Raw genomic sequence first — 72,089 nt, 5'->3', positions numbered from 1 at the left:
TTGAATCATTAATTATCATTCCAAAAGGTAAAGTACTAGGCTTGAATATGTTTCCTGGTGAATTCTACCAAATAGTTAAAGAGAAAAATTATAAAACTTCTCTGGAATCTCTCTCAGAGGATAGAAGTATATGGAGTGCTTCCCAACTCATTATATAAGGCCAGAAGTACCTTAATGTCAAAACCAGGCAATTACAAGAAAACAAAACTACAGAATGATACCTCCCATGAACATAAATACAAAAATCCTCAACAAAATATTAGCAAATAGAATTCAGCATGTATAAAAAGAATTATACACCACTAAGAATGCATGAAAACAAGTTATAATCATTAAGAGAAAATCTAAGCCAACCTATAAACATATCCTCTGTCCCAGGTTGTGTTTATGTGGAAAGGTATTTTGAAAGAAGAAAAGTGGACCATTTATTTATCATTTAGCATATTTTCAGTTTAGGTCTCAGAAAATATAATTCAACAGGGTTCATAGCTTAGAAGTAAATTTGTAGCACTAAATTTTTTTTTAGAATAGTGGCAACATCTCAAATCAAAGATTTCAGCTTCCATCCTCGAAGACTAGGAAAAGAAGAGCAAATTAAACCCAAAGTAAAACAAGAAAGGAAATAGTGACGTTCAAAATAGGAATCAACAAAATAGAAAACAAAAAATAATAAAAATCTTCTTTAAGAAGATTAACAAAATTTATAAATCTCAAGTGTAATATAACATGACCAATTGGGATGTAGCCCCAAAATGCAAGGTTGATTGGACATTAGAAAACCAATTACTGCAATTCACTGTATTACCATATTAAAAGGGGGAAAACATATGAGTGTATCAATAGAAAAAGAAAAGGCATTTGAAAATATCCAATATGAATTACTGAAAGGGGGGTGGTGGAGAAAAGACCTCTCAGCCAATCAAGAATAAAAAGGAACTTTTTCAACATGATGAAAGACATCTACAAAAAATCCACAGTCAACATCATATTTAATGGTAAAAGACTAAATGTTTTCTCCCTAAGACCATGAGTGAGACAGAGATGTCAGCTCTTGTTACTTCATTCAATACTGTACTGAGGTTTCTAGCCAGGGAAATTAGATAAGAAAAAAATAAAATTCATACAAGTTTGGGAAAAAAGTAAATCTGTCTTTATTTGCAAATGATATGAATATCTATGTAGAAAATCTGGTGAAATCCATCAAAAAAGCTACTAGAATCAATCAATTAACCTTGTAATAATTCAAGATGCAAAATCTATGTACAAAAATCAATTGTGATTGACTTCCAGAATGGTGGAGTAAGAAGTGCAAACATACTCTCTTCCCAGGAAACAACAAATTAACTGGAGAAAATTATTTTTTTAATTACTTAATGTCTCTGGAAATAATCCTAAGGGTATACAACAAATGGAGAGACATTCATTCAAGAAAAGTTAATAAATCTTGATAAAACAGAAAGAGTCTGTCTGCATTTCAGCCATGGCCAATCCATTATCCCCAACCCGAATTACAGTAAGAGAATTATGTGGGACAGACCTGAAAACATTTCCAAGTCATATGCATATCAATCAACAAAGGATGGAAGCTTCACTGGCACGAGGGGCCTACATATAACCTCCAATAAAACATTGCCTGAACAATAAGGTACTCGGACCCAGTACCAACTCCAAGGAAGCCAGATGTAAACATAAAATCAGATGCATCCCTGGCAGTCTCGGAAACTGTGTGCATGTCAGAGGCTGCAACCTCTCAGGAAAATATATCTAACTAGGCTTTGACTGACCATGGGGCAACAACAATAAACTTCCTGAATAGCTGCCTCCAAGCCACTCACAGATCCAATGATAAAATGCAAAAATATAATTACTCAAAGTAGCTTAAGCACAACCTTTGACCAATAAGTGGCTTATGGTGACACAGGGGTGATACTTGGGTAGCAAAGCTAAAACATAAACATAAGAAAAATAATTTGGACAGGAGTATTAGGGTCCCCACACTGTGAGGAAAATAGACTTCACAGAATTACTTTAGCCAAAACATAAAACAAATAAATTAATAAATGACTACTCAAACAATAGCAGCAGCACCATCACCCGCCCCCCAGTGTGGGGTGGGAGGGATCAGTATCCAAGTTGCTACCATATGTTACCTAAAATATCTACTACTCAACAAAAAAATTTGAAGCATGGAAATGAAATACAAAAGTATAACCCATACAGAAGAGTAAAAAAGCAGTTAATATAAATTGTCCCTGGGAAGAGCTTCAAGATGGAGGAAGAGTAGGAAGTGGACATCATCTTCCTCCCCACAAATACATCAGAAATACATCTACATGTGGGACAGCTCCTACAGAACACCTATTGAACGCTGGCAGAAGAACTCAGACCTCCCAAATGGCAAGAAACTCCCCCACGTACCTGGGTAGGGCAAAAGAAAACAGAAAAATCAGAGACAAAAGAATAGGGATGGGACCTGCACCAGTGGGAGAGAGCTGTGAAGGAGGAAAGGTTTCCACACACTAGGAAGCCCCTTCACAGGCAGAGACTGTGGGTGGCAGAGGAGGATGCTTTGGAGCCATGGAGGAGAGCACAGAAACAGGGGTGCAGAGGGCAAAGTGGAGAGATTCCCGCACAGAGGGTGGGTGCCGACCAGCACTCACCAGCCCGAGAGGCTTGTCTGCTCACCTGCCAAGACAGGTGGGGGCTGGGAGTTGAGGCTTGGGATTCTGAGGTCAGATGCCAGGGAGAGGACTGGGGTTGGCTGCATGAACACAGCCTGAAGGGGGCTAGTGCACCACAGCTAGCCGGGATGGAGTCCGGGAAAAAGTCTGGAGCTGCCTAAGAGGCAAGAGACTCCTTGCCTCTTTGTTTCCCCATGCGTGAGGAGAGGGGATTAAGAGCACTGCTTAAAGGAGCTCCAGAGAGGCAAAAGCAGCTGCTATCAGCGCGGACACCAGAGACAGGCATGAGATGCTAAGGCTGCTGCTGCAGGCACCAAGAAGCCTGTGTGCAAGCACAGGTCACTATCCACACCTCTCCTCCCAGGAGCCTGTTGCAATGTCACACCTGCCTCTGTGGCCACAGGTTCGCCCCGCATCCCGTACCACTCTCTACCCCCCACCTGAGTGAGCCAGAGCCCCCAATCACCTGCTATTTTAACCCCATCCTGTCTGAGCGGGGAACAGATGCCCTCAGGTGACCTGCACGCAAATGTAGGGCCAAATCCAAAGCTGAACCCCAGGAACTGTGCAAACAAAGAAGAGAAAGGGAAATCTCTCCTAGCAGCCTCAGAAGCATCAGATTAAATCTCCACAATCAACTTAATGTACCCTGCATCTGTGGAATACCTAAATAGACAACAAATCGTCCCAAATTGAGGAGGTGGACTTCAGAACAATGATACATATATATTTTTTTCATTTTTCTCTTTTTGTGAGTGTGTATGTGTATGCTTCTGTGTGTGATTTTTGTCTGTATAGCTTTGCTTTTACCATTTGTCTGAGGGTTCTGTGTGACCTATATATATATATATATATATATATATATATATATATTTTTTTTTTTTTTTTTTTAGTATAGTTTTTAGCACTTGTTAACATATGTGGATTTGTTTTTCGGTTTGGTTGCTCTCTTCTTTCTTCCTTTCTTTATTTTATTACTTTTTACATTTATTTTTAATTTTTATTTTTTATTTCAATAACTTTATTTTTTCTTTCTTTCTTTCTTTCTTTCTTTCTTTCTTTCTTTCTTTCTTTCTTTCTTCCTTTCTTTCTTTCTTTCTTTCTTTCTTTCTCCCTTTTATTCTGAGCCCTGTGGATGACAGGGTCTTGGTGCTCTGGCAAGGCGTCAGGCCTGTGCCTCAGAGGTGGGAGAGTTGAGTTCAGGACATTGGTCCACCAGGGACCTCCCTGCTCCATATAATATTGAACAGCAAAAATCTCCCAGAGATCTCCATCTCAATGCCAAGACCCAGCTCCACTCAATGACCAGCAAGCTACAGTGCTGGACACCCTATGCCAAATGACTAGCAAGACAGGAACACAGCCCCACCCATTAGAAGAGAGGCTGCCTAAAATCATAATAAGGTTAAAAACACCCCCAAAAACACCACCGGCGGTGGACCAGTCCACCAGAAAGAAAAGATCCCGCCTCATCCACCAGAACACAGGCACGAGTCCCCTCCACCAGGAAGCCTAAACAACCCAATGAACCAACCTTAGCAACTGGGGGCAGATGTCGAAACAACGGGAACTATGAACGTGCAGCCTGCGAAATGGAGACCCCAAACACAGTAAGTTAAGCAAAATGAGAAGACAGAGAAACACACAGAAAAGAAGCAAATTAAAAACCCACCAGACCAAAGAAAGGAAGAGGAAATAGGCAGTCTACCTGAAAAAGAATTCAAAATAATGATAATAAAGATGATCCAAAATCTTGGAAATAGAATGGAGAAAATACAAGACACATTTAACAAGGACCTAGAAGAAACAAAGAGCAAACAAACAATCCTGAACAACACAGTAAATGAAATTAAAAATTCTCTAGATGGAATCAAAAGCAGAAAAACAGAGGCAGAAGAATGGATAAGTGCCCTGGAAGATAAAATAGTGGATAAAACTACTGCAGAGAAGAATAAAGAAAAAAGAATAAAAAGAATTGAGGACAGTATCAGAGACCTCTGGGACAATATTAAATGCACCAACATTCGAATTATAGGGATCCCAGAAGAAGAAAAGAAAAAGAAAGGGATTGAGAAAATATTTGAAGAGATTATAGTTGAACACTTCCCTAAAATGGGAAAAGAAATAGTTAATCAAGTCCAGGAGGCACAGAGAGTCCCATATAGGATAAATCCAAGGAGAAACAAACCAAGACACATATTAATCAAACTATCAAAAAATGATACAAAGAAAAAATATTAAAAGCAGCAAGGGAAAAACAAGAAATAACATACAAGGGAATCCCCATAAGGTTAACAGCTGAACATTCAGCAGAAACTCTGCAAGCCAGAAGGGAGTGGCAGGACATATTTAAAAAGAAGAAAGGGAAAAACCTACAACCAAGATTACTCTACCCAGCAAGGATTTCATTTATATTTGACAGAGGAATCAAAAGCTTCACAGACAAGCAAAAGTTATGAGAATTCAGCACCACCAAACCAGCTTTACAACAAATGCTAAAGGAACTTTCCTAGGCAGGACATGCAAGAGAAGGAAAAGATCTACAATAAGAAAACCAAAACAATTAAGACAATGGTAATAGGAACATACATATCAATAACTACCTTAAATGTAAGTGTATTAAATGCTCCAACCAAAAGACATAGACTGTCTGAATGGATGCAAAAACAAGATCCATATATGTGCTGTCTACCAGAGACCGATTTCAGACTTAGGGACACATACAGACTGAAAATGAGGGGATGGAAAAAGATCTTCCATGCAAATGGAAACCAAAAGAAAGCTGGAGTAGCAATTCTCATATAAGAAAAAATAGATTTTAAAACAAAGACTATTACAAGTGACAAAGAAGGATACTACATAATGATTAAGGGATCAACCCAAGAAGAAGATATAACAATTAAAAATATTTATGCACCCATCATAGGCGCACCTCAATACATAAGGCAAATGTTAACAGCCATAAAAGGGGAAATCGACAGTAACACAATCAGAGTAGGGGACTTCAACAAACCACTTTCACCAATGGACAGATCATCCAAAATGAAAATAAATAAGGAAACACAAGCATTAAATGTTACATTAAACAAGATGGATTTAATTGATATTTATAGGACATTCCATCCAAAAATAACAGAATGCTCTTTCTTCCTAAGTGCTCATGGAACATTCTCCAGGATAGATCATAACATGGGTCACAAATCAAGCCTTGGTAAACTTAAGAAAATTGAAATCATATCAAGTATCTTTTCTGACCAAAACGCTATGAGACTAGATATCAATTACAGGAAAATATTTATAAAAAATACAAACACATGGAGGCTAAACAATACACTCCTTAATAACCAAGAGATCACTGAAGAAATCCAAGAGGAAATCAAAAGATACCTAGAAACAAATGACAAAGAAAACACGATGACCCAAAACCTATGGGATGAAGAAAAAGCAGTTGTAAGTGGGAAGTTTATAGCAATACAATCCTACCTCTAGAAACAAGAAACATCTCAAATAAACAACCTAAAGTCACAACTAAAGCAATTAGAGAAAGAAGAACAAGAAAACCACAAAGTTAGCAGAAGAAAAGAAATCATAAAGATCAGATCAGAAATAAATGAAAAAGAAATGAAGGAAACAATAGCAAAGATCAATAAAACTAAAAGATGGTTCTTTGAGAAGATAAACAAAGCTAATAAATCATTAGCCAGACTCATCAAGAAAAAATGGGAGAAGACTCAAATCAAGAGAATTAGAAATGAAAAAGAAGTAACAACTGACACTGCAGAAATACAAATGATAATGAGAGATTATAAAAGCAATTCTGCCAATAAAGTGGACAACCTGGAAGAAATGGACACCTTAGAAAAGCACAATCTTCCAAGACTGAACCAGGAAGAGACAGAAAATATAAACAGACCAATCACAATCAATGAAATTGAAATTGTGATTAAAAAGCTTTCAAAAAAGAAAAGCCCAGGACCAGATGGCTTCACAGACGAATTCTATCAAACATTTAGAGAGGAGGTAACACCTATCCTTCTCAGACTCTTCCAAAATATATAAGAGGGAGGAACACTCCCAAACTCATTCTACACGGCCACCATCACCCTGATACCAAAAGTAGAAAACGATGTCACAAAGAAAGAAAATTACATGCCAATATCACTGATGAATATAGATGCAAAATTCCTCAACCAAATGCTAGCAAACAGAATCTAACAGCACAGTAAAAGGATCATACACCATGATCAAGTGGTGTTTATACCAGGAATGCAAGGATTCTTCAATATACGCAAATCAATCAATGTGATACACCATATTAACAAACTGAAGAGTAAAAAACATATGATAGTCTCAATAGATGCAGAAAAAAATTTTGACATATTTCAACACCCATTTAGGATAAAAACCTTCCAGAAAGTAAGATAGAAGGAACTTACATCAACATATTAAAGGCCATATATGACAAATCCACAGCCAACATCTTCCTCAATGGTGAAAAACTGAAACCATTTCCACTAAGATCAGGAACAAGACAAGGTTGCCCACTCTCACCACTCTTATTCGACATTGTTTTGAAAGTTTTTGCCACAGCAATCAAAGAAGGAAAAGAGATAATAGTAATCCAAATTGGAAAAGAAGAAGTAAACCTGTCACTGTTTGCAGATGACATGATACTATACAAAGAGAAGCCTAAAGATGCTACCAGAAAACTACTAGAGTTAATCAATGAATTTGGTAAAGTAGCAGAATACAACATTTATGCACAGAAATCTCTTGCATTCCTATACACTAATGATGAAAAAGTGAAAGTGAAATTAAGGAAACACTCTCATTTACCATTGCAACAAAAAGAATAAAATACATAGGAATAAACCTACCTAAGGAGACAAAAGACCTGTATGCAGAAAACTATAAGACACTGATGAAAGAAATTAAAGATGATATAAACAGATGGAGAGATATACTATGTTACTGGATTGGAAGAATTAACATTGTGATAATGACTATAGTAAACAAAGGAATCTAGACATTCAGTGCAATCCCTATTAAACTACCACTGCAATTTTTCAGAGAACTAGAACAAAAAGTTTCACAATTTGTATGGAAACACAACAGACCCTGAAAACCCAAAGCAATCTTGAGAAAGAAAAACGGAACTGGAGGAATCAGGCTCCCAGACCTCAGACTATACTACAAAGCTACAATAATCAAGACAGTATGTTACTGTCACAAAAACAGAAAAATAGGTCAGTGGAACAGGATAGAACCCCAGAGATAAACCCATGCACATATGGTCACCTTATCTTTGATATCGGAGGCAAGAATATACAATGGAGAAAAGACATCCTCTTCAATAAGTGGTGCTGGGAAAACTGGACAGCTACATGTAAAAGAATATAGAACACACCCTAACACCATACACAAAAATAAACTCAAAATGGATTAAAGACATAAATGTAATGCCAGACTTTATAAAACTCTTAGAGGAAAACATAGGGAAAACACTCTATGACATAAATCACAGCAAGATCCTTTTTGACCCACCTCCTAGAGAAATCGAAATAAAAAGAAAAATAAATAAATGGGACCTAATGAAACTTAAAAGCTTTTGCACAGTAAAGGAAACCATAAACAAGACAAAAAGACAACCCTCAGAATGGGAGAAAATATTAGCAAATGAAGCAAATGACAAAGGATTAATCTCCAAAATTTACAAGGAGCTCATGCAGCTCAATATCAAAAAAGAAACAACCCAGTCGAAAAATGGGCAGAAGAACTAAATAGACATTTCTCCCAAGAAGATATACAGATTGCCAACAAACACATGAAAGAATGCTCAACATCATTAATCATTAGAGAAATGTATATCAAAACTACAATGAGATATCACCTCACAGCAGTCAGAATGGCCATCACCAAAAAATCTACAAACAATAAATGCTGGAGAGGGTGTGGAGAATAGGAGCCCTCTTGCACTGTTTGTGGGAATTTAAATTGTTACAGCCACTATGGAGAACAGTATGGAGGTTCCTTTAAAAAACTAAAAATAGAACTACCATATGACCCAGCAAACCCACTGCTGGGCATATATCCTGGGGAAACCATAATTCAAAAGGAGTCATGTACCACAATGTTCATTGCAGCTCTATTTACAATACCCAGGACATGGAAGCAGCCTAAGTGTCCATCAAAAGGTGAATGGATAAAGAAAATGTGGCACGTATCTTTAATGGAATATTACTCAGCCATATAAGGAAATAAAATTGAGTTATTTGTAGTGAGGTAGATGGACCTAGAGTCTGTCATACAGAGTGAAGTAAGTCAGAAAGAGAAAAACAAATACCGTATGCTAACACATATAAACAGAATCTAAAAATAATAATGGTCATGAAGAACCTTGGGGCAGGACAGGAATAAAGACGCAGACCTACTAGAGAATGGATTTGAGGACACGGGAGGGAGAAAGGTAAGCTGGGACAAAGTGAGAGAGTGGCATGTACATATATACACTACCAAATGTAAAACAGATAGCTAATGGGAAGCACCTGCATAGCACAGGGAGATCAGCTCGGTGGTTTGTGACCATCTAAGGGGATGGGATAGGGAGCGTGGGAGGGAGGGAGATGCAAGAAGGAAGAGATATGGGGATATTTGTATATGTATAACTGACTCACTTTGTTATAAAGCAGAAACTAACACACCATTGTAAAGCAATTATACTCCAATAAAGATGTTAAAAAAATAAAAAGAAATTGCCCCTGAGGACGCTTAGATATCAGACTTAGTAGACAAAGACAATTATCAACTGTCATACAAATGTTCCAAAAATTACAGGAAACCATGCCTAAAGAACTAAATTATGAGAACAAGGTCTCAATAGAGAATATAAGTACTCAGAAAAGATACTAAGGAAGCACACAGAAACTCTTCAGTTGAAACACTGAAAGGAAAAATTCACTAGAGGGGCTCAACAGCAGATATAGGCAGACAGAAGTATCAGTGAGCCTGATATATCAATAGAGTTTCAAATACAGGAAAAAAAAATAAGAATGAAGAAAAATGAAAAGATATCACTGTCAAACTTTTGAAAACTGAATGCAAAGAGAGAACAATAAATGTAGCAATATAAAAAAGACTTGTAATGTTCAGAGAAACTAAGTTTTAACAGCTGGCCTCTAATCAGAAACAATAGAGACCAAATGTGCTGTGATGACATATTTAAAGTACTGGGGAAAAAATAAAACCTGTCAACTAAGAACATTATATCAAGCAAAATTATATTTCCAAAATAAAGGTAAATAAATACATCCTTGATAAACAAAAACTGAGAGAATTTGTTGCCAGCAGACCTAGTTTAAAAGGCATACTAAGGGGAGATCTTTAGGCTTAATGCAATGACACCAGTCATTTATTCATATCTGCACAAATATACAAAAAACAACAGTAAAGGTAATTATGTAGGTTATTATACAGGATGGTGTAATTGCATATTTATCCCCCTGTCTTCTAACTGATTTTAAAATTGTGCAAAACAATATGTATAAAATTGTATTAAAGAATCAAAAACATATAGAAATGTTATATATTTGACAATAAAATCACAAAGGAAGCAGGGGGGGCAAAATTGTATTGGAAGAAGAAAATGGCAGTGAAGAGAGCTGTATACTATGAAAGTTTCACTATTTTACTGGAATTAAGTTAGTATAAATTTGAAGTATATTTTGATAAGTTAAGGTACATATTGTGAGTTCTAGAGAATCACTAGTAAATAATTTAAAATACACCATTAAAACTCTTAAAGGTATTAAAGTGCCATACTAAAAAATATATACTTAATATCAAAGAAGGCAATAACAAGGAAAAAAGATATAAGCTATACAGATAAAAATGATAGACATGAATCCCACCATATCAATAATGACATTAAATGTGAATGTTTTAAATAATTGTAGGAGAGTCATGGGACTTTGGGACTGATCAAGTCAAAAATACGACCATGAGATTGCAGTTGCACATGTAAGCTTTATTGGGTGATATTTGATCTGTTTGTATGTGGGGGAAGTACCACATAGCAGAGGTCTATCAGAAGCTATGTGTAGTGGTTAGTAAGAAAAGGCAGCAAAGTGAACCCTTAGGGGAGAGGAAAATCCCTATCAATGAATGTGGAATATCATTTCATTTATTTAGTTCTTCTTTAATCTCTTTTATCATAGTTTTGTATTTTTTCTCATATAGATCTTGTACATATTTTGTTAGATTTATACCTAAGTATTTCGTTTTTGGAGAGTGATCATGTAAATGGTAATATTATCTTATTTTCAAATTCTACTTGTTCATTGCCAGTATATAGGAAATTGACGGACTTTTGTATATTAACCTGTATCCTGAAATCTTACTGTAATCATCTTTTAGTTCCAAGAGTTTTTTTGGTCAATTCTTTTGGATTTTCTACATAAATAATTATGTCATCTGTGAAGAAAGATAGTTTTACTTCTTCCTTCCCTATATGTATGCCTTTTATTTCCTATTATTGTCTTATTCCTTTATTGCATTAACTAGGACTTCCAGTGTGATGCACAACAACAGTAGTGAGAGGGGGCATCCTTGACTTGTTTCTGACCCATAACAGGAAAGCTTCGAGTTTCTTACCACTAAGTACGATGTTAGATTGTAGGATTTATATAGATGTTCTTTATCAAGTTGAGGAAGTTCTTCTCTGTTCCTAGTTTACTGTGATTTATTTAAATCAAGAATCAGTATTGGATTTTGTGAAATGCTTTTTCTGCACCTATTGATGTGATCATATGATTTTCTTCTTTAGCCTGTTGATGTGATGGATTACATAAATTGATTTTTGAATATTGAACCAGACTTACATACCTGGGATAAATCCTTCTTGGTCATGGTATATAATTCTTCTTATAATTTTTGGATTTAATTTGCTAATATTTTATTTTATTGTGGATTTTTGCATCTATGTTAATGAGAGATATTGTTCTGTAGTTTTCTTTTCTTGTAGTGTCTTTTTCTGGTTTGGGCATTAAGATAATGCTGGCCTCATAGATTGAGTTAGAAAGTATTCTCTCTGATTCTATCTTCTGAAAGAGATTGTTGAGAAATGGTATAATTTCTTCCTTAAATGTTTGGTAAACTTCACCAGGGAACACATCTTAGCCTGATGCTTTCTGTTTTAGAAGGTAATTAATTATTGATTCAATTTCTTTAGTAGATACAGGCCTATTCTAATTATCTATTTCTTCTTTCTGAAAGATTGTATCTTTCAGGGAGTTCTAAATTCGATTTAGGTTAACAAATTTATAGGCATAGAGTTCAAAGTGTTATTTTATAGTCCTTTTAATGCCCATGGGATCCATAGTGATATTCTCTCTTTCATTTCTGATATTGGTAATTTGTGTATTGTCTCTTTTTTCTTAGCCTGGCTAGAAGCTTATTGATTTATTGTTCTTTTCAAAGAGCCAGTTTAAATTTTGTTAATTTTCTCTATTGATTTTCTGTTTTCAATTTCATTGACATCTGCTCTAATTTTTATTATTTCATATGCTAACTATGGATTTAATTTGTTTTTTTTCTTTTTTCTAGTTTCCTAAGCTAGAAGTTTAGATGATTGATTTTAGATCTTTTTTTCTCATATATGAATTCAATAAATTTCCCTCAAAACACTGCTTCACCGTATCCCATAAATTTTAAGTTGTGCTCTCATTATAATTTAGTTCAAAATATTTTTAATTTTTCTTGAGATTTTTCTGACTCATGCATTACTTAGATATGTGTTGCTTAATCTCTAAATATCTGGGGATTTTCCAGTTATCCTTCTGTTATTGATTACTGGTTTAATTTCATTGTGTTCTGAGAGCAGACATTATATGATTTCTAAAAAATTCTCTTTTTAAATTTTGAGGTGTGTTTTATGGCCCAGAATGTGGTGTATCTTGGTGAATGTTCCATGTGAGCTTGAGAACTGCTGTTGTTGGATGAAGTAGTCTATACAGGCATCCTTCAGTATCCACATGAAATTAGTTCCAGGACCCCCAGTCGATACAAAAGCCATGGATGCTCATGTTCCTTATATAAAATAATGCAGTATTTGCATTTAACCTATGTACATCCTCCAATATACTTTAAATAATCTCTAGATTACTTATAATACCTAATATAATGCAAATGCTATGTAAATAGTTATAAATACAATGTAATGCTATGTAAATAGTTGCTGGCACACGGAAAATTCAAAGGTTCCTTTTTGGAACTTTCTGGAATTTTCAAAAAATATTTTCAATTCTTGATTGTTTCAATCAGATGCAGAACTCGTGGATACAAAGGGCTGACTGTACATGTCAATTATATCCATTTGATTAATGGTGCTCCTGGGATCATTTTACTGATTATCTACCTGATGGATCATTTTATGATAGAGAGATATTGAAGTCTCCAACTATGATAGTGGATTCATCTATTTCTCCTTGTTGTTCTATCAGGTTTTGCCTCACTTAATTTGATGCTCTGTCGTTAGGCACATACCCATTAAGGACTGTTACATCCTCTTGGAATATTTACCATTTTATCATTATATAATGCTCCTATTTATCCCTGAAAATTTTCTTGCTCTGAAGTCTCCTCTGTCTGAAATTAATATAGATACTCCTGCATTCTTTTGATTAGTGCTTTCTTTTGATTAGTATTAGACGGTATACTTTTCTCCATCCCTTTACTTTAATCTACAAGTGTCTTTATATTTAAAGTGAGTTTCTTGTAGACAACTTAAAGTTGGGTCTTATTTTTTTATCTACTCTGGCAATCTCTGTATTTTAATTGATATGTTTAGAAAATTGATGTTTAAAGTAATTATTGATATACTTGAATTAATACCAGATTTGTTTTTATTTTATATTTATTGCCTTTGTTCTTTTTTTTTTTTACATCTTTATTGGAGTATAATTGCTTTACAATGGTGTGTTAGTTTCTGCTTTATATCAAAGTGAATCAGTTATACATATACATATGTTCGCATATCTCTTCCCTCTTGCATCTCCCTCCCTCCCACCCTCCCTATCCCACCCCTCTAGGTGGTCACAAAGCATTGAGCTGATCTCCCTGTGCTATGCGGCTGCTTCCCACTAGCTACCAATTTTACATTTGGTAGTGTATATATGTCCATGCCACTCTCTCGTTTTGTCACAGCTTACCCTTCCCCCTCCCCATATCCTCAAGTCCATTCTCTAGTAGGTCTGTGTCTTTATTCCTGTCTTACCCCTAGGTGCTTCATGACATTTTTTTTTCTTAGATTCCATATATATGTGTTAGCATATGGTATTTGTCTTTCTCTTTCTGACTTACTTCACTCTGTATGACAGACTCTAGGTCCATCCACCTCACAACAAATAACTATTTCGTTTCATTTTATGGCTGAGTAATATTCCATTGTATATATGTGCCACATCTTCTTTATCCATTCATCCGATGATGGACACTTAGGTTGTTTCCATCTCCTGGCTATTGTAAATAGAGCAGCAATTAACATTTTGGTACATGACTCTTTTGTTTGTTTGTTTGTTTGTTTTTGCGGTACACGGGCCTCTCACTGTTGTGGCCTCTCCCGTTGCGGAGCACAGGCTCCGGACGCACAGCTCAGTGGCCATGGCTTACGGGCCTAGCCGCTCCACGGCATGTGGGATCTTCCCAGACCAGGACACGAACCCACGTCCCCTGCATCAGCAGGCGGACTCTTAACAATTGCGCCACTAGGGAAGCCCATGACTCTTTTTGAATTATGGTTTTCTCAGGGTATATGCCCAGTAGTGGGATTGCTGGGTCATATGGTAGTTCTATTCGTAGTTTTTTAAGGAACCTCCATACTGTTCTCCATAGTGGCTGTACCAATTCACATTCCCACCAGCAGTGCAAGAGGGTTCCCTTTTCTCCACACCCTCTCCAGCATTTATTGTTTCCAGATTTTTTGATGATGGCCATTCTGACTGGTGTGAGATGATATCTCATTGTAGTTTTGATTTGCATTTCTCTAATGATTAATGATGTTGAGCATTCTTTCATGTGTTTGTTGGCAGTCCGTATATCTTCTTTGGAGAAATGTCTATTTAGGTCTTCTGCCCATTTTTGGATTGGGTCGTTTATTTTCTTGTTATTGAACTGCATGAGCTGCTTGTGAATTTTGGAGATTAATCCTTTGTCAGTTGCTTCATTTGCAAATATTTTCTCCCATTCTGAGGGTTGTCTTTTGGTCTTGTTTATGGTTTCCTTTGCTGTGCAAAAGCTTTGAAGTTTCATTAGGTCCCATTTGTTTATTTTTGTTTTTATTTCCATTTCTCTAGGAGGTGGGTCAAAAAGGATCTTGCTGTGATTTATGTCACCGAGTGTTCTGCCTATGTTATCCTCTAAGAGTTTGATAGTTTCTGGCCTTACATTTAGGTCTTTAATCCATTTTGAGCTTATTTTTGTGTATGGTGTTAGGGAGTGATCTAATCTCATACTTTTACATGTACCTGTCCAGGTTTCTCAGCACCACTTATTGAAGAGGCTGTCCTTTCTCCACTGTCACAGTGTTTTCAACATCTAACATTTGTTTTGATTCTTAGAATTCCACATCCCTGTTTACATTTTCCAACTGTTCCTACATGTGTACTTTTATCCATTATAGCCCTTAGCATATTAATCATAGTTTTTCCTTTTCTTTTTTTATCAAGGTATAGCTGACTAACAACATTATATTAGTTTCAGGTGTATAACAGACTGATTCAAAATTTTTCTAGATTATACTCCATTTAAAGTTATTATAAAATATTATGTATATTCCCTGTACTGTACAATACATCCTTGTAGGTTATTTATTTTTTATGTTGTAGTTTGTACCTCTTAATTCCCTACCTTTATCTTTTTTCAACTTTTTGGTATGCTTTGTAGTTTTTTTTGTTTGTTCTTTTTGGTATGCTTTGTAGTATTTTTTGTTCATAGTTGGACATAATATACTGTGTGAAAAGAACTGCAGTATATAGGCCTTTAATAAGGTAGTTGTAAGGTGATTAGGTCTCAGTCTAATGGTGAGCCTGTGCCCCTGAACTGTGGATATCACCACTGTTCTCAGTCCTTCCCTCCCAACCTCAGGTAGGAAAGGATGGCTGTAGGTGGCCATAATTATGTATTCCCTTTCCCCACATAGGAAAGTTACAGGAGGCTGGAGTTGGGTGTTTCCCTTCTCCCATGTAGAAGGCTAGAGCTACCTGGAGTTGTTTTCCCCTTAGGCTCTGATAGAAACCTTGCAAGTTATTCTCCGGTAAAATAGCTTCTACTTGGGGCATGCCTCGTTAAGAAGAAAAGAATGCTCTGCCATATTTCAAAATGGTTCATTTTCCCCTCTTGCAGCCAGAAACATGAGGGGATTTTTCTCCAATATTCACTGTGAGGACCTGGTAGAACTCCTCTAGGTAAATCTAACAAAAGTGTATAGGCCCTTCTGTGACTGGGTCCTCCCAGAGTTTTAACTCTCAGAGTTGTCCACACTGAGCCTCTAGCATTTGTCAATTACACTTCAGGTTTTCCTACCCTGGAATTGGTCCCCACAGAAGTTTTTGCTCATGGATTTCTGCTCTGTAAATTATGATTCTCTGTATCTGCCTGTCTCTCTCTCCAATTTGGGTGCATTGGTTTGCCCTGTGACCTCACTTCTTTGATGAATCAAAGAAGAATGTTTTTTCTTCAGTTTGTTCAGCTTTTTACTTGTTTCTAGGATGGAGTGGTGACTTCTAAGCTTCTTGCATGCTGGACCAGAAACAGGGAGTCTCTAGTTTTTAAAACAAATTTTTAAAAATAGGATAAAATTAATTTTTTAGGATAGTTTTAGATAAACAGAAAAGTTGCAAAGATAGTGCAGAGAGTTCATATAAACCTCAGGCTTAATTTCTCCTATTGTTAGCCTCTTACACTTGTATGGTACATTTGTCACAACTAATAAACCATTGTTGATAAACTATTATTATATAAAATCTATACTTTGTATGGGTGCCCTTAGATCTATCTAATGTCCTTTTTCTATTCCAGAAACTCCCATCCAGGAAACCACATCACATTTAGTCATTATGTCTCTTTAAGCTCTTTGGTTGTGAGAGTTTCTCAGACTTTCTTTGTTTTTGATGACCTTGACAGTCTTAGAGAGTATTCATCAAGTATTTTGTAGAAAATACCTCAATTTTGGTTTGTCTGTTATTTTTCTCAGTGTTAGACTGGAGAAAATTTTCTCAGGGGGGGAATAATACCACAGGGGTAAAGTGCTATTTTCATCACATCACATCAGGGATACATGGTATCAACATGAATTATCACTGATGATGTTAAACATAATATCCTGCCCCTGGTAGTGTTCTCCAAGTTTCTCAAAAACATTTACTTTTTTCCATTATTTATACTCTATTCTTTGCAAGCAAGTCACCAAACAAAGTTCACGTGCAATAGGAAGAGAGGGATTAAGCTGTACTTCTTGGAAAGAGGAGTGTCTACAAAAAATTATTTGGAATTTTTATGTAAGAAACTGTTCCCACTTCTCCCACATTTATTTATTTAATATTTATTCAATCATTTATCTATATCAGTATGAACTTGTGGAGATTTGTTTTACTCTTTGCATTATAATCAAATACTATATTGTTTATTATGTTGCACAAATTGTTCCAGCTTTGCTTATTAGGAGATATTTTAGGTTGGCTCCTGTGTCCCTTTGATATTCCCTCATCCTTTTATTTTCTGAGCACTACTCTATTTTCTGAGCACTACCTTACTTTCTGACCCTACAAGATGTTCCAGGCTCATTTGTATATTCCCTACCCCAGACCTAATAATTTTTCCTAGGAGCCTTGATTTTCTTTTATTGGGGGAATGGTACCTAGAAACCTAGATATGGCACTGCTGTGCTCAATGCTACTGGGGTCATTGCTTCCCAGTTCTCTCAGTTGATGGATTTGGGAAATACATGTATGTATACTAATCCATGTATACACACCTATCTATAATTATTTCTTTATCTCTCCATCTGTATCTCCATCATGCTGATGTCTTCAATCACAATGCAATATCATATGGCTCATACCAGCCTTTCTCTCCTTTCTTATCTGGAACTTCCTTCTCCAACCACAAAAAACGTAGTTGCTGCCATGCACTTTCCACTTAGTTCAACCCCAGTATACATGTAAAGTAGTTACTACTATTATAGTAGTACAGTAGTAACCTATACCTCTGTGAGAAACAACTTTACCAACTAGAGAACAATGTTTATATATAGGTCTTTCTATATTTAGCCTTAAAGTTTCTAGTCAAATCACCATTTTCAAAACTTACTTAGGTCAGCTTTTTTTCCCCCATTCCTTTCAGTGAATTCATGCTGTTTTAATACAGTTAGATTCTGCATTTCATCCTTGGATCCCTGACCTACTGGTTGACTTTTTTTTTTAATTTGCATTCATTGAAGTTCAGTCTTTGCAATGTTCAGTACTATGTGGCTTGACAAATACAGTGTTATGTATCTACCACATCAGTACCACATAGAAAAATTACATCACCTTAAAGAATCGCCAGTGCATACCCTTGTAACCAACCACTCCCCTCCAAACCCCTGAAACCACGTTTGTCTTCTTTCTCTATATTTTTGCCTTTTCCAGAATATCATAGGAATGGAATCATTTAATATGTAGCCTTTTTGATCTTTTTTTCACTTAACAAAATGCATTTAAGTTTCATTCATGTTGTTGCATGAATTAATACTTAGTTCTTTTTTTTTACTGAATAATATGCTCTTTATAATTATATCCACAATTTGTTTTTGTATTCACCTATTGAAGTAAAAAACAGACATTTTGGTTGCTTCCGTTTTTGGTGATCATGAGCAAAGCTGCTATAAACATTCATGTACAGGTTTTTGTGTGAATATAAATTTTCAGTTCACTGGGGTAAATACTTCAGTGTATGATTGATGGGATTGTGGTAATTCTGTATTTTACTTTATGAATAACTACTAAACTGTCTTCAATGTGGCTGTCCCATTTTGCATTCCCACCCACTATGAATGAGAGTTTCTGCTACTCCACAACTTTGTGAGCATTTGGTGTTGTCAATTATATTTTTTTAATTTGTGTTTGTCTAATGACATATGATGTTGTGCATATTTCATATATTTATTTGCCATTAGTATATATTTGTCTGTTTAGGTCTTTTATTCATTTTTTCATTTATTCCCCTTATTATTGAGTTTAAAGAGTTCCTTGTATATTCTAGATACAAATTTGACTGTTTTCATCAGGTATATAATTTGAAAATATTTTCTCCTAATCTTTCACTCCTGGTCTTGTCATTCTCTTAACAACATATTTTTGCAAATCAAAGCATTTAGCTTTGATAAGGTCCAATATGTTGGGGTTTTCCCTTCATGACTCATGCTTTTGCTGTGTCTAAAACTCGTTGCCAAACACAGGTTATGCAGATTTTCTCCTAGAAGTTTTATATTCTTTTAATTTTATAATTAGGTCTGTGATCCACTTTGAGTTAATTTTTGCAAAAGATGTGAGGTATAGGTATAGAAATTTTTTTTTCATATGGTCTTCCAAATTTTTCAGCACCACTTGTTAACAAGACTATCCATTTCCCATTGAATTTCTCTGTATCTATTTCAAAAATCAGTTTATTTGTGTAAGTCTATTTCTGGAGTCTTTATTTTATTCAATTTATCTGCATGTATCCTTTCACCACTACCACACTGTCTTGATTACTGTAGCTTTATAGTAAGTCTGTAAATGGAATAATGTGAGTAATCCAACTTTTTTCTTACTTGAGCCACACAAGGAAGTCCAAGAATTAGTTTTAAATGTAAATAAAATGTCCAGTGCTTATCAAAGTAAAATTAAATGTAATTAAACTATCACTAATAAGATTGGTTGAAAAGGTTTGGGTTTTGAGATTCTTTTCCCCAAAACTCCCTCATTTGAAATAATTTCTAAAGCCATGTTCAATTTCCTTTGAGCCTCTATTATAATAGCTTTATATCTTTTGTCTTATATCCTCATCTTTTCCCAGCCAACCTTCTCAAAACATTATGCCTGACAGCCATTATTAGTATCCCTGCTTGATTATATAATTATTGGCATTATTAATTTCAGCAATATAAAATTCAGCAGAAGAAATTGAGAACTAATCAAGATGGAATGTTCAGATCTCAGCATGTGAAGATCTGGAGTAAATATTCATTTGGATATTGGGAATTTAAGGTGTGCAACTTTCATTAATATTTTATAATATCCTTTCTCATTTTCCAGGTGTTGAAATTGGCACCCATAACATGGGGTGCTCTAACAGATCATCAAAAAGCATCAGCTGGGGCTTCCCTGGTGCCTCAGTGCTTAAGAATCCACCTGCCAATGCAGGGACACGGGTTCAAGCCGTGGTCCGGGAAGATCCCACATGCCACTGAGCAACGAAGCCCGTGCACCACAACTACTGAGTCTGCACTCTAGAGCCCACGAGCCACAATTACTGAGCCCGCGTGCCACAACTACTGAAGCCCGCGTGCCTAGAGCCCGTGATCCGCAACAAAGGAAGCCACTGCAATGAGAAGCCCGCACCACAATGAAGAGTACCCCCACTCGCTACAACCAGAGAAAAGCCTGCGTACAGCAACGAAGACCCAACGTAGCCAAAAATTAATTAATTAATTAAATTAAGTTTAAGAAAGCATCAGCCAAGTTAACTTATGCCAAGACAGGTTTACTATGTTCAGCAAATAAGCAAGCAGTTTTTTTCTGTGTGACAAAGAGTTGGAGGCTGAAACTTCATTTGTGTTCTAACTCTGCATAAGAATATTATGTATTATCAGGGCTACTCCACAACATACAAATATAATGGGAACCAGGCGGAGCACTAGTTTTTCTTATCTATATTCAATGCACCTTGGGTCAGAAATCAGAGTGGAGGCCAGAGGCATTATTTTAATGATGCTAGTGCAATGCCTTGAATTTTAATAGCACCTTTCTGGTGAGAAACTTGAGGCTTCACTCATCTTCCAAGAATTCAAATAAGTGTGACACAGAGTGTATCTTAACAGACTTGAAAGTTTGGAATTTTAGTGGGTCATTTATTTAAACAAATAAGATAAATCCCAAACCATGACCCTCTTTTATATTTTCTTGTTCTTATTGGCACTATTGAGAAGCAGAGCTGGCCTTATATGGGAAAAAGAGTGATGTGACTTAACAGTTGTTATAGAAATTTAAAAAAAAATTTTTTACACTACCATCTGCTCTGGATATCTTTCATTCATCCTATACATCCATGCTATACCTTACCCTGTGTTCCAGGAGACTTACCTGCAAGAATCATATGAACATAGTCCCCTTCTCCTCTAGCTTTAGATAGGGTTTGATTAATGGGGAGCCCTGGTAGGAGACTAGCAGGTGTGAGGAGAATGAAGGTGGCAAATTTACTCTCTTGTTTTTCTCCCTATAGACTCCATGGGCTGGCTGTACCCTTGACTAAAGGTCGCAGCTCATATCAGGAAGCTCTCCCTACACAGTTCCTTTTCTCTCTGTTCCTTCTCCTTTGACCTTTCAGACCTAGGAAGGTAACTGTCACTCTCACCCCTAACTCCATGTTATTAATCCTAGAACCCTACACCATCCCTTACGGTTTTTGTATGGCAGGCTTACAAAGGCTTACAAAGCTTACAAAGCCTATTTACAAAGCTTACAGCTTTGTAAATAGGCCCTTTATTATTAATCCCTGAAATTATTTAATTGGGGATTATCAGCTATTTTTCACCAGCACTCTGGCTGATAGACTATCCTGTGATAACATCTGACATTCTGTCATTGGAAATTTATTCTTTTGGCTTTCATTGTACCACCAGAAGAACACTGTTAAGAATTTTAATTCTTTTATCAATCACTTACATATCCATAGAAAACATAAATGTTTTCCGATTTAACAACTCACCATGCCTGGCATCATTCAAGGTAGGGCTATAAAATAATCTATCAATAGACTATTGACAGAAAATGTTATTCATTTTTATATTTCATTGTTGAAGACAGTGTTATATAGTGATTAAAAGTCATGTCACCAGAATTATTTTCTTATTGGAGTAGAGTTTATTTACAATGTTGTGTTACTTTCTGCTGTACAGCAAAGTGAATCAGTAATACATGTACATATATCCACTCTTTTTTAGATTCTTTTCCCATATAGGTCATTGCAGGGTAATGAGTAGAGTTCCCTGTGCTATACAGTAGCTCCTTATGAGTTATCTGTTTTATATATAGTAGTGTGTGTATGTCAGTCTCAATCTCCCAATTTATCCCTCCCCTGCTTCCCCCAAGGTAACCATTAGATTGCTTCCTACATCTGTGACTATTTGTTTTCTTTTTTAAATACACCAAAAATATTTTTATTCAAAATTTTTTATACGCAGCAGCTCAAAATTTTTTATATTCAACAGAAACAGAGATGGCAAATTCTATAAGGCTTCATATTCAACTAAATTCCAACTCATTAAAATTGGTTTTCTTTTACTTTAAAAACATTATCATACAGTAAAATTGACCTTTTGGTGTACAATGCAATGAATTTTAACACAGGTCTAGATTCACGCGGCCACCACTACAATCAGAACACAAAACAATTCTACCAGTCCAAAAACCTCCCTCCGTGCTCTCTTTGTTGTCACAATCTCTTCCCACCCCTAACTTCTGAAAACTCCTGATCTGTTCACTATCCCTGAGATTTTTCTTTGTGAGAACGTCACATAAATGGATCTTTTGAGATTGGCTTCTTTCTCTCAGCATAATGCCTTTAAGATTCATCCAAGTTATTGGTGTATCAATAGCAGTTCTTTCATTTTTATCACTGACTTATTCCATGGTATGGATATACCACACTCTATTTACTCATTCACCACTGGAGGGCATTTGGATTGTTTCCAGTTTGTGACATTTCTGTGTGAACTGAAAATTTCACTTTTCTAGTGCAAATACCCAAGAGAGGGACTGATGGTTCATATGGTGAGTGTATATTTACTTGGTAAGAAACTGCCAAACTGTTCTCCAGAGTGGCTGCACCATTTTACACTCCCAGCAACAATGTATATTTGCTCTCCAAACCCATCAACACTTTACCAAGTGTCAGTGCTTTTTTAATTTTAGCCATTCTCATAGGTGCGTAATGGTGTTTCACTGTGGCTTTAATTTGCATTTCCTTAATGACTAGCAGTGATGAACTTTTTTTAAAATTTTATTATTATATTTTTTTGTACAGCAGGTTCTTATTAGTTATCCATTTTATACATACTAGTGTATACATGTCAATCCCAATCTCCCAATTCATCACAGCACCACCACACCACCTCCACTGCTTTTCCCCCTTGGTGTCCATACGTTTGTTCTCTACATCTGTGTCTCAAGTTCTGTCCTGCAAACCGGTTCATCTGTACCATTTTTCTAGGTTCTACATATATGTGTTAATATATGATATTTGTTTTTCTCTTTCTGACTTACTTCACTCTGTATGACAGTCTCTAGATCCACACACGTCTCAACAAATGACCCAATTTCATTCCTTTATATGGCTGAGTAATATTCCATTGTATATATGTACCAAAACTGCTTTATCCATTCATCTGTCAATGGACAATTAGGTTGCACTTTCTTTGTGCAACTCAAATTGTAAGAAGGCTCCTGTCTACTGCATCTAGATATGAGTCTGACTTTATATAAAAAACTGTTTGTTTTTTCTCATAAACCCACACACACACATATTTTCCTCTTTGATCAGGCAAATAATAGAATAACATGCCATTCAATGGCCCATTGGTAATAAAAGACACAGCAAACATGGCATTTCAGGAGGGAAAAGATACTTTTTTTAAAAGAAAGTGAGTTAAGGGTGATAGTACTTCTAGGTAACATCACAGGAGACTCATTTCCCAATTTGAATAGGGGGAAATACCAGGCTGAAAAAGAGATTGGTCTTGACCTGCAGGCATGGCACAGAGTACAGAAACAGGTACTGGGTATTAGCATCATGTTGTGCTCATAATTTTTTTTTAATTTACTTTCAGCTATGCAGCTTTCTCTAATGCTTCTCCTGTGGCCATGTTGTTTTTAACTTTGGCATGTTTTATTTTAAAAAAAAGAACACAGCAACAATTGAACTCCAGAAAACAAAACACCCTCAACTTAGCTGTCTTTAACAAAACAAGAGATTTTGTGTTGCTTTAGGGACAGCAGAAATAGAAGTTGTACTTCAGTAAAACTCTAAAGGAATAAGATTCATTAAGGGACAATTATTTCATGCTTGCAATTTCATGATTCACTTCCCCAAAAAGAGACATTTCTATGCATGGAACATAAGTAAATGAACCGTAGAGAAGCTTTCCTATATTGTTGCAAAGAGAAACTTAATTTCCTTCCTTTCATATTCTTTCACTTCTTCTCTTAGTTATTCCTCAATATCTACTAGTCCCTAGTGGTTTTAATTTCAACTTACTTCCTGCTCCAACTGCTAGATCTAGATCTATTCCTCTCACCGTTCATTTTGCTTAACATCTCTTCAACTCAATAGTAGACTCAGTTGAAAAGTAAGACATAAAAATGGCACTGATAGTATAGATATGGACCACCATGGCAAAGAGGAGAGAGAGAGCATAGGTAATAGACAATGGCACTAATATTCAAATGGATTATTCTTATAATTTTTTGTCTTTCTAAAATTCACATGAGAATACATTTTTTTGTGAAAGGGAAAGAAAGACAAGCTATAAAAAATGATATGTTGGGCTTCCCTGGTGGTGCAGTGGTTAAGAATCCACTTGCCAATGCAGGGAACACATGTTTGAGCTCTGGTCCAGGAAGATCTCACATGCCACGGAGCAACTAAGCCCAGAAGCCACAACTACTGAGCCTGTGCTCTAGAGCCCGTGAGCCACAACTACTGAGCCCATGTGCCACAACTACTGAAGCCTGTGCACCTAGAGCCTGTACTCTGCAACAAGAGAAGCCACCACAATGAGAAGCCCATGCACTGCACAAAGCGTAGCCCCTGCTCGCCACAACTAGAGAAAGGCCGCACGCAGCAATGAAGACCCAATGCAGCCAAAAGTAAGTAAATAAATAAATAAATTTATTTTAAAAAATGATATGTCTCCTATACCAAAGACATAAAGTGGACACTGTCCTATTTTCCTCCTGCTTGTTTTTGAGGCAATTATTTCTGAAAACGTCTTCTTTTTGAGTTAGGTCTTCTGTAGGGCTGAGGGATTCAATATTTACCTCTAGAAAAACTATGAATTGTACTGTGAACATCAGTATCTAAAAACCAATTAGTTCTCAAATTAATTTCCTTTTAAAAACCTGATCATTTAATTATAGATTGTAACCCAATAGCCTTGGAACCAGGAAACAGGTAATTTCTACCCTAGTTGTTTCATAGGGAGCATATGGTATTTCTGGAACCATACTCCTTAGTGATCATTCCAGAGTACTTCAATGAGTATCATAGCTTTGAGATTCAGTGCGAGAATTCTTGAGAGGAAAGATTTAACTTTTTTCATCACTTTCTATCATATTTTCTTCCCTTTAGACCCCGAACTTAACCTGTATAATGATCACTTCATAATGAGTGAACTTTCACCATAATCTATATGCCTCTTGCTTCTCCCTGTACTTCTAAAGCCTAGGGGCATAATAAGTAGTGCTGTGATTTCATACCAAAAATATAGAAAAGATAAATTCTAAATCAGGTAGCTAAAGCAAATTCAAGCAATCTATTCAAAGTCATGATATGAAACACAACTACTGAAGGAAATGGGGGGAGGAGCAAGATTTTCAACATACACAATGAAGCCATATTATGAATCTCATTTTTGTTCATGCTAAAAATTTCATTTGAAACATTGTTGTAAATGTACAGACTTACAAGAAACACTGACTTTAATAAGATCCATACTGTGCCTTAATCATCAAATCTTGTAGAGGATCGAGAACAGAGCTCCATTAAATGGATATTGCTAAATTTAAAAATTTTGAAGATTTCAGGATAAACCATATTTCATTGTTTTTTTCACATTTTAGCATCCCCAAAATCAAGATGCCCCTTAAAATTAATGGTATATCAGAGTTTAGCAAGTAGAATCTTTTTCTTTCTTGACATAAAAATATAATGCATCTTATAATTGATGGCATTCTAGATTTGATAAAATATGGTATTACCTTGCTATTGTTACCATATTTATATACACTTTATTTTCTACTTTTAATTATTCAAGCTTCCAAGAATGTTAAGTTTCTGCCATAATAACTTCCTGAATCCTGAAATCATAATGTTATTTTAATATCTTTTGTTGTGAATAGTCATAATTTAATTTAATACTACTTTGCTGCAATTCTCTTTCACATAAACTAAAATACTGTAAGGATTGGCATGCCATATCCACACTCTGAGATATTTATTGACTAGACTAGATTGACGGAAGCATCAATTATGATATTTGTTTCAATTTTTTCATAAAATAAGTAACTCCTCTATTGTTTATTATAGAAAACTTCTTTAGTATCACACTAATATTAGTATTTTAATTTGCCAATGTCAAACAAATCCAAACTAGGTTACTAAGAACATTTTAACTTTGGCCCTAAATTTTATTTTGGCAGAGATAAATAAATTAATAAATAAAAATAAAAATATTTATATATGGCATAAAATGGCAATGATAAAAAATAAGAGTTTTAGGGAGATTGGGATTGAGATATATACACTATTGATACTATGTATGAAATAGATAACTAATAAGAACCTACTGTATGGCACAGGGAACTCTACTCAATGCTCTGTGGTGACCTAAATGAGAAGGAAATCAAAAAAAGAGGGGATATATGTATATATATATAGTTAACTCACTTTGCTGTACAATATAAACTAACACAATATTGCAAAGCAACTGTACTCCAATTAAAAAAAATAAGATTTTAGTGTACTTCTGTTGGCATCAAAATGTCATTTGGAAATATGGATTAACATGTACCATAAAAATTCAGACAATAATTTAAATGATTTATCAGTTAATATCTATCTCTTGAAGCATACAAATTGAGAATGTATTATACTTAGTACCATATTATAATTTGTAATATGAAACACAGTTTCTAATAATTAACTGTGGCTTCACTCAAACTTCAGAACATTTGGGCTGCTGAATTACTGTGGGCATAGGTCTTGTAATCAATATATTCCGAGCAATTAGTGTGGAATCTATGAAAGCAAAATAAGAAAAGATTTCAACTAAATTTATGATAAATTAACATTATAGAGTCTTTTCTGTCGGCTTGGATTATCTATATTTGCATCCTATACTAAGCAAATTCATCACCAAATGATTACTCAAACAATGTGTTAAACAATAAGCTCCTAGAAGTCTCTTTTCATTAATCTCTGTATTCCCTCAGCACCTAGAAAAGTGCTTTGAATACAATAGCATCTTAGTAATGGTCTGTGGAATAAACTGCAGAAGTAGAAAAACATGTTGCCTAGCTCTACAGCACAAACATTTGAATGAGGAATTATATGTTTGTTTGTTTTCTGGACAATATAATAATTGCATACTCAAACATAGTAATTCCATAATTGAGGAGCATTTGTAATAATACGCTTGATACCTTTATATTACTAGCTATGATTATAGACGAGAAACTTACCTCTCAAAGACTCAGTGTCTTCATCTATAAAATCGGGAGATGAAACTAAGAAGACCACATGTAGACAAAATGCTATACAAATATAAGTTAAAACATTTTTAAAAAATAAATTCAGGACTTCCAAGTTGCATGACATTAGGAGGCACCATTCCTGTGTGTAATAAAAAAGGTTGACATCATTTTTGATGTTTCACTGCTGACAGGTTTCAAGTCCCACCACTCTTCCTTTTCCCTTCTATCCCATATCTGAGCAAGCTGACAAGAAAGCTGCAGTGTTCTCTCCTTTTGGGTACCAGCAGGAAGTTAAAACCACACCAACCCTGAACTGCTTCTAAGAACCCTAACCCTGACCTCAACCACTAATCACATAAAAACACCCCAAGCCAATCTCCTTTCCCTGACCTCTCAAGCCATTTTCAGGCCAGCTTGGGAATCACTCTGTTCTCTCTAGAAAGCTTCATTAAGAAAGCTTCATTAAAAATAAGAAACTTTTAAAATACCTTCTTGGTGTGTGTATGTGTTTTCATCATTTGACATCTGAACTACTTTTTTTTTTCTTTTGCGTTATGCGGGCCTGTCACTGTTGCAGCCTCTCCCGTTGCAGAGCACAGGCTCCGGACGCGCAGGCCCAGCGGCCATGGCTCATGGGGCCCAGCTGCTCCGCGGCATGCGGGATCCTCCTGGACCAGGGCACGAACCCGTGTCCCCCGCATCGGCAGGCGGACTCTCAACCACTGTGCCACCAGGGAAGCCCTGAACTACATTTTGAATATGGGGAAATCCACCCTGCTTCTATGGAATGGCCACAACATCAGTCTTAGTCAATGTCAATGATTTCCTTTATTATTCAGTGTATAGTCAGTGCCGCTGAACACAGGGGCCCTAGATAGTTCCATCTATTTGCAATAACAGAAATATCATCATTTGTGTTTTTGAATAACATATGTTTATTTCTGGAAAGAGGTCACCTATTTTCAACATACCTTTCTCTTAACATACCTCTCTCTTCCCAAGCACCTCTTTAAAAATGAGGAACAAAAATCACAGAAAAATTAAGTAATGTATGCAGGGTCCCAAATTATTTAATACAAGAACAAACACTAGAATCCAAATTTCAAGTTCTTGGTCCAGTGCTATTTTCCCTATACAACTTTGCTTTTATGACTGCCCACCAACTACAAAGAGACTTGGCCTTGAGATCTTCCAAGGGCTGGACTTCTCTTCACATATAAAAAGTTGTTCTGGAGATAGTACAAATTTCATAGCATCCTGAGCAGCCATGTCCACTGACCTAACTCTACTCTGAAACTCTAGACAATAATCTCCTGCAGGTTTACTCAAACTTCCTAAAAGGATCGCTTGATAATTAGGAATTTCTGAGTATAGTGTCTCAAAATGAACTTTATTACATATTTGTATGTGTTATATCTTTGTTCAAAGTATAAGCTTCATAAATGCACCAAGAGTGCTAGGCACATAGTAGTTGATCAATTAATATTTATTTGTTCATTACTATATGTGCACTGTCAAGTGCTCATCACACCACATTATTAGAGAAAGAGAATGTAAACAGTTTGTCTTTGATTCTTATATTCAGAATTTTTCTACAATCCCAGTTTTCTATAAAAAATAAAAATACATAAAAGAAGCTGGTACTATGAAGTGTATTTTAGGTCCCTTAACTGATTTTAATTCCAGGTTATATTCCAAACTGTTTTTTTTCTTTAATCAATGCAAATGTCCTCGTTTCATCCTTATGGATGTTCTTCTGATGGGTTGTTGGTCAATGAACAGCACATTGTGTTTATCTAAACAATGAATACCATTTTATAGGAAATAAAGCAGGAGAAACAACAAAGGGAAATATAAAAAGGAGTGTCTATGGTCCTTGCCTAAAATCTCCCTTTGGAGAGAATTATGTAACCAACATATTTCAAAATTTTATCAAGTCCATATGGCTTAATGCCATTTTCCCCCATGTTACATTATATTTATAAAAGATTCTAGCTCAATCCCTGTCTTCCAATATTCATGGATTTATTGAAAGAGGATTTTAATGTCCTAGAATATAGGGAGAGGAACTGGAGGAAGATAATTTAGAGAGAAAGTCTGATGGCTGTTATTAGGTGAGGAGCACTATCTTCATCATGATGTAGTGGAGAAAGCATAGCTGGCATTCAGCATCTTACTAGATGCATGGCATCCTTATGTTGGCTCTCCATTTCCACTCTTGGATAATCCACAGGTACAGATCATTATCTAACAATGTAACCTATACATTTTACTGTGAAAACATTTTCATGAATACTCACTAGTAAGTTATCCAAACAGATTTTGCAGCAGAGTGTAGACCTCTAGGGATTGATATATTTAAACATAACATACCAGGTATCGGTTCATAATGTCTGTTCAATCATTGATCCAATGTGTTGCAGCATTAAAATATATAGTTACACATAATTTACCACTGTGTATTATAGTAACAACTGCAGAGATAGGGAGACAGAGGAAGAGACAGAACAAACCAATAAAAATATAACAAATTTCATGCTTAAAAAAAAATCCCCCCCCCAATGTTGATATGGCATTTAAAAGTTTACCAGGTGAAAGCAGGTCATCTCTTTTTCCATTTTCACTAAGGTAGTTGATTATTAGTAGTTGGCATGAAATTTCTTTCCAAATGAGACCTTTTGTTGGTGAAAGAAAGAATAATAGTACACAGTCAGGAAGTCTCTCACTGTATAGTCCCGTATAATTGGCTGCCAGTATCTATTTTTGTTGGTATATGTCAGTCCCATAAAACTAATCAATATATTATCTAGATCTCTTTTTTATATTGCCATAAAATGTTATCTAAAAAGCATAATTTATAATTTATAGTTTTAAATGTCTAAGTTAAAAAAATATCTTCTATCTTTAAAAGTGAGCATGTAAACCGATCTTACAGGTAAAAACCCAATTGCAATTATGTTGTCATAATTGTGATAAATAGATTTCTAGGTTCTACTTTCCAATCATCGTGGTGTTCTGAAAATATGAATTCATTTAATTACAACATACAGATAACTTGAGAATGAAAAGACAGTTACGATAACCTATATAACTGTTTTTCAAGTATCAGCACAAAACTGAAACTGCACTTAACATAGCAATGCATTATCACACAAGGTTCTGCACACATTCACTATATTAGAGATTTGATGATAATATTACATATTAATACATTTTCATAACTTATAATTAAATTCACAGTACGACTTAATCTTATCCCAAGCTATTAATTGTCTAAAGCTTGAAATGTATTTTTTTCATTTGTTTGTTACTCTGGCTTTTAACTTCTTTTTAAATGTGCCCATGAAATATCATTTTTCATGTGGTCTCTGTTTCAACTAATCACAGGCATTTCTCTAAATGATGGATGTAAATCCACTTCAAAATTTGGAAGCTAAGCAGCTGAACACAAGAAATTCAGGTTCCAAAGATTCTTTTGTCATTTTACTGACTGCCAGAACTACATCAAAATCCCTGATATCCCCTTTTCCAACCCCATGCAGAAAGAAACAACAAAACAAAACCAACCAAACATAAAAAACCTTCTCCAGTTCTTCATGTAGAATCACACTAACTTTTTGTATGAAAACAGTAATAAACTTACAACGATTTTAGTGTTGCTGAATACTAGTGCCAAAATATGCTTATTGGTATGAGGGGCATAAAAAGCATAATTCTTAAAAACAGAATCTCAGGAGACAGACCACTCGGGTTCAAATGCAATTTAATAGCAGTGTGAACTGGGAAAAGTTACTGAAGGTCTCTGTGCTTTCGTCTCCTCATCTGTAAACTGGTGATGATTATAGGATCTATGTCAGGGCATTATTGGGAAGATTAAATATGTTAATGTATGTGAAACACTTAGAACAGTACCTCGATAGAAAGTGCTATGCATTATTTGCCATTGTCATTTTTCAAAGTGATAAACTTAGTTTCCCACAGGTTTCCCTGATAAGTTTCACAAGAGCATTGCCATTTTAATGTGAAAGTAAGTCAGTCATGAAACTCAGAAGAATGGTCTATAGATGATTTTTGGCTTCCCTTTGCTCTTAGGATCAAGACAGAACTGCTGCACGAGGTGTAAAGTCCCCAAATGGTTTGGTTCCTACCTACTGTCTAGCCTCATGTTATACCATGCTCAAACCACAATGACCCTGTCTCACCCTCTCATAATCTTTTTCCTATTTTGTCTTATAAAGCTATGCACTTGTCATCTGCATAGAATGTTCTTCACTCACTTGTTCACCTGACTCCTGTGTATACTTCAGATGTCATCTCAGTGGCATTGCCTGGGCCAAATCCACCACTAACTGCTCTCAGAGCTCTGTGAAACTCTTTCTAGGCTTTATCAGAGTTGTAACTTTGCTTTAATTTGTATCATTAGTTGATTATTTTTTGTCTCCACCACTATATCTTTAAATACTATGAGGGCAGGGATTGTGCATGTTTTTGCTTGACACTATACCTCTAGTGCTTACAATGTGCTTGATAAAGCATAGGAACTCATGTATTTATTGAATGAATGAGTAAATGGGAAAAAAGAGTATTATGCATTGTGGCACATCTTCATTTACACTAAATAGGAGGCAAAGGAATGAATCTAAAGATTTTGATGGCCGTAAATACTTTTCATGAAAAAGGAAATTATTAATCACTCTCCACTGGTAATTCATCTGTAAGCAAACGTTTATTTTATAGGCAAGAATAACTTTGACAACAAAGATGAAGAAAGCTTTGAAACAATGTGATGAGACACAGGTATTATTAGTACATCTCATTGGGCTCTTTTTTACAGAACATCTTGATGTTTTAGATCATTATAAGAAACCTCACCCATGCGGTTAAAATAAAATTCTAAAAAACTTTCTGGAAATTTGTATGTAAACAGTTGAATTATTGAGGGTAAATACAATGCGACAGAAATGGGGAAGTATTTCTTTCTCCAAACAGTAGTTTAAAGAAAACAAAGAAAACCAAACAAACCTCTGCATACTTGTAAGAATCAGAAATATTATGATTATTTTTTATTTTGGAATTCACTCATATGTCCAAATGCTTTCCCTTCGCTTCCCATAAATTTTACCACAATTATTACACTTGTGATATGTTTGGTCGTCTTCCTTGGTTTGAACATTGGAACTGTTGAGGAAAAATCTTATACAAGTAGGCAACTATAAGGTATGTACTATCTTCATTGTAAGCCATTGTATTTGACTGAGGTTTTTAATAGATGTAAATTACCTAGTCCCAAAATGTTATGCTTAGCATTAAGAGAATAAGCCTCAGGGATATAAGAAGCAAATCAGAATTATGTTAAATCATGTCCAAGTGATAAAGCTTTTTACTTAAGTTTATATATGTGAAGGTGATGTACACAAGCCACATATTAAGCCCTAAAATAACTCAGAGAAAACTATATTTAAAATAGTTTGGAAAGCTCTAAGAACAAATTTACAGCAGTTAACAAAAGCATATTGTCCTTTTCACTTTATATCATGTTAAGTTATAATTATTTAAGACAGCACTGTAATAGTACCTTTTAAATAGAGTTCTAGGTACTATACCTGGATTACATTTTTAACCTCAGTAATTAGAAACATAACATTAGACTTATGACTATAGAAAGAGGCAATGATCTTATCTGGAACTAACTGGATAGCAGAATAAGAGAGCTATTTAAAAGTAGTCTGGTTTCTCCATGAAAACTCCTCAGAAATAAAGCCATCATTTGATGGCGTTAAGTCTGTGTACTCTGTGGCAGAACCCTCAGGAACAGGGTCATCCAATAAAGGAACTGAAGATGTAGTTAATGTTATTTCTCTTTCAGATGCCATTTCAATATAACCGCCAAGCCTGTGGTCTAAGACTTTATTGGTCCTGGACAAAATAAAATGCAATGCAGCATTAAATGTAACCAGTTTGGACTGATATATATTTTTCCTAACCAGTGGAGGGCCTTGGTGAATGGGATGAAAGGCCTTCTCATGTGTCCACCTGGTAAAATTTGAGGGAGCCCACTCAATGGGAAAAGGAGGCTGAGTAAGGCCTGTAATTGAGTGGTGACACTGAGGGCAAAAACTAGCTCTGAACATTCGATCTAGGTCAGCTTCTGAATAATCATTTTGAACAAGTCTAGTCTGTAGTAACCAATGACCTAGAGCCAGAGTAGGGAGACATGGCTCTTTACAATCAGGGCAACACCACTTGTCTAAAGGCATCTTTGTTGCAAGATAGTAGAATTAGTTAACAAAAAACAACAGCATTAAATATTACAGGGGTATTAATTCATTATTACAAAAATAACTTTAGACTTAAGATTTAAGTCTGAGAAAATACACTTTGTGCTTACTTATCCCTTAGTTTTCAGCCTCTATATCCAGGAAAATATAGTAACAACAATGGAAGAACATCTTATCCACAAAATAATAATGATCTAATTAACAATTTTAACTTTGTAAATTCTCAGTATATTAAATGATAAATAAACCTACTGACATTAAATAGGAATAGTAGGGAGAAGTATTTAAGTAGGATATTATTAATATTAGGATTAACTTTAGCAACAGTCTAGAAGTCTATCACACACTGGAAAGATGTGTCTACACCTCAGTGGAATTTGTTGAGAACCAGTGTCTCTTTTTCTCTCACTTCTAAGAGCAGTCTTAGTTCTTAAGAGCCAGTTCGGTACAGCATGGAATTTGTCACTTCCCAGTGACACAGTTCACAGGATTGGAATATTAGTCCTCCAAGATGAGATGGGTTCTGTCTGAGCAGGGCAGCTTTATATAAATTCAGATGCTAAAGAAATCTTACAGAAGGAGCTGCACAATCATCTCAGCTGGTGGCATTATTATGTCCACTTGATTTTCAGTAGTTGACCAATCTGTTGAGCTGTTGTCTGGTATAGGTGATTTACACCAATGAGGTGTATAAGCTTTGTCCTATAATTTCCTGTAATGTTGTGTGGATTAGCAGAAAAATCTTGTCAGCCTCCTTCTCAGAGTATCTCTGGTAAAGTTCTTCCTTTGTGCTCCTAGATCTTGACCCAATCTCTTAGAAGCAGTTGATGAAAGGAATCTGATTACACTCGGGGTATCTGTAAAAGAAAATTTTACAAATCCTATGAAAACTTTGGTAATTTATATAGTGAAATTAAAAAGTTTACCGAGTATTATGGGTTAATGGCCTTTGTAAATGTGATTTGTTTTTCCTAGTTGTACTTTTATCTGATTTTTAAATTAGCACAGGTTAATTAATGTGAATGTTGAATAAGCTTGTGTAACCATATGTCCCACGATTGTATTTCTTGAAACTTAAAAAAAACTTATAAACTTGTTAATTTTAGTTAATATACAGTAAGTATATTATACTTAACTAATATCAAATAATAAAGTTAGGAAATAAAATAGCAATTTAATATTTTGATCATTTTAGGAGGTTTACCTCTGAATACTAATTTCTTCATTTTAGTAGCTGACAAATGAAATTTCTGATGTGGAGCTATTTGTAATAATTTGTTTTTATTGTGCCTTTTTAACACAGAGTACATTTAAATTACAGTTTTAATATTAACATTAAAGCAAAGTACAGTAGCGTTTTGCAAAAAGACTTTTAAAAAATACATTGGATCCAAAAGAATGAAGGACTGAGCCTGTCAGTTATCTGACAGGTTTTTAATTCAAGGAGGGATATTGATTTTAATGATGGATCTGTCTTAATGTGAAAGCTAAAATCACTTTGATTTAGGTGTGATTTTTTATTATTAATTTACTTTTCAGTTGGTGAGATATCTGCATGTTCTAAGCTAAGCTGCTGTAGAAAACAAGAACAGATACTAAATAAGGATATACTAAAGAGAGGAGAATTTGACAAACTTATAAAGCAACTATTTAAGATGTATAAACATTTTATGTTTGAAATCTCTCCCAATTAGGGATTTTCAAATTTTATTTGTTTTTTTAAATTTTAATGTAATATAACTACAATGACAAGGCAAATCTTCTGGTGTGTTTTCTGTGGCCATACTTTATGGAGAAGGACTTGAACATATTTGTTTTCATTGTCAGAAGGTAGACAGTATTACCACATACAAAAGTAAAGATAGAGAGATAGATTAATAAATAAGTGATAAATATGTATTTTGATTTTTATAGTTGGTATTTAGCATGTTATAGTAATAGATATACTTGTTCAATGTAAATCATGGACTGATTGCAAACTTTTCCAATAAAAACTCACTTGGTCAAAGAAAAAGCATGGTCTAGTGCTGGACACTGTTTCTAAAAGAGATCAGAGACTATTCTGGAATTAATCTCTTTCATATGAATGTGCATTCATTTATTTAGAATTACACAATTACTAGAATATATTTATCCTAAATTTACTCTGAGAAAGTTAATTAGAATTAAATAGAAGGCTCAGGGTGCCAAAGAGAGGCTTGAGTTTGGCAGATAGGGTGTAAGACGTAATAACCTTAAGTTTCGTCAGAATTATTTGTAAGATATCAATTGCTAAACATTGTCCAAACAGACCCTGACATTGTTGACTATTATACTGGATCTTTTTATCTTGCATTTTTTGATTAATCAGATCTATTGGCCAAATTTTACTAATTATTTAATTAGATTTAATTGTTGGTGCCATCATTTCTCCCTTTTCCTGGGTCATCCTGTACGTCACAAGACGATTAGGTCACAGATGATTGAAGTGCAACATTCATCTGGTCTTTCCTTTTTGTTCAACATTAATTTGTATGACCTCATCTGCTAGAATGTTAACCTTGTAAGATCTGACACTGAGAACCTTGTAAATTATTAAGTTTACAAGATTTTAGGAAGAAAAAAATCTACTGTTTCAGCTTCAGAATTCGTTGAAAATACAAGTAATTTCCTAGGAATTTAATGAATATCAGTTCTGTAGAAATGCATTTGGTTATACTAATCTGGAAAATAATTAAATCTGTTGGGTCAGTGTAATGTAGAGCCAGCTCTAGAAGAGTTTATCTTGGATTGGAACAGCTTTCTGAATTGTGAGTTCCTACTTAAGAACTTAGGACTACTAATAGTCATGAACATATGATTTAAAACTGGAACTGCATGATTGTTAAGACTTTTTTCTCTGAGTTTTCTGAACTAGTTTCTGTAAATAGTACTGAATACCAATTGAAGAAGATGGTCAGCGATTTTAGTTTCATGGCTAATTAAGAACTCAAGTATCTGGATAAGTAAATAAGAAACTCCAAATGAAAGTGATCCTCTGTTATTCATGATCATCCCAAATGGAGGGATTTCACCTATCTTTAAAATATAGGAAATTTTCTTTTAATAATGAATATCCATGAGCCTGATATTTTTTTTAGAAACGAGACTTATTAATTTCTTCCATGGTTTAGTATCTCTTAATTGATCTTCCATAGGAGACTACTTAATGATTGATAATTCTTTTTCCTTTTGGTACTTGTAAGTGATCTGGTAACCTTGAGATGATACTGACACCCTCTGGAACTTGACTAAGATCACTTCCAACAGCACAGCACCCTGATTCTTGAATCTATCTGTTGTCACTCATATCACCTTGAGATCTTCCTGGGGCCACTGACTGAAGATAAAGCCTTTGGCATTATCTGAAGACCTGTTGCTACCCACGGTCTAACCAAGGGTAATCCCTGGTGCCCTGAAAACCATTTAGTGCTATTTAATCCAATTAATAGAAAAGACAGAAAACCAACATTCAGATAATTGCTGCCTTAAAATAATCTGTACTGAAAGGTGATAGAGTGTAGTGGTGAGGAGTTGGAGTTGGACTGCCAGGTTATGATTCCAAGTTACCCAATTCATCACTGGGTAACTTGGATTCTCTGCACCTCAGTTCCCTTATATGTTAAGTTATGAAAATAAGCATATCTAAATCATCACACTGTTGTGAAGTTTAAATGGACTAATGTTTATAAAGTACATGTAGCCATTCCTAGCACACAGTGAGAGCTATATTAGACTTAAATATTAAATAAAGATAATGTGGTCATCTGTCAGATGACCCGACTAAAGTCAGTTGAGTTGTCAGAGTTATGACTAGAAAATTTCTTATCTTAGTCTGCATTTTAGTGCTGGTGAAGAGGGATGTCTAACTCTGCATAATTATGATAGATCACAAGACCATTAATTGTTGTGGTACAGGAGTTAGCATTCCACACTGGTAATCAGTCTGTAAGCAAAGTTTATGTTAGTAGAGTAGGATATAAGCCAAATTCTGTTATAAAGATGGAGGAGGCAGTGAATTAACACTTAAGACTTAACTCACAGGCTGTACTCCAGGACAGAATCATGAATAAACTGGAGGACAAGCAGGACCAGATGATACCATGAAGAGAGGTTTACAGGCTTTCTATTGCCAACTGTTAATCGTGTGGCAGACAGGGCCTTGGTGTGCCGGCCAGGTGTCAGGTCTGTGCCTCTGAGGTGAGAGAGCTGAGTTCAGGACATTAGTCCACAAGAGACCTCCTAGCTCCATGTAATATCAAATGGCAAAAGCTCTCCCCAAGATCTCCATCTCAATGCTAAGATCCAGCTCCACTCAATGACCAGCAAGTTAGAGTGCTGGACACCCTATGTGAAACAACTAGCAAGACAGGAACACAAACCCACCCATAGCAGAGAGGCTGCCTAAAATCACAATAAGGCCAAAGACACCCCAGAAAACACCACTGGACATGGACCTGCACACCAGAAAGACAATATCCAGCCCCATCCACCAGAACACAGGCACCAGTCCCCTCCACCAGGAAGCCTACACAAGCCACTGAACCAACCACACCCACTGGGGGCAGACACCTAAAACAATGGGAACAACAGACCTACAGCCTGTGAAAAGGAGACCCCATACATGGTAAGTTATCCAAAATGAGAAGACAGAGAAATATGTAGCAGAAGAAGAGCAAGGTAAAAACCCACCAGACCTAACACATGAACAGGAAATAGGCAGTCTACCTGAAAAAGAATTCAAGTAATGATAGTCAAGATGATCCAAAAACTTGGAAATAGAAGGGAGAAAATACAAGAAATGTTTAACAAGGAATAAGAACAACTAAAGAAACGTTTAACAAGGAATAAGAAGAACTAAAGAACAGACAAATCACAAACAAACAATGATGAACAACACAATAAATGAAATTAAAAATTCTCTAGAAGTAAACAATAACAGAATACCTGAGGCAGAAGAACAGATAAGTGACCTGACCAATAAAATAGTGGAAATAACTACTGCAGAGCAGAATAAAGAAAAAAGAATGAAAAGAATTGAGGACAGTCTCAGAGCCTTCTGAGACAACATTAAATGCATCAATATTCAAATTATAGGGGTCACAGAAGAAAAAGAGAAAAAGAAAGGGACTGAGAAAATATTTGAAGAGATTATAGTTGAAAACTTCTCTAATATGGGAAATAGTCAATCAAGTCCAGGAAGTGCAGAGAGTCCCATACAGGATAAATCCAAGGAGAAACACACCAAGACACATATTAGTCAAACTATCAAAAATTAAATACAAAGAAAAAAATATTAAAAGCAGCAAGGGAAAATCAACAAATAACATACAAGGGAATCCCAATAAGGTCAACAGCTGATCTTTCAGCAGAAACTCTGCAAGCCAGAAGGCTGTGGCAGGACATATTTAAAGTGATGAAAGTGGAAAACCTACAACAAAGATTACTCTACCCAGCAAGGATCTCATTCAGATTTGATGGAGAAATTAAAACCTTTACAGACAAGCAAAAGCTAAGAGAATTCAGCAGCACAAAACCAGCATTAGAACAAATGCTAAAGGAACTTCTCTAGGCAGGAAACACAAAAGAAGGAAAAGACCTACAAAAACAAACCCAAAAGAATTAAGAAAATGGGAATAGGAATATACATATTGATAATTACTTTAAATGTAAATGGATAAAATTCTCCAACCAAAAGACACAGCTTCAGTCAATGGATACAAAAACAAGACCCATATATATGCTGTCTACAAGAGACCCACTTCAGACCAAGGGACACATACAGACTGAAAGTGAGGGGATAGGAAAAGAAATTCCAGGCAAATAGAAATCAAAAGAAAGCTGGAGTAGCAATTCTCATATCAGACAAAATAGACTTTAAAATAAACACTAGAACAAGAGACAAAGAAGGACACTACCTAATGATCAAGGGATCAATCCAACAGGAAGATATAACAATTGTAAATATTTATGCACCCAACATAGGAGCACCTCAATACATAAGGCAAATGCTAATAGTCATAAAAGGGGAAATCGACAGTAACACAAAAATAATAGGGGACTTTAAAACCCCACATTCACCAATGGACAGATCATCCAAAATGAAAATAAATAAGGAAGTACAAGCTTTAAATGATACATTTAAAAAGATGGACTTAATTGATATTTATGGGACATTCCATCCAAAAACAATAGAATACACTTCCTTCTCAAGTGATCCTGGAACATTCTCCAGGACAGATCACATCTTGGGTCAAAAATCAAGCCTCAGTAAATTTAAGAAAATTGAAATCATATCAAGTATCTTTTCTGACAACAGTGCTATGAGACTTGATATCCATTACAAGAAAAAAAGCTGTAAAAAATACAAACACATGGAGGCTAAACAATAAGCTACTAAATAAGCAAGAGATCACTGAAGAAAGGAAAGAGGAATTCAAGAAAAATCTAGAAACAAATAACAATGAAAACAAGATGACCCAAAACCTAGGGATGCATCAAAAGCAGTTCTAAGAGGGAAGTGAATAGCAATACAATCCTACCTCAAGAAACAAGATAAATCTCAAATAAACAACCTAATCTTACACCTAAAGCAATTAGAGAAAGAACAACCAAAAAAAACTCAAGTTAGCAGAAGGAAAGAAAGCATAAAGATCAGATCAGAAATAAATGAAAAAGAAATGAAGGAAACAATAACAAAGACCAATAAAACTAAAAGCTGATTCTTTGAGAAGATAAACAAAAGTGAAGAACCATTAGCCAGACTCATCAAGGAAAAAAGGAAGACTCAAATCAACAGAATTAGAAATGAAAAGGGAATAGTAACAACTGACACTGCAGATATACAAAGGATCATGAGAGACGACTACAAGCAGCTACATGCCAATAAAATGGACAACCTGGAAAAATGGACAAATTCTTAGAAAAGTACAACCTTCCAATACTGAACCAGGAAGAAATAGAAAATATGAACAGACCAATCACAAGCACTGAAATTGAAACTGATTAAAAAGCTTCCAGCAAACAAAAGCCCAGGACCAGATGGCTTCACAGGTGAATTCTATCAAACATTTAGAGAAGAGCTAACACTTACACTTCTCAAACTCTTCCAAAATATGGCAGAGGGAGGAACACTCCTAAACTCATTCTATGAGGCCACCATCACTCTGATACCAAAACCAGACAAAGATGTCACAAAAAAAGAAAACTACAGACCAATATCACTGATGAACATAGATGCAAAAATCCTCAACAAAACACTAGCGAACAGAATCCAACAGCACATTAAAACGATCACACAAGATGATCAATTGGGGTTTATCCAAGAAATGCAAGGATTCTTCAATATATGCAAATCAATCAATGTGATACCCCATATTAACAAACTGAAGGATGAAAGCCATATGATAATCTCAATATATGCAGAAAAAGCTTTAGACACAATTCAACACTGATTTATGACAAAATCTCCCCAGAAAATGGGCATAGAGGGAACCTACCTCAACATAATAAAGTCCATATATGACAAACCCACAGCCAACATCATTCTCAATGGTGAAAAACTGAAACCATTTCTACTAAGATCAGGAACAAGACAAGGTTGTCCACTTACACAACTATTATTCAACATAGTTTCAGAAGTTTTAGCCACAGCAATCAGAGTCGAAAAAGAAATAAAAGGAATCCAAATCAGAAACGAAGAAGTAAAACTCACTGTTGGCAGATGACATGATACTACACAAATAGAAGCCTAAAGATGCTACCAGAAAACTACTAGAGCTAATCAATGAATTAGGTAAAGTAGCAGGATACAAAATTAATGCACAGAAATCTCTTGCATTCCTATACACTAATGACAAAAAATCTGAAAGAGAAATTAAGGAAACAATCTCATTTACCATTGAAACAAAAAGAATAAAATACCGAGGAATAAACCTTCCTAAAGAGAAAAAGACCTCTATGAAGAAACCTATAAGAGACCGACAAAAGAAATTAAAGACAAGATAAACAGATGGAGAGATATACCATGTTCTTGGATTGGAGGAATCAACATTGTGAAAATGGCTATACTACCCAAAGCAATCTACAGATTCAATGCAATCCCTATCAAGCTACCAATGGCATTTTTCACTGAACTAGAACCAAAAATTTTACAATTTGTATGGACACCCAGAAGACCCCAAATAGTCAAAGCATTCTTGAGAAAGAAAAATGGAGCTGAAGGAATCAAGCTCCCTGTCTTTAGACTACACTACAAAGCTACAGTAATCAAGACAGTATGGTACTGGCACAAAAACAGAAATATAGATCAATGGAAAAGGATAGAATGCCCAGAAATAAACCCATGCACATATGGTCACCTTACCTTTGATAAAGGAGGCAAGAATATACAATGAAGAAAAGCCAGCCTCTTCAGTAAGGGGTGCTGCAAAAACTGGACAGCTACATGTAAAAGAATGAAATTAGAACACTCCCTAACACCATACGCAAAAATAAACTCAAAATGGATAAAAGACCTAAATGTACGACCACACACTATAAAATTCTTAGAGGAAAACATAGGCAGAACACTCTACATAAATCACAGCAAGATGTTTTTGATCTACCTCCTAGAGACATGGAAATAAAAACAAAAGTAAACAAACGGGACGTAATGAAACTTAAAAGCTTTTGCACAGCAAAGGAAGCCATAAACAAGACAAAAAGACAACCCTCAGAATGGGAGAAAATACTTGCAAATGAAGCATCGGACAAAGGATTAATCTCCAAAATATGCAAGCAGCTCATGCAGCTCAATATCAACAAAACAAACAACCCAATCCAAAATGGGCAGAAGACTAGACATTTCTCCAAAGAAGATATACAGATTTCCAACAAACACATGAAAAAATGCTGAAATCACTAATCATTAGAGAAACGCAAATCAAAGCTTCAATGAGGTATCACCTCACACCAGTCAGAATGGCCATCATCAAAATTTCTACAAAGAATAAATGCTGGAGAAGGTGTGGAGAAAAGGGAACCCTCTTACATGTTGGTGGGAATGTATATGATATAGCCACTATGGAGAACAGTATGGAGTTTCCTTAAAAAACTAAGAATAGAACTATCATATGACCCAGTAATCCCACTACTGGGCATATACCATGAGAAAACTATAATTCAAAAAAGACATGTACCACAATGTTCATTGCAGCACTATTTACAATAGCCAGGATATGGAATCAACCTAAGTGTCCATCGACAGATGAATGGAAAAAGAAGATGTGGCACACAGATACAATCGAATATTACTCGGGCATAAAAAGAAATGAAATTGAATTATTTGTAGTGATGTGGATGGACCTAGAGGCTGTCATACAGCGTGAAGTAAATCAGAAAGAAAAACAAATACCATATGCTAACACATATATATGGAATCTAAAAAATAAACCAACAAATGGTTCTGATGAAGTTAGGGACAGGACAGGAATAAAGGTGCAGAGGTAGAAAATGGGCTTTAGGATATGGGGAAGGGGAAGGGTAAGCTGGAACTAAGTGAGAGAATAGCATTGACATATATACACTACCAAATGTAAAATAGATAGCTAGTGGGAAGCAGCCACATAACACAGGGAGATCAGCTTGGTGCTTTGTGACCAACCTAGAGGGGTGGGATAGGGAGGGTAGGAGGGAGACACAAGAGGGAGGAGATATGGGGATATATGTATACATATAACTGATTCACGTTGTTATACAGCAGAAACTAACACATTGTAAAGCAATTATACTCCAATAAAGATGTTTAAAAAAAGAAAAAAAACCACTGAGCATCAAATTTGGAAATAACCATTGCCCTGTTTAGAAAGTGCTGGTTAAAACAACAACAACAACTACACCTAAGTATTATTTCCTAAGGAAGAGTTGAATGAATTACTCTTTAGGAATTTAAGATATGTGTTTGCATAATAAAGATAACTATTACTTGTTGAAGAGGAGGCATTGACATTTTTTAACTAGGACAGTGATGGAAATATTGTCATGCCATAAGTTCAGTGATCAGATACAAACACAAAGTAGAATTAATGGTTCCTTGATGAAAGCTTTCCTAGATTCTGTGTTACAGAAGATGACAAAAGGAAGTGATTGCTTTTTTCCCATAAAGTAATAAAATGATAAACACCAAGTAAGTTAGACAATCTAGTTATGGCTACATTTATTTCTAATCTGTGAAAACTCTCTAGAGTTTGAGTGATTTTTGGTTTCCCTTAAAGTTTGCCATAAAATCTCTGACAACTATTTGAATGTGAGGAAGTGAGGCCTGTTTAAGCCACAGGGAAGTCTCTTTAATGTTGAGAAACAAATATTTTCTTTAGAAAATTTCCCCTTTTTTCCTTAATTTCATTCTAACTTTCAATCACAGAGCTACAAATTAATATTTGAAGACAAACCAGGGATAAATGTCAGATAAAATTGTAAAAGGTGAACCAGTTGGTATTCCTAACCCTCATACTTTGTTACACACAGCCCTTCCCCTTTTCCTGGTTGCTGCTGCCCAGCCCACATGCACAATCTGTTAATGCTGCCCCAGACTTCCCAGGACCTTTCTAGAAGCATTTTCTATTCTAAAACTTTTACAAACTTTTCATCAAAACTTCCCTGGCCTGTCTCACTGGCTTAAGGCTGACATATAGAAGAATGTGTCTGATAAACTTTTCAAGTTTCAATCTTAAAGGATGAGAGCTTAACATGCCTTAATTCTATGAGTGCACTCTGATTTTAAACTGTAGCTCCCTAGAGACCCAATACAGGATACAAGATGTGTCACTGGCTTTGAGTACAGATCTTATTGCCAGCCTTAAAAAACAAAACAAAACAAAACAAAACAAACAGAACTATTTACGTGATTCTTCATCTGCCTATGCTTAGGGATGGGTGGATTTTTGTAAAAAAAAAAAAAAAAAAAGGTCAAATTACATAAATCTACTTTTCACTTTGTTTTACCTCCATAGGGTTTAACTGGAGGAATCACAGAGAGAAAAAAGACTACTACTTAGTTAAATGGCCCAAAATAAGAGATGTAACTTATTCATAGTTCATAGCGACTATATTTTATTCACCCACAATCATTAAAAAATATTTTAAAGGGACTTCCTTTCTTTCTAGAGAGCCAATTTTTCTGACACTCCAGAAAAAATTTAGGATAATTATATGCACATAGCTAATTTTGAGAGATGGAGTTGAAAAAGAGAATGTGTTTAAATTACTTTCAACTATCACAATTTGGGTGGTAAGGCAATTGTAATAATATTTATCCTTTTTTTTCTCTGAAAAGAGATCTTAAATGAAACATTCTAAGTTCTTGGATGGTAAATTGGTTCTGTCAATAAATGGATGCCAAAGCAACAAACTTATGCCAGCATTTGCTATCTTTTATGTAAGTGTGGAATTTATTTATTCACTGAACAATTGTTTATTGAATGTCTCCTACATTCCAGGTACTCTTCTAGACACTAAGTAACATAGCAGTGGAGAAGAAAGACTACATCTACAAACTCATCTTACAAATTTTGAAAACAGGTCACTCAGTTTTCTTCTGTTAAAAAAGAAATAAGACAATCTATTTAAATCAAGTAAGTGAATCTCTGAACTTTAAAAGGAACAGCATTGTTTTCTAGAGACCTTTTCTTTTTCCTCAGAAGAGTTAGGCTGGGGTAAGGTAGCACATGTAAGTATGTGTGTGCATTATGTATATTTACATGTATGTGGGCTGAGCTACTCCTAGATGATATACTTTTTTCCTGTTCTAGTCTTGGAAATAAGGATATGAGAAACTGAACTGAAAGGGCAAGAGTGTCTACCTAGTCATCTAGGGAATATAATTATAAATGTGTTTTTCATTCTTTATAAGGTTTATCTCAGGACAAGGTATTAAAATTATCTTCAAGAAAAATAACCAAGCTACCCCATTATATTTTAGGAGAGATGACTGATAGATAGATAGATAGATAGATACTACATATTTACATCTCTATCTACCTACTACCTACCTATATATCTATCTAAAGATAGGCTTTTACTAAATGCCTTTATTAAAATAGTGTCCATACATAGTTTATTTTCTCATTTTTCTCTGTTTGAATAGGGCAAAACATCTATGTTTTGATGCCTTTATTGATTTCTTACCACCTTTTATTAAAAATATTCAGGGTGAACTTAGGAGAAAAGAAGGTTAAATTTCTTATATGGGTCTATAATCTTAATAGTAAGTCATTTGAACTTTGTGACTATGGGTAAGGGAAATAAAAAGCTATGTAATTATTCTCTGAATAGGTACATTTACATGATACAAGACTAGTTGAAAATTTGAATATAGACAAAGCAGTCAAACACAATACTATTGTAAAATTTTATAGAATAAAGAACAAGGAAGAGACAAGTGGAAAATATCTGATTGGCTCGGGCCACATAGTCAACCTTATTTGCAGTGAGAAGCCCCAGAGCTGACTTGGCATTTGGGGATTAGTTGACTGCATACACTGCATGCCTGGTCAAGAAAAGCATTTACCTCTGTAAGTAATCAAACTTTCATTTTGATGATGTGGCACCCCAGGCAGGAGTGGTCCCATTCTGGGACTAGACATGTATTTCAACAGTCCTCCTTTCCTCCTTTTGATCACCCTCTTGACCATTCAAAAGCTTTAATAAAAAATATCAGTTTAAGAGTAGTGGCCAAGATAGTGGAATAGCAAGTGTTCACCTCCTCCCATGGGCACCAAAGTTACAACAATTGGCAGAGCAACTATTGATGAGAAAGACCAGAAGATGAGCAGAAAAAATCTTCTACAACTAAAGACATGAATAAGGAACCACAATGAGACCGGTAGGAGCGGTGGAGACACAGTATAGTAAGACACATACATACCCTGGGGTGGGTGACACACAAACGGGAGGATACTTACAATTGCAGAGCTTCTCCCTAAGGAGCAAGGGGTCTGAGCCCCACATTGGGCTCCTGAGCCTGGGGAGGTCCTGCACAAGGGAGACAAGACCCCAGGACATTTGGCTTTGAAGGCCAGTGGGACTTATATTCGGGAGACCAGGGGAATGTAGGAAATAGAGACTCCACTCTTAAAGGGAGCACACAAAATCTCACAAGTTCCAGGACCCAGGGCAGAAGCAATAATTTGAAAGGAGCCTGGTCAGACCCACCTGCTGATCTTGGAGAGCTTCTCAGAGACTGGAGCTCACACTAGGGACACAGACACTGGCAGCAACCATATTTGGGAGCTCATACTACCAAGAGGACACTAGTGCTAGCAAGTGACATTTTGGAATCTTCCACCTAGCTTATTAGCTCTGGGACCTGGCCATGTCCACCAGCCTGTGGGCACCAGTACTAGGAAGTCTCAGGCAAAGCAACTAGCCAGGCAAGGACACAGCCCCACCAAGCAGCAAGCCAGCTGCCTTAAGACCTCCTGAACCCATAGCCACCTTTGGACACAGCACAATCCACCAGAGGGTCTAGGACATGACTCTGCACACCAGCAGGGAGACACCAGCCTCAGGACTACCACAGCCCTACAGTGTTCCATGGTGGGACCCAGCCCACCCAACAGCAGGCCGGCACCAGCCCCTGGACACCCTGAGCACAGGCCATGTAAGTCAGCACGTGAACATCAGCTCTGGAACACCATGGGCCCTGCAGCCAGCAGTGTCAGGAACAAGCCCCATCCACCAGTGGACTGACACCAGCACTGGGACCCACAGGGCCCTTCATCAAGGGCCCTTCATCCAGGGACTTAGCTTAACCCACCTACAGGTGGGTACTAGCCCCAGGACCCCCAGGGGCAAGGATCTGCCCACCAGAAGGCTGGGACCAGCCCTGAGACACACTGGATCCTGTAGCCAGCAATATCAGGAACTGGCCTTACCCACCAGCAGACCAATACTAGATATAGGACCCCCATCCCCACAACCATCCATCCTGGAACACAAATCCACCCACTAGTAGACCAGTGCTAGGCCCAGGACCCCCTGAGTCTCCATGGCCAGCCACCTTGTGACCAGGTCCCACCTATGAGAGACCAGCAGCCTCCATGCAAGGCAAGGCCTGGCAACCAACTAGACTAGGGGCCAGCCACAACTATAAAACTGCCCACAGAAGTCACCCTACAACAACACAAGGACCCACAAAGCCCACATAGGTGTCACCCCTAGAGCATATAGCCCTGGTGACCAGAGGAGGTTTCACTGCTGGGCCACCTAGGAAGTCTCCTACAAAAGGCCAAGGTTGGGAAATATAAACAACCTACCACATACATAGAAATAAAAGCAGCAAATTAGACAAAATGAGGTGACAGATGAATATATTCCAAATGAAGGAACAAGATAAAACCCCAAAGAAGAACTAAATCAAATGGAGATAAGCAATCTACCCAATAAAGTATTCAAGGTAATGATTGTAAAGATATTCAGTGAACTTGTGTGAAGATTTGATGAACAGAGTGAGGATTTGGAAGTTTTTAACAGAGTTAAAAAATATAAAGAAGAATCAACAGAGATAAAGAATACAATAGCTGAAATAAAAATACACTAGAAAGAATCAACAGTAGATAAGATAATACACAGGAATAGGTCAGTGAGTTGGAAGACAGAGTAGTGGAAGTCACTGAAGCTTAACAGAAAAAATAATCAGAACAGGGCAAGAGACCTCTAGGACAACAACAAGCATACTAACATTCACATTATAGGGTCCCAGAAGGAGAAGAGAGAAAGAAACAGAACATATTTGAAGACATAATAGCTTAAAAATAACCTAAACTGAAAAAGGAAACAGATACCCAGGTCTAGGAAGCAGAGAGAGTCCCAAACAGGATCAACCCAAAGAGGACCACACCAAGACACACTTAAGTAAAATGGCAAAAATTAAAGATGAAGAGATAATATTAAAAGAAGAAAGGGAGAAAAAAACAAGTTATATACAAGTGAACTCCGATAAGACTATTAGCTGAATTTTCAATGAAAATTCTACAGGCCAGAAGGGAGTGGCATGATATGTTTAAAGCAATGAAAGTGAAAAACCTACAACCAAGAATACTCTACCTGGCAAGGCTTTCATTCAGACTTGATAGAGAGCAAAATTTTACAGAGACTGAGCTCTGCCCACCAGAGCAACAGCCAGCTCTACCATCCACCAGTCCCTCCCATCAGGAAACTTCCACAAACCACTTAGATAGCCTCATCCACCAGAGGGCAGACAGCAGAAGCAAGAACTATGATCCTGGAGAACTGTGGAACAAAAACCACATTCACAGATAGACAAGATGAAATGGCAGAGGGCTATGTACCAGATGAAGGAAAAAGACAAAACCCCAGAAAAACAACTAAATGAAATGGAGATAGACAATCTTCCAGAAAAAGAATTCAGAATAATGATAGTGAAGATGATCCAGGACCTCAGAAAAAGAATGGAGGCAAAGATGGACAAGATGCAAGAAATGTTTAACAAAGATCTAGAAGAATTAAAGAACAAACAGAGATGAACAATACAATAACTGAAATGAAAAATACACTAGAAGGAATCAATAGCAGAATAACTGAGGCAGAAGAACGGATAAGTGACCTGGAAGACAGAATGGTGGAATTCACTGCTGTGGAAGAGACTAAAGAAAAAGGAATGAAAAGAAATGAAGACAGCCTAAGAGACTTCTGGGACAACATTAAACGCAACAACATTTGCATTATAGGGGTCCCAGAAGGAGAAGAGAGAGAGAAAGGACCCAAGAAAATATTTGAAGAGATTATAGTTGAAAACTTCCCTAACATGGGAAAGGAAATAGCCACTCAAATCCAGGAAGTGCAGAGAGTTCCATACAGGATAAACCCAAGGAGAAACACACCAAGACACATAGTAATCAAACTGGCAAAAATTAAAGACAAAGAAAAATTTATGAAAGCAGCAAGGGAAAAATGACAAATAACATACAAGGAAACTCCCATAAGGTTAACAGCTGTATTCTCAGCAGAAACTCTACAAGCCAGAAGGGAGTGACATGACCTACTTAAAGTGATGGAAGGGAAGAAACTAAAACCAAGATAACTCCACCTGGCAAGGATCTCATGCAGATTCGATGCAGAAATCAAAAGCTTTACAGACAAGCAAAAGCTAAGAGAATTCAGCACCACCAAACCACCTCTACAACAAATGCTAAAGGAACTTCTCTAAGTGGGAAACACAAGAGAAGAAAAAGACCTACAAAAACAAACCACCCAAAATTAAGAAAATGGTCATAGGAACATGATAGATAATTACCTTAAATGTGAATGGATTAAATGCTCCAACCAAAAGATACAGTCTTGCTGGAGGGATACAAAAACAAGACCCATATATATGCTGTCTACAAGAGACCCACTCCAGGCCTAGGGACACATACAGACTGAAAGTGAGGGGATGGAAAAAGATCTTCCATGCAAATGGAAATCAAAAGAAAGCTGGAGTAGCAATAATCATATCAGATAAGATAGACTGTAAAGTAAAGAATGTTACAAGAGACAAGGAAGGACACTACATAATGATCAGGGGATCAATCTACAAAGAAAATATAACAATTATAAATATATATGCTCCCAACATAGAAGCACCTCAATACATAAGGCAACTGCTAACAGCTCTAAAAGAGGAAATTGACAGTAACAAAATAATAGTGGGGGACTTTAACACCTCACTTACACCAATGGACAGATCAACCAAAATGAAAATTAATAAGGAAACACAAGCTATAAATGACACAACAGACCAGAGAGATTTAATTGATATTTACAGGACATTCCATCCAAAACCAGCAGATTACACTTTCTTCTCAAGTGCTCCTGGAACATTCTCCAGGATAGATCACATCTTGGGTCACAAATCAAGCCTCAGTAAATTTAAGAAATCATATCAAGCATCTTTTCTGACCACAATCCTATGAGATTAGAAATCAACTACAGGGGAAAAAATGTAAAAAACACAAACACATGGAGGCTAAACAATACATTACTAAATAACCAAGAGATCACTAAAGAAATCAAAGAGGAAATCAAAAAAATACCTAGAGAAAAATGACAATGAAAACACAATGATCCAAAACCTACGGGATGCAGCAAAGGCAATTGTAAGAGGGAAGTTTATAGCTATACAAGCCTACTTCAAGAAACAAGAAAAATCTCAAATAAACAATCTAACCTTACACCTAAAGGAACTAGAGAAAGAAGAACAAACCAAACACAAAGTTAGTAGAAGGAAAGAAATCATAAAGATCAGAGCAGAAATAAATGAAATAGAAACAAAGAAAACAATACTAAAGATCAATAAAATTAACAGCTGGTTCTTTGAGAAGATAAACAAAATTGATAAACCATTAGCCAGACTCACCAAGAAAAAGAGGGAGAGGACTCAAATCAATAAAATTAGAAATGAAAAAGAAGTTACAACAGACACCACAGAAATACAAAGCATACTAAGAGACTACTACAAGGAACTCTATGCCAATAAAATGGACAACCTGGAAGCAATGGACAAATTCTTAGAAAGGTATAACCTTCCAAGACTGAACCAGAAAAAAGTAGAAAATATAAACAGACCAATCACAAGTAAGGAAATTGTGATTAAAAATCTTCCAACAAACAAAAGTCCAGGACCAGATGGCTTCACAGGTGAATTCTATCAAATAGAGAAGAGCTAATACCCATCCTTCTCAAACTCTTCCAAAACATTGCAGAGGAAGGAAAACTCCCAAACTCATTCTATGAGGCCACCATCATCCTGACACCAAAACCAGACAAAGATACTACAAAAAAAGAAAAATTACAGACCAATAACACTGATGAATATAGATGCAAAAATGCTCAACAAAATATTAGCAAACAGAACCCAACAACACATTTAAAGGATCATACACCATGATCAAGTGGGATTTATCCCAGAAATGCAAGGATTCTTCAATATATGCAAATCAATCAATGTGATACACCATATTAACAAACTGAAGAATAAAAACCACATGATTATCTCAATAGATGCAGAAAAAGCTTTGGACAAAATTCAACACTCATTCATGATAAAAATTCTCCAGAAAGTGGGCATAGAGGGAAACTACCTCAACATAATAAAGCCCATATATGACAAACCCACAGCAAACATCATTCTCTGTGGTGAAAAACTGAAAGTATTTCCTCTAAGATCAGGAATAAGACAAGGATGTCCACTCTCACCACTGTTATTCAACATAGTTTTGGAAGTCCCAGCCACGGCAATCAGAGAAGAGAAAGAAATAAAAGGAATACAAACTGGAAAAGAAGAAGTAAAACTGTCACTGTTTGCAGATGACATGATACAATACATAGAGAATCCTAAAGATGCCACCAGAAAATGACTACAGCTAATCAATGAGTTGGGTAAAGTTGCAGGATACAAAATTAATGCACATAAATATCTTGCATTCCTATACACTAATGATGAAAAATCTGAAAGAGAAATTAAGGAAACACTCGATTTACCACTGCAAGAAAAAGAATAAAATACCTAGGAATAAACCTACCTAGGGAGACAAAAGACCTGTATGCAGAAAACTATAAGACACTGATGAAAGAAATTAAAGATGATACCAACAGATGGAGAGATATACCATGTTCTCTGATTGGAGGAATCAATATTGTGAAAATGACTATACTACCCAAAGCTATCTACAGATTCAATGCAATCCCTATCAAATTACCAATGGCAGTTTTTACAGAAGTAGAACAAATCATCTTAAAATTTGTATGGAGCCACAAAAGACCCCAAATAGCCAAAGCAGTCTTGAGGGGAAAAAAGGGAGCTGGAGGAATCAGACTCCCTGACTTCAGACTATACTACAAAGCTACAGTAATCAAGACAATATGGTACTAGCCCCAAAACAGAAATATAGATCAATGGAACAGGATAGAAAGCCCAGAGATAAACCCACACACCTATGATCAACTAATCCACAAGAAAGGAGGCAAAGATATACAATGGAGAAAAGACAGTCTCTTCAATAAGTGGTGCTGGGAAAACTGGACAGCTACATGTAAAAGAATGAAATTAGAACACTCCCTAATACTATATAGAAAAATAAACTCAAAATGGATTAGAGACCTAAATGTAAGACTGGGCACTATAAAACTCTTAGAGGAAAACATAGGACGAACACTCTTTGACATAAATCACAGCAAGATATTTTTTGATCCACCTCTTAGAGTAATAGAAATAAAAACAAAAATAATCAAATGGGACATAATGAAACTTAAAAGCTTTTGCACAGTAAAGGAAACCATAAACAAGATGAAAAGACAATCCACAGAATTGGATAAAATATTTGCAAGTGAATCATCAGACAAAAGATTAATCTCCAAAATATATAAACAGCTTATGCAGCTCAATATTAAAAAAACAAACAACCCATCAAAAAATGGGCAGAAGACCTAAATAGACATTTCTCCATAGAAGACATACAGATGGCCAAGAAACACATGAAAAGCTGCTTAACATCACTCATTATTACAGAAATGGAAATCAAAACTACAATGATATATCACCTCACACCAGTTAGAATGGGCATCATCAGAAAATCTACAAACCACAAATGTTGGAGAGGTTTTGGAAAAAAGTGAACCCTCTTGCACTGTTGGTGGGAACGTAAATTGATACAGCCACTACGAAGGTTCCTTAAAGAACTAAAAATAGAATTACCATATGACCCAGCAACCCCACTTCTGGGCATATACACACAGAAAACCATAATTCAAAAAGATACACCCCAATGTTCATTGCAGCACTATTTACAATAGCTAGGTCATGGAAGCAACCTAAGTGCCCATTGACAGGTGAATGGATAAAGAAGATGTGGTACATATATACAATGGAATATTACTCAGCCATAAAAGCAACGAAATTGGGTCATTTGTAGAAACGTGGATGCATCTAGAGACTGTCATACAGAGTGAAGTCAGGAAGAGGAAAACAAATATCATATATTAACACATATATGTGGAACCTAGAAAATGGTACAGATGAACTGGTTTGTAGAGCAAAAATTGAGACACAGAAGTAGAGAACAAACGTATGGACACCAAGGGGCAAAGCGGCTGGGGGTGTGGATTGTGGTGTGATGAATTGGGAGATTGGGATTGACATGTATACACTGATGTGTATAAAATGGATGACTAATAAGAAAATAAATAAATAACTTTAAAAAAAACAAACAACAACAAAATGTTTTACAGAAAAGCAAAAGCTGAAAGAGTTCAGCACCACCAAACCAGCATTACAAGAAATATGAAGAGGACATCTCTAAGAGGAAAAAAATATCACCACTACAAATATGAAAATTACAAAGAGAAAAATCTCTCTGCTAAAGGCAAGTATACAGTAACGTTAGTAAATCAACCATGTATAAAGCTAGTAAAAATGTTAAAAGACAAAAGTAGTAAGATCAAAAAAAAAAAAAGGAGTAAGATCATCTATATCCATAATAAGAAGATAATGGATACATGAGAGAAAAGTTGTAAAATATGATGCCAAAAACAGTAAAAGTTGAGGGGGGAGTAAAAAATGCAGGGTTATTATAATGTGTTTGAATTTAAGAGATCAGCAACTGAAAATCATCATGTATAGAGTTATATACAACCTCATAGTAACCACAAACCAAAATCTATAATACATATGAATGGAGAAAAGAGAAAAGAATCCAAACATAACACTAAAAGTCATCAAATCACAAGGGAAAGAGCATAAGAAGAAGAAATTTAAAAACTATAAAAACAACCCCAAAACTATTAACAAAATGGCAAAAAATACTTAGGAATCAACAATTTCTTTAAATATAAATGGACTAAATGCTCCAAACCAAAAACATAGGGTGGATGAATGTATACAAAAACCAGACCTGTATATATGCTGCCTACACAAGACTAATTTCTGATCTACAGACACAAATATTCTGAAAGTGAGGGGATAGAAAAAGGTATTCCATGCAAATGGAAATTAAAAGAAATACAGGATAGCAATACTTAAACCAAATAGACTTTAAAACAAAGACAGTAATAAGAGACAAAGAAGGACATTATATAATGATCAAGGGATCAATCCAAAGAAGAAGATATAACAATTGTAAATATATATGAACCCAACATAGGAACACCTAATACATAAGCAAATATCAAACAGTAGAGAAAACAACAGTCATACAAAAATAGTAGAGGACTTTAACACACCATTTACATCAATGGACAGATCATGCAGCAAGAAAATCAATTAAGGAACTATATGCCTTAAATGACACATTAGATCAGATGAACTTAAAAGATGTATATAGAACATTCCATCCCAAAGCAGCAGAATACATATTCTTTTCAAGTGCACTTGGAACATTCTCCAAAATAGATCACATGCTAGGTCACTAAAAAAGTCTCAGTAAATTTAAGAAAATTAAAGTCATATCAATCATCTTTTCCAACCACAACATTATAAGAATAAAAATCAACTAAAAGAAAAAACTGCAACCAATGGATCACTGAAGAAATCAAAGAAGAAATTTTAAAAATCTGGAGACAAATGAAAATGAAACACAATAGTCCAAAATTTATGGGACACAGTAAAACAGTTGTACGAGGAAAGGTTATAGCAATACAAGCATACCTCAGGAAAGAAAAAAATCTCAGATAAACAACTTAACCCTACACCGAAAGGAACCAGATAAAAAAGAACAAACAAAACCCAAAGTTAGTAGAAGGAAAGAAATCCCAAAGATTAGAGCAGAAATAAATGAATTAGAGACTAAAAACAAACAACAGAAAGATCCGTGAAACTAAGAACTGTTTCTTTGAAAAGATAAACAAAATTGATAAACCTTCAGTCAGACTCATCAAGAAAAGAGAGAGCCCAAATCAATAAAATCAGAAATGAAAAAGAAGTTACAACCAACACCACAGAAATTCATACAATCATAAGAGATTACTAGGAACAATTATATGCCAATAAAATGTACAATCCATAAGAAATGGAAAAATTCCTTGAAATGTACAATCTCCCAAGACTGAACCAGGGAGATATAGAAAATATGAACAGACTAATTACCAGTAATGAAATTGAATCAGTAATTTTAAAAGATCCCAAGAAACAAAAGTACAAGACCAGATAGCTTCACAGGTGAATTCTACCAAATATTTAGAGAAAAGTTATCACCTATCCTTCTCAAACTATTCCAAAAAACTGCAAAGGAAGGAATTCTTCTGAACTCATTTTACAAAACCTGTATCACCCTGATACCAAAACAAGACCAAAGACACACACACACACACACACACACACACACACACACACACACACAAATTACAGGCCAATATCACTGATGAACATAGATGCAAAAATACTGAACAAAATATTAGGAAATCAAGGCCAACAGTACATTAAAAGTTTCATATACCATGATCAAGTGAGATTTATTCCAGGGATGGTAGAATAGTTCAATATCTGCAAGTCAATGGGATGTACCACATTGACAAAAAGAAGGATAAAAATCACATGATCATCTTATTAAGTGCAGAAAAAGCATCTGACAAAATTCAGCATCTATTCATGATAAAAACTCTCATCAAAGTGGGTATAGAGGGAGCATATCTACATAATAAAGGCTGTTTACAACAAATCCACAGTCAACATCATACTTGGTGGTGAAAATCTGAAACTCAGGAACAAGACAAGGTTGCCCACTCTCATCACTTTTATTTAGCATAGTATTGGAAGTCCTAGCCACCTCAATCAGACAAGAAAAAGAAATAAAAGGTATCCAAAGTGGAAGGGAAGAGGTAAAACTCACTATTTGCAGATGACAGGATACTCTCTATAGAGTGCCCTAAATTCTCCACCAAAAGATTATTAGAACTAATAAATGAATTCAGTAAAGTTGCAGAATATAAGATTGGTATAAAGAAATCTGCTGCTTTTCTATACAGTAATAATTAACTATTACTAAGAGAAAGCAAAAACATGATCCTGTTTAAAATCACATCAAAAAAAAATAATAATAACCTAGGAATAAACTTAACCAAGGAAGTGAAAGACCTATACTTTGAAAACTATAAAATATTTGTGAAGGAAACTGAAGGTGAAACAAAGAAATGGAAAGACATCCCATGTTCTCAGAGTGGAAGAATAAATATTGTTAAAAAGTCCATATTACCCAAAGCAAATATATATTTAATGCAATCCCAATCAAAATACCCATGCAAATTTTCACAGAACTAGAATAACTCTACAATTTTTATGGAACCACATAAGACCCTGAATTGCCAAAGCAATCTTGAGAAAAATGAACAAAGCTGGGGGTATCATGTTCCCTGATTTCAAACTATACTACAATGTTACAGTAATCAAAACATCTTGGTACTGGCACAAAACAGACACATATATCAATGGAACAGAATAGAGAGCCCAGAAAATAACCCACACACCTATGGTCAATAAATCTAAAACAAAGGATGCAAGAATATACAATGGGAAAAAGACAGCCTCTTCATTTAGGTGCTGGGAAAATTGGACAGGTACATGTAAAACAATAAGAACATTTCCTCACATCCTATACAAAAATATCCTAAAAATGGATTAAAGACATAAAAGTAAGACATGAAACCATAAAACTCCTAGAAGAGAACATAGGCAGAACACTCTGACATAAATTGTAGCAATATTTTTGGAATCTGTCTCTTAAGTGAAAAAAAAGTACACAAATAAGATGTAATTCAACTTAAAAGCCTTTGCACAGCAAAGGAAACCATCGACAATATGAAAATACAACCTACTGAATGGGAGAAAATATTTGCAAATGATATGACAGATAACGGGTTAATATCAAAAATATATAAATAGCTCATAAAATGCAGTATCAAAACAACAACAGCAACAACCCAATCAAAAAAATGGGCAGAAGACCTGAATAGACATTTTTCCAAAGAAGACATATAGATGGCTAACAGGCACATGAAAAGATGTTCAACATCATTAATTAGTAGAGAAATGCAAATCAAAGCAATAAAATATCACCTCACACCTGTCTGAATGGCTATCATCAAAAAGTCTATAAATAACAAATGTTGGCAAGGATGTGCAGAAAAAGGAACACTTGCACACTGTTGGTGGGAATGTAAGTTGGTGCAACCACTATGGATGTTCATCAAAAAATTAAAAATAAAACTACCACATGATCCAGCAATTCCACTTCTGGGTATACATCTGATGAGAACATAATCACAGTCTTGAGGGCATATCTGCACCTCCATGTTCATTGCATCATTATTTATTATAACCAAGACATGGAAACAACCTAAGTGTCCATCAACTGGTGAAAGGATAAAGAAGAAATGGTGTACACACACATGCGTGTGCACACACACACACACTGGAATATTACTCAGCATTAAAAAAGAATAAAATTCTGCCACTTGCAACAACATGGATGGATATAGTGATTATTATGCTTAGCGAAATAAGTCAGGCAGAGAAAAACAAATACTGTACAGTATCACTTATATGTGAAATCTCAAAAATAAAACAAATGAATGTATATAACAAAACTGAAAGCGAATGAAAGAGACTCATGGGTATAGAGAACAAACTAGTTACCAATGGGAAGAAGGAAGGGGTGAGGGGAAAAATAGGGGTATGAAATTAAGAGATACAAACTACTATGTATAAAATACATAAGTAACAAGGATATATTGTACAGCACAGGAAAATATAGCCATTGTCTTGTAAAAACTTTAAAAGGAGTATAAGCTATAAAAATATTGAATCACCATGTTTTACACCTGAAACTAATATAACATTGTATATCAACTATATTTTAATAAGAAATAAATAAGGATACATCTTGCATGTGAAAAAAAAGAAAACAATCTTATTTACAACCACATCAAAATAATAAAATATCTTAGAATAAATATAACTAAGGATGTAAAAGACTTGTACTCAGAAAATTACCAGACATTGATGAGAGAAAATGAAGATGACACTAAAACATGGAAAGACATACCCTGCTCATGGATTAGAAGAATTAATATTATTAAAATGTCCATACTACCCAAGGCAATCTACAGATTCAATGCAATCCTTATCAAAATACCAATGGCATTTTTACACAGAACTAAAACAAATGATTCTAGAATTTGTATGGAAACACAAAAGACTCTGAATAGCCAAAAGAATCTTGAGACAGAAGAACAAAGCTAGGGGTATCACTCTCCATCATTTCAAACTATACTACAAAGCTACAGTAATCAAAACAGTATGCTGCTGGCACGAAAACAGACATTTAGACCAATGGAACAGAATAGAGAGCCCAGAAATGAACCCACACTTATTTTGGTGATTGATCTATGACAAAGGAGGCTTAATATACAGTGGGGAAAATATGGCCTCTTCAATAAATGGGAAAACTAGACACCTACATGCAAAAGAATCAAACTGGACTACTCTCTCAGACCATATACAAAAATAGACTCAAAATGGATTAAAAACTTAAATGCTATACCTGAAACCATAAAACTTCTGGAAGAAAATATAGGCAGAATACTCTTTGACATCAGTCTTCCTAATATTTTTTGGGTATGTCTCCTCAGTCAAGGGAAACAAAAGCAAAAATAAACAAATTGGACTACATTAAACTAAAAACTTTTGCACAGCAAAGGAACTCTCAACAAAACGAGAAGGTCACCTACTGAATGGGAGAAGATATTTACAAACAATATATCCAAAATATACAGAGAACCCATACAACTCAACATCAAAAAAACAACCCAATTAAAAAAATGGTCAGAGGATATAAAAAGGCATTTTTCCAAAGAAGACATACAGATGGCCAACAGGTACATGAAAAGATGGTTGACATCACTAACCATCAGAGAAATTAAGTCAAAACCACAATGAGATATCACCTCACACCTGCTAGAATTGGTATTATCCAAAAGACAACAAATATCAAGTGCTGGTGCAGATGTGAAGAAAAGGGAACCCTCATTCACTGTTGGTGGGAGTGTAAATTGGTAGAGCCAATAGGGAAAACCATATGGAGATTCCTCAAAAAATTACAAATAGAACTACCATATGATCCAGCAATTCCATTTCTGAGTATTATCTGAGAAAAATGAAAACACTAATTTGAAAAGGTATATGCACCCTTATGTTCATTGCAACATTATTTACAATAGCCAATATATGAAAGCAAACTAAGTGCCTATCAATAGATGAATGGATAAAGATGTGATATGTATGTATGTATGTACACACACACACACATACACACACAGTGGAATATTACTCAGCCATAAGAAAGGATGAACTCTTGCCATTTGTGACAACATAGATGGACCTATATGGTATTATGCTAAATGAAGTAAGTCAGACAGAGCAAGACAAATACTATATGATTTCACTTATATGTGGACTCTAAAAGATAATATAAATGAACAAATAAAACAGAAAGTGAGTTATAGATTCAGAGAAGAAACAGGTATTTTCCAGAGGGGAAGGTGTGGAGAGAGGAAAGAATAGGGAGATTAAGAGATACAAACTTCCAGTTGCAAAACAAATGAGTGATAGGTATGAAATGTATAGTGTGGGAAATATAGTCAATAACTATATAATATTTTTGTATGGTGACGTGTTGTAACTAGATTTATCATGGTGATTATTTTGAGAGGTATAGAAATATCGAGTCACTATGTAGTGTAGCAGGAACTAATACAGTGTTATAGGTCATTATACTTCGTAAACCAACAAACTCCTAGAAAAAGAGATCAGATTTATCATTACCATAGGTGGGGGGTGGGAGAGAGGGAGTTAGATAAAGGCAGTCAAAAGGTACAAACTTCCAGTTATAAGATAAATAAATACTAGGGATGTAATGATCAACATGATACATACAATTAATACTGTTGTATGTTATATATTAAACTTGTTAAGAGAGTAAATCCTAAAAGTTCTCATCAGGAAAACATTTTTTCCTATTTCTTTAATTTTGTATCTATATGAGATGATGAATGTTCACTAAACTTATTGTGATAATCATTTCATGATATATGTAAGTCAAATTATTATGCTGTACACCTTAAACTTATACAGTGTTGTATGTCAATTATACCTCAGTAAAACTGGGAGAAAAAAAAAATTGGTCTTAGAGTGACTCTCAGTTAACATTGCCTCTCCAGGTCTCATTATAATATTCACAAGAGGAGATGTCAGGCTCCTATTCTTGGAGCTGGTTACATTCTTCTATCTTCTTTTGTTGTTCCAGCCAGAGAGTGACCATCTGCTGGCTGGTCAATGGCTACCCACATACATTTAAAACTTTTGAGAGAATTCAGCGTATTAGGGAGACAGTAATAATTATGAGTGTTCCTGAGTCAGGATCCTCATGACCCAAACCAGTTAGAATCAAGTCAAGAAATAATCGCAAAGAGGAGGATACTTCCCTGAACCATTTGGGCTGTTTCTGTATTTCATGTAACTGTGTCTCCATTTCTCCAGAAGTGAGCTTGTTTTAGAAAAACTCAATCATTGGAAATCAGGGAGATGTTTGTAACAGGCAGAAAAACCTACAGGATCACCAGCATCTTAGCAAATTTAATGGTTGTTTGGAGGTTGAATTACCGTCCTTTGCAATGGCCTGAGATATGTGAACAATGGCATTTTCTTTTCAGACCAGAGCAAAGAAAAAGTAGGCAAAATAATCATAAAGACTTTCATGGTTTAAGAATTAGAAAAAGGATGGTCAGAGAGGGAAGGAGGAATAGCAAGAAATGTTCTCGATTTGACATCTTGGGAAGAAGCAGTGTACCTCAACGTCAACTACTTCTCCTCTTAGTCAATTTGATTTTGGGGTCTCTGGCATTTACACAGGACCAGATGTCAGTTGGAGGCTTCTTCAGTTTTGAAATAAGTTATCTTAGTTTTGACACCTTGTAATTTGGCAACAGTGTCAGTGTTCGAGTATCTGATAGAGTCCTTTCCATTAATCTCACTTTTGTAAAAGCATCAGAGTAAAACAATAACTCTATGTAAATGAAAAAGACTTAAAATGCCCATTGTTAAAGATCTGGCTAGTGTTCATTTGATAAGGAAAAGTTATTTCTGTGGCATACAATAATTTAGGATAATAATGGACAATGAGAGTATTGACAAATTTCTAGAAATTTCAAACAATTTCTGGAATGCCTATTTAGTAACATGTACCCATACACACATAACCTAAGGTTTATCATCACTTCTTATTTGGCAATGCTTCCATATAATTTAGCATACCAAATAAACCTAATTAGTTGAGCATCTCTCTTTTACAAGATGAAAGAGAAATCCTTTGAGCTTTTCCAAGGACCCTCTGGGAAATCTCAAAGTTAGTTTGAGATCAAAATGACTCCATTTAGAATTTGATTTGGGGGAAGTTTGTCATAAATATCCATTTAACCAAAGTGACAAACACTCTGAAGGAAAACACAGAAAGTTACATAGCTGTGAACAAAATTTAGTTCTTTTAATACTGAGAAGACTGGATTTTCTTAAGTAATCAAAGAACTGATGCAGACAATGGGAAGCACAGTAAATTATTTTGGTAAGACAAATTCTTTGCTGTCCTGATGGACTACTTAAAAGGTAAAGAAAAACTTCTGCTTACAATTTCTTATTAAGAGTATATCAATAAGCTAAGAAAATGTTGTCCTTTTAACAGAGAGAAAACCAAATTCTAATTTTGCACCAGTATACTTTTGATATTAAAACTCATTTTTAAAAAATTAGATAAATCCATTCCAATCTTAGCCAGCTTGATCACATATAAAATTCCTTTCCCAAGATTCCATTTCCACAAACCTTCTCTGCCTTTTTTTCTTTTTTTAGAATCCTTAATTCCTAGAGAAAACTAAGAAGTGAGCAATGGTGATCTGTCTGTTACACCAGCATCCTGTGGATTGTCAAATTTATAAATACATTTCATAATTTCAGGAATATATTCTCCCTTATATTAAATCTTTCAATGTGGCACAGAACATGTTTACTAATAGAACCAAATATCTTTAGTTCCTCTGTGAAAGGAAGCCAAAAGTGGATGAACCGGTATTCAGTAATTAATGTTTCAGTATTTTATCTTACTTGGAAAAGATCTAGATATTCTATGAATATCCATCATTTAACTTATATCAGTGTAACTTTAAGGTTTCAAGTTACAAAAAAAGATTTTGGAAACTATTTTTAGGTAGACATACCATAAAACATAATTACTGTTGAAAAGTTCATTTATAAGCTTTTATCTTACATTTATTTATTTGTTCTTAACAATTATGTTTAGATCACTTGTGAAAATTTCATGAGACATTAAGCAGGTAACCATCATCTTAAGTTATGCTTCTTAATGATAATTTCTATAACAGTTATCTCTGTTATAGCTTACTTGACTTTTAGTAAAACTAGATAGAAAAATGTTGTATGTCTGTATTATATTTAATTTTGACAGCTCTAAAGATATGCCTGTTTTAATTAAACCATTATACTTAAACTAGCTTTTATTTACTGAAGATTATCCTCAACCACATGAACTTGAAAAATATTTGGGTTAGTTTTTTATTTCTGAGAGTATGCTTGATTTATAAAATGTTTAATTTTCCTTAGGCCAATTAAATAGAGCTTTTTACAATTTAATTTGGCAATACCATCGAAAGGCAGGAAAACATCACACATCTACAACATACATATGTAGATAAACATACAGATAGAAACAGAGACCTTATAACTTTTGTTTTAAAAATTTAGCCGTGGATGGGTATAATAATGCAAAACTCACTAGTTTATAAAAGAACAGTTGGATCCAAAACATGTTTCTGGTAGAAGGGATAAGTTAAAGTTACTTGCTCAAATGGCTTACACATTTTATTAATAATTGTGGAGAAGACTTTTAAGATTTGTCATTCACCTAGTTTCCAAAGAGCCTTTCCCTTTTATATCTTTGTTTCTTTTTGAAAAGAATTACCTGGGTTCCTAGAGAGGACCATTTAGATGTAAAGGTAGAACATTTACATCTCAAAAGTACCTAGAAAGAATACAAGTTCCTCCAAGAAGGGTTTTTGTTTCCTAAGGCCAGAATTTTTACAATACCTACAAGACTTTTGAGATGAATAGGGGAGGTTTGGGGATTGATAAAAAGGATAGGTGGGCTTTTTCTGTTTTTGTAAAGACTCAATTTTTAAAACAAGTTGTCTTCAATTTGTAGGACAGTTGTTTTTAATTCCTCAAAGAATTGGGTTGTAACCTGAATGATATTAAGGCCCTGGCCCACCCATCTAACTACGTTATCTTTAATTTGCTTCTTTATATCAGAGAAATCTTGAACTATGATAGAAATCAAAAGATTCCTATGTTCTAGATTTTGAGCTGTTCATCTTCGGAATGTTTTTCTTTCCGTCTGGGTACATAGCTTCATTTAGATTAGGGGAGAAGGCCTAAAGAATGTTCCTATCAGGCTCTGAATATCAGCTTACAATTTGGCCAACTTCTGAACATATAGAGACTTTAAAAAAAAATCCTTTCAGATTTCTTGTCAGGCTTCAGTTGATACAAACAGGAAATATTCCTGGCAGCATTGAATAACCCCATGTATGAAAGTGGCATCCCCAAAGAAGGTGCAAAAGATACAGTCCTCCCAAGATTCAGAGGCACTCCCAAAGATAGGCAAAAGAAAGAAGAAAGAAAGAAAGAAAGAGAGGGAGGGAGGGAGAGAGAAAGAAAGAGAGAAAGAGAGAAAGAAAAAGAGAGAGAGAGAGAGAGAGAGAGAGAGAGAGAGAGAGAGAGAGAGAGAGAGAGAAAGAAAGAAAGAAAGAAAGAAAGAAAGAAAGAAAGAAAGAAAGAAAGAAAGAAAGAAAGAAAGAAAGAAAGAAAAAGAAAGAAAGAAAGAAAAACACTTAAAGAATATCCCTGAGAGCTGACAACATTTGGTAGGGCCCTAGCTGTAAATGGAGTGCAACCACAGTTCTGTCTGGCTGTATTTGGGGGCCATGAACCTGTCAGGCAGAAAGTCAAGCCAAATTCTCAGGACACAAAATGAGACAAAAAAGAAGGCAATACCTGTCCCTGGTAGAGAAAGGGTTGATAACCAATGGGAACCCCAAAACGAAATTCACAAGATTTTGGATTTGGAAAGGAAGAGACGACACAAAATTTTACCTTCCTTTCTTGACCAGACACAGACAGATTCAGAAGAACTGACACTGGTAAGAATTCTCACCCTTTACTGGCTTCTGCCAGTTTTCCCAGGATCCCCTCTGCAGGCTCCTGAGCCAGTGGGGGTTAAAGTAGAGAGTGTAGCCCTGGTATCAACCAGAATTTGGCAAGATTTTCCATTAATTTTAATTTTAGTTTCCCCTTGGCTGTTTAAGGGAATGATGGGTAGCAGTTTACTGAAGAATCACTCTGAGTTCTGTATGGGGAGGGGCTATATGGGGAGTAGATATGGGGGCATTCAAGTTGGTGTGAAAGGATTTGACAAAAACCTTCAAGGACCATCTTTTTCTAGTATCCCAGTTGATTACAAATGAGACACCAATTTCTGGGCCAGTGTTTGGATGATAGACCCCTAGAAGGGTCCAACAGGGGAGGACCAGGTATTTTAGGTTTCTGGTCTTGGAGCTGTTACAGTTGTAAGGCTACTAACTTGGTGGACTTTTGCTTCTAGTCTTGTGGTCTCTTTACAGTGAAAAGACAATTTGATAGAGGATTAGTAGAATGAGTACTCAGTAAAGGAGAATAGAGGGGAGTAATAGGAATCATGTCAGTCTTATGGTCTTTTGTTTAAGGTATTCCTTGTGCCTTTAATTTTTCATTAGCCTTTTGCAATGGACTATCATGGAATTTTGAAGCATTGTGGAGTCTTCTGCCTGCCAATTAAAATAGGTATCCTATCATATTTGTTGATTTGGGAACCCTTGCTTTCAAGTACACTTCTAAAATGAACGATCTTATTTAATTGGAATGTCCCCCATAATGGCCATTGTAATTCTAGGGTGTGTTTGTAAGATTTTGCTGTTTTTATAGGTACCTATAGCTTCCAGGACTCTTAGATATAAAATAAGCAGTGTGCCATAATGGGATGCACTTAATTCTTTGAAACTTGAGGATCCCATTTCTTTAGCTAAGTCTTGGGTCTCTTGAAGCCAAATTAATACCTAAAAGGGATGTGCTGCTAGGTTGAGGATTCTGTAGTGTTTTACAGCATACCTTATTGCACATAAATTTTCTTGAGGTTGGTGGGTGACCTAGTGTCAATCTAACCTGTTCCATGACTAACTTATCCTAACACGGGAGTCTTAGAGTCAGGTGATGAGCACTGTAACAGCTTTAAAGTGCTCGACCCATGCCCACCAGTTTCACGGCTTTGGCTTCCAAGATTTCCATTAGCAATAGACCTATTACTCCCTTCACTAGAAGATTTCTTTGTATAGTTGGCCCTCCGTATCTGTGGATGTGGAACCCACAGATACGGAGGGCCAACTGTACGATGCTATTTTATAGAAGGGACTTGAACATCCACTGATTTTATTATCTGCAAGGGATCCTAGAACCAATCCCCCACAGATACTAAGGGATGATTTTAGTGGCAGACACCCTGATGGCTTTTAATAGTGTGACTTGTTCTACCTTAGATTTTGATTTTGAGGTCAAAACATTCTGAATTTTTTCTCTTCATTTATTTCCCCAAGTCTCTCAGTAGTTTAGGCTGTGGACTTATCTGAAGGCTTTGTGAGTACCCTAGTTGTTGTCACCCATCATGGACTCTCAATATAAGTATCCCAGAACGTTTCCAGGGATTGAGTACCTTTCTGGGAACAGTATTTTTAAAATAAGATTTGTTTGGCTCAGAGGGCTGCACAAAAGGCAGCAAAGCTCAAATCCAAGAATAACTTACCCATAGCCCTTGGTAACAATGGGAGGAACGGTGAACTCAAAGGGTTCTAAGGGCACCTCCCCTGTGCATCTCATTGTCCTATAGGCTATTAACAGTCAGCTTCAGATCCCATTCCTCATCACCAAAAACTTAAAAATTATCAAAGAGGACAAACTTTATTTAGTACTCATGAAGTGGACAATCTCCTTTCAAAGAACTGCAAAATAGAACAAAAGGCAGGGAATTTTTATATGATAAAGGATAAAGAAAAAGGAAGAAACAAATAGAGAATATCTGACTAGCTGGGGCCACATAGTCAACCTTGTTTGGGTGACAAAGACCAAAGTTATCTTGGCATTTGTGGATGGGCTGACTGAATATACTGCATTTCTGGTCAAGCAGAGTTTTTATAGGGATGCCAAAGTTTTCTCAGGTTTGGTTTGCTGATGTGACACCCCAGGCAGGGACAGCTCCATCTTGGGCCTAGAAATTTATTTCAACAGTTGTTATGAATTGACTAGTTGATTTTGACCTAGAACTATTTTCAGGATCCGAGATTTAGGTCTCAGGGTCAATCCCAGAAACCACCAAGAGAGGTGAAGGAAAGTAAAGCTATGGGCACAGACATGCACAAAGACCCTGAAGTAAGAGTGAGAAGGGAAAATTAATAGACCTGTGAGGTAATTCAGTATAGCTGGTTGAGTGTGTAGGGGAACTAAGTGCTTTTATAGCCTGAAGCTATCTAAAGTGGGGGAGGGTGAAGCAAAAAGCTTGTTTTGGTGTCATACTGTGGTACAAAGGACATGATCTTGCTTTTGCTCTCTATGTAAGTAAAAAAAACTGTTTAAATATATCTGAGCTCATTGTTTCTTACTGGCTGAATCTGTCAGTCTGCTGAACAGTATAATAGTGGGAAGTGGGGGAAGGGAGTTTCCAAATAGCCAACCTGAAAAAGCAAACAAGGGCTGGTACCCAACTCAGGTTCGGCTGCTTGCCACTCAAAAAGTCAATACTTAGAAGACGAGTGTTGGTTGGAAAAGGAGAGGTTGCTTTAACCAGGGAGCTGGCTACCTGGGGAGAAGGCAGACCCATGGCCCAAAACCAACTCTGAAGATTTTGCTTGGCCATGAAAATTTTTAAAGGGAAAAGAGGGAAATAATCTCAGTCAATCAATAAGGTAGGAGATCAGATTCTTGGTCACTTTTCCATTGCGTGCAATCCTGCTGATTTCTCCTGATCTTTCTTTGGATGTTATCTTGCCTACGTGGTCCACTTGCAACTGGGTGCTATCCTGCCTGCAAATTTGCTAAGGGGGAAGCTGGGAATAGAGAGTCAGTCATTCTTTAACCACTTAATTCTTCATTCTTACTCCTAATCCAGGAAAGGAATCAACAGGTTAAGCAAGGCATTGTATATATTCAGTAGAGCAAATCAGGAGTTAGGTTAAATGTTACCTAGTGGTCTCATTTTTATAATTAAGGTCTGAGGAAAACCAGATGGACAAACAGAAAAGAGGCAAAAGAGCTGCTTACAGGACCACATCAAGAAAAGTTGCAAGCTTTGTTAAGCAATTCATCCTATGCATGATATGCATCCACTTAAGTATATCTTCAAATAATTGCTGATCGTGAATGATATCTAACTTGGGTAAGAATGTAATCATTATATTATATATAATTTATATTTATAATTAATATATAAAATATATTAGTCATTATATATTTCTAAAATAAGCAAAATACATGTTTCTTAGATATGAAAATATAATTGGGGAGGATGGAATGGGTCTTTTCTATGAGAATGAGGGGGAGAAAGTTACAGACATTTCAGCAGTAAAGTTTTGAGAAACAGTGTCCTAGATTCTAGAAAACTAGCTTTCCTTTGTTCCATTAAGACTCAAAAACCATATATATATCAAAACATTTTGAACCTCAAATATGAAATGTTACAGGTAAAGAAACATAAGTGTACTTGCTTGTGGCATTTTCCAATTTTTTTAAATGCTTCTGGGAAAAAAATTTATAACTCTTTTTAAGAAAAAAAAATACTCTTAAGAGGAACACTGAACTCTCAAAAGACAAACCTTCCTTTCCTGAGTTAGCCACTGTCTAAGCAAAAAAAAGGAGAGAGAGAGAGAGAAAAAAAAAAAAAAATAAAGAAACAGGCCCAAAGTGGAGCCACATGCCTCCAGGACATCAAACCAAGAATTAATTGCAGTTTCAACCTCTCCCAGGAAAGAAGTATCTGGAATTTCTAGGTCGGCACTAGGGAGGTAACCTTGCCTGAAACAATCTTTTATTTCCCTAATAACCTCTTTGTCCCACCCCGTTTCTATAAAATCCTTCCATTTTGTACACTTCCTCAGAGTGCTCTTCTATTTACTAGATGGGATGCTGCCCAATTCATGAATCATTGAACAAAGTCAGTTAGATCTTCAAATTTACTGGGTTTAATTTTCTTCTTGAACACTGCTAATGTATTAGGGTAGAGAAGACAGACTGTAAAGTGACGATGGAGGTACTGTAGGAAACTTACTGAAATTCCAAAGGCCTCCTTTGATCCACCTTCCCCTGTGCTGACAGACATCAAATCCAGGTGTAGGACACAGGAGAGCCACTTGCACTCTCATCTATAAATGGCAGAAAGCCCTAGAAAACATTATTAATGGACTGGACACTTCACTTACAGTTTTTCACTGAAGATGGATAAAGCAAAAGCAAAAGCAAAGCAGAGTGGCTTTTGCCTCCATGGAAAGCAGAATTGCCATTAGTAAACCCACCATGCATTCAAGAAAATCTTCTATAGCTCACTTCCCTTTTTTTTTTTTTTTGAATTTTATTATTTTTTTTAATACAACAGGTTCTTATTAGTTACCTATTTTATACATATTAGAGTATATATGTCAATTGCAATCTCCCAATTCATCCCACCACCACCAACCCCACCCCCGCTTCCCCCCATGGTATCCATACGTTTGTTCTCTATATCTGTGCCTCTATTTCTACCTTGCAAACTGGTTCATCTGTAACATTTTTCTAGATTCCACATATATGCGTTAATACACGATATTTGTTTTTCTCTTTCTGACTTACCTCATTCTGTATGACAGTCTCTAGGTCCATCCACATCTCTACAAATGACCCAATTTCATTCCTTTTTATGGCTGAGAAATATTCTATTGTATATATGTATTCCATTGTACATAAATATTCCATTGTACATATGTACCACATCTTCTTTATCCATCTGTCGATGGGCATTTAGGTTGCTTCCATGACCTGGTTATTGTAAATAGTGCTGCAATGAACATTGGGGTGCATGTGTCTTTTTGAATTATGGTTTTCTCTGGTTATATGCAAGGTAGTGGTATTGCTGGGTCATATGGTAAGTCTATCTTTAGTTTTTTAAGGAACCTCCATACTGTTCTCCATAGTGGCTGTATCAATTTACATTCCCACCAACAATGCAAGAGGGTTCGCTTTTCTCCACACCCTCTCCAGCATTTGTTGTTTGCAGATTTTCTGTTGATGGCCATTATGATCAGTGCGAGGTGATACCTCATTGTAGTTTTGATTTGCATTTCTCTAATAATTAGTGCTGTTGAGCAGCTTTTCATGTACCTCTTGGCCATCTGTATGTCTTCTTTGGAGAAATGTCTATTTAGGTCTTCTACCCATTTTTTGATTGGGTTTTTTTTTAATATTGAGCTCCATGAACTGTTTATATATTTTGGAGATAAATCCTTTGTCCATTGATTCATTTGTAGACATTTTTTCCCATTCTGAGGGTTGTCTTTTCATCTTGTTTATAGTTTCCTTTGCTGTGCAAAATCTTTTAAGTTTCATTAGGTCCCATTTGTTTATTTTTGTTTTTATTTCCATTTCTCTAGGAGGTGGGTCAAAAAAGATCTTACTGTGATTTATGTCAAAGAGTGTTCTTCTTATGTTTTCCTCTAAGAGTTTTATAGTATCTGGTCTTACATTTAGGTCTCTAATCCATTTTGAGATTATTTTTGTGTATGGTGTTAGGGAGTGTTCTAATTTCATTCTTTTACATGTATCTGTTCAGTTTTCCCAGCACCACTTATTGAAGAGACTGTCTTTTCTCCATTGTATATTCTTGCCTCCTTTGTCATAGGTTAGTTGACCATAGGTGTGTGGGTTTATCTCTGGGCTTTCTATCCTGTTCCATTGATCTATATTTCTGTTTTTGTGCCAGTACCATACTGTCTTGATTACTGTAGCTTTGTAGTATAGTCTGAAGTCAGGAAGCCTGATTCCTCTGGTTCCCTTTTTTTCTTTCTCAATATTGCTTTGGCTCTTTGGGGTCTTTTGTGTCTCCATACAAATTTTAAGATTTTTTGTTCTAGTTCTGTGAAAAATGACACTGGTAATTTGATAGCAATTACATTGAATATGTAGATTGCTTTGGGTAGTATAGTTATTTTCACAATATTGATTTTTCTAATCCAAGAAGAGATGGTATATCTCTCCATCTTTTTGTGTCACCTTTGATTTCTTTCATCAGTGTCTTAAAGTTTTCTGAGTACAGGTCTTTTACCTCGTTAGTTAGGTTTATTCCTAGGTATTTTATTCTTTTTGTTGCAATGGTGAATGGGATTGTTTCCTTAATTTCTCTTTCTGATCTTTCATTGTTAGTGTATAGGAATGCAAGAGATTTCTCTATATTAATTTTGTATCCTGCAACTTTACCAAGTTCATTGATTAGCTCTAGTAGTTTTCTGGTGGCATCTCTAGGATTTTCTATGTATAGTATCATGTCATCTGCAAACAGTGACAGTTTTAGTTCTGCTTTTCCAATTCATATTGCTTTTGTTTCTTTTTCTTCTCTGATTGCCATGGCTAGGACTTCCAAAACTATGTGGAAAAATAGTGGTGAGAGTGGACCTCCTTGTCTTGTTCCTGATCTTAGCGGAAATGCTTTCAGTTTCATATCATTGCAAATGATGTTTGCTGTGGGTTTGTCATATATAGTTTTTATTATGTTGAGGTAGTTTCCCTCTATGCCCACTTTCTGGAGAGTTTTTATCATAAATTGGTGTTGAATTTGTCAAAAGTTTTTTCTGCATCTATTCAGATAATCATATGGTTTTTATTCTTCAGTTTGTTAATATGGTGTATCACATTGATTGATTTGTGTATACTGAAGAATCCTTGCATCCCTGGGATAAATCCCACTTGATCATGGTGTATGATCCTTTTAATGTGTTGTTGGATTCTGTTTGCTAGTATTTTGTTGAGGATTTTGCATCTATATTCATCAGTGATATTGGTCTGTAATTTTCTTTTTTTGTGACATCTTTGTCTGGTTTTGGTATCAGGGTGATGGTGGCCTCAGAATGAGTTTGGGAGTGTTACTTCCTCTGCAATT

The sequence above is a fragment of the Lagenorhynchus albirostris genome, chromosome X (assembly GCF_949774975.1).
Source record: "Lagenorhynchus albirostris chromosome X, mLagAlb1.1, whole genome shotgun sequence".
Classification (NCBI taxonomy): Eukaryota; Metazoa; Chordata; class Mammalia; order Artiodactyla; family Delphinidae; genus Lagenorhynchus; species Lagenorhynchus albirostris.
This window is presented reverse-complemented; position numbering follows the sequence as displayed.